Source organism: Chrysoperla carnea, chromosome 2 (assembly GCF_905475395.1).
Source record: "Chrysoperla carnea chromosome 2, inChrCarn1.1, whole genome shotgun sequence".
Lineage (NCBI taxonomy): Eukaryota > Metazoa > Arthropoda > Insecta > Neuroptera > Chrysopidae > Chrysoperla > Chrysoperla carnea.
Genome location: NC_058338.1, coordinates 91,104,611 through 91,170,262, shown reverse-complemented (window position 1 = coordinate 91,170,262; position 65,652 = coordinate 91,104,611). Strand labels below are relative to the sequence as shown.

At 29.7% G+C, this 65,652-nt stretch overlaps 6 protein-coding genes across 8 annotated transcripts; 1 reads left to right on the top strand and 5 right to left on the bottom strand.

The window, feature by feature from the left end:
• Positions 1 to 5,981: 5,981 nt before the first annotated feature.
• LOC123291885 (RNA polymerase-associated protein RTF1 homolog) lies at positions 5,982 to 16,858 on the bottom strand. Its single transcript, XM_044872328.1, has 9 exons — positions 16,633 to 16,858; positions 16,240 to 16,408; positions 12,880 to 13,078; positions 10,722 to 11,076; positions 10,394 to 10,651; positions 10,045 to 10,188; positions 8,967 to 9,329; positions 8,124 to 8,397; positions 5,982 to 6,896 (listed from the first exon to the last, which is right to left on the bottom strand). Exons 1-9 carry the CDS (start codon positions 16,699 to 16,701, stop codon positions 6,787 to 6,789), a joined length of 1,941 nt encoding a protein of 646 aa, XP_044728263.1. The 5' UTR covers positions 16,702 to 16,858; the 3' UTR covers positions 5,982 to 6,786.
• Positions 16,859 to 18,502: 1,644 nt separating this feature from the next.
• LOC123293043 (zinc finger protein 525-like) lies at positions 18,503 to 23,550 on the top strand. Its single transcript, XM_044873759.1, has 4 exons — positions 18,503 to 18,642; positions 19,024 to 19,369; positions 19,430 to 19,832; positions 23,477 to 23,550. Exons 1-4 carry the CDS (start codon positions 18,503 to 18,505, stop codon positions 23,548 to 23,550), a joined length of 963 nt encoding a protein of 320 aa, XP_044729694.1.
• On the bottom strand, positions 23,488 to 31,427 carry LOC123291906 (actin-related protein 2). Of its 3 annotated transcripts, XM_044872362.1 has the most exons (9): positions 31,256 to 31,427; positions 31,079 to 31,189; positions 29,052 to 29,066; positions 28,178 to 28,198; positions 26,273 to 26,488; positions 25,349 to 25,558; positions 24,399 to 24,548; positions 24,054 to 24,332; positions 23,488 to 23,804 (listed from the first exon to the last, which is right to left on the bottom strand). In XM_044872362.1, exons 1-9 carry the CDS (start codon positions 31,301 to 31,303, stop codon positions 23,634 to 23,636), a joined length of 1,221 nt encoding a protein of 406 aa, XP_044728297.1. In that variant the 5' UTR covers positions 31,304 to 31,427; the 3' UTR covers positions 23,488 to 23,633. The 3 variants fall into 3 exon arrangements, with proteins under 3 accessions (XP_044728297.1, XP_044728299.1, XP_044728300.1); XM_044872364.1 differs by lacking the exon at positions 28,178 to 28,198; XM_044872365.1 differs by lacking the exons at positions 28,178 to 28,198; positions 29,052 to 29,066 and having other exon boundaries at positions 23,491 to 23,804; positions 31,256 to 31,423.
• A 7,337-nt stretch (positions 31,428 to 38,764) lies between these two features.
• On the bottom strand, positions 38,765 to 48,253 carry LOC123293042 (esterase FE4-like). Its single transcript, XM_044873758.1, has 8 exons — positions 48,092 to 48,253; positions 44,640 to 44,777; positions 43,578 to 43,734; positions 42,274 to 42,498; positions 42,037 to 42,206; positions 41,316 to 41,657; positions 40,539 to 40,671; positions 38,765 to 39,087 (listed from the first exon to the last, which is right to left on the bottom strand). The coding sequence occupies exons 1-8, from the start codon at positions 48,236 to 48,238 to the stop codon at positions 38,765 to 38,767; spliced, it is 1,635 nt and encodes a 544-aa protein (XP_044729693.1). The 5' UTR covers positions 48,239 to 48,253.
• Positions 48,254 to 51,844: 3,591 nt separating this feature from the next.
• On the bottom strand, positions 51,845 to 60,477 carry LOC123293041 (esterase E4-like; the record flags this gene model as incomplete). The annotated part of the gene is made up of 6 exons (XM_044873757.1): positions 60,309 to 60,477; positions 57,934 to 58,074; positions 55,609 to 55,768; positions 54,241 to 54,629; positions 53,487 to 53,828; positions 51,845 to 52,021 (listed from the first exon to the last, which is right to left on the bottom strand). Coding segments are annotated over exons 1-6 (1,353 nt in total), but the record flags the coding sequence as incomplete, so codon positions are not given.
• A 742-nt stretch (positions 60,478 to 61,219) lies between these two features.
• LOC123291920 lies at positions 61,220 to 63,239 on the bottom strand. Its single transcript, XM_044872382.1, has 2 exons — positions 63,113 to 63,239; positions 61,220 to 61,739 (listed from the first exon to the last, which is right to left on the bottom strand). Exon 2 carries the CDS (start codon positions 61,713 to 61,715, stop codon positions 61,365 to 61,367), a length of 351 nt encoding a protein of 116 aa, XP_044728317.1. The 5' UTR covers positions 61,716 to 61,739; positions 63,113 to 63,239; the 3' UTR covers positions 61,220 to 61,364.
• Between the last annotated feature and the right edge of the window lie 2,413 nt (positions 63,240 to 65,652).

The window sequence follows — 65,652 nt, the reverse complement described above, 5'->3', positions numbered from 1 at the left end:
TGTGATTAAAATGATTCCTGTGAAGAATTTGAAAATTAAATATTTAATCTAGAGGATTATAAAATATATTTTCAGAAAAACTTGTCAGTGTACATATTTATCAAACAAATAAAACATATTTTAAAAAGAATTTTTTTTTTTTTTTTTTTTGTATATTTGAGGTCAAAAATGATAATTATAATATTTGAATTATCAATAAACTATAATATGATATTATCAATTAAATTTATGAGATGTTTATTTGAACATTTATAATTATTTTATGATAATAATAAGCACAAAAAACATAATAATAATAATAATATGCATATTGAATCGATTGAAGTTTATTAAATATTTTGAAAAGTTCAAAGGATTTATTATAAAAATTTTGTAATGTAAATAAAAAAAGTGATATAATATTTATTTTATTATTATAAAAATTTACGAATAGTTCATTCATGAACATATACAACTGGACTTCTCGTTGTGAACAGAATAAGTTCTATTTCTTTTCATTATATTTGTTTGATACATACAACGATTTCATCATTTATGTAATTATATTGCCTATATTTTTAAATAAAAATAATACTTACCTAAAACAAGTGAAAACATTGCATTTTCTTCAGTCAGTATGCTGAATTAATTTCACTGACACTCTGAATATGACTAACAGACTACAAGCCCATGTTAAAATTTTTCGGGTGAAATGACCCACCAGGAATCATATTGAAAAAGATACTCCTATATGTAAAAGTAAGTTTAATCACCATGACGTCAGTTTTGCGTGGAACAGGTGAGAATATGAATATCCCATCCTTTAGTGTCTCACCCCTGCACCAACAAATATGTACAGCGTTGCTGGATACTAACTCTGTATAAGTATTCGAAGCGAATAACATAAATGCCGTACAGAAATAAATTAAGTAGGGGGTTCGAAAATTGACGGGGGATCAAAATTTTTTTTAAACATTTATGTAATGCGTTTCGAATACTTAAGCAGAGTTAGTATCCAGCAACGCCGTACATATTCCTGATGCAGGGGTGTGACATTCATATTTTCACCTATACTCACCTGTACCGCGCAAAACTGACGCCACGGTGACTTTTACATATAAGATTCATCAGAAAAATTTTATCATGGGCTTTTAGTCTGTAATGTATCAAGTACCTGCACAATTTTTTTTTAAATTTCGTAGGGGCAGCAATTTAACTATGAAAATTGTTATGATAATGAACGATCCATTTATTATAGGTCCATGGATGTACTGATTGTTTTAAAATAAATGAACTATATTTTCATAACAATAAAATATTGTAATCGTAAGAGACATAGAGTATGGGCCAAAAACTGGCTTCGACAGACTCATTGTGCTTTTACTTCAAATTTGGTAGCATATGGAACAGTTTGTCCATATTTGTACATAGGTGCTTTCTCAGGCTTTAGACTATTTCTATACAAAATTTCATTTAATTCGGTTTATTAGTTTAGGCGTAATTGCGTAACACACAGACAGACAGACAGTTATTTTGCCATTTATATTAACGATGTTCCAGCATGGTATTTGCAGTTTCTATGTTAAAGCAATGGTACAATTTTTTTTTCGACAGAATTTAACGAAAAATTAAATTTAAGAATTTAATAATGCTTACTATTAATTCCCAAAGTTTCAGAAATTTTGACCGTTTAAAATGGGAAATAATTATGCCAACGTCCCAATTTCGATCAATTTACGTCAAAATTAATATCTCGAAAGTGAAAATTAATTTCTAAATTTTTTTTTTAGAATTGTATTGTATAAACATTTTTTTCTACTTTTTCTTCAATATATAATAATATCATAAAAAATAGTTGGAGAAACCGGACATTTTACATGCTTTAAATGGGACATGACCCTCAAAATCGTGAACTTTGTCTTTAAATATCTCGCGATCTAAACGGTCAAAAATTATGAAATTTTAGGAATTCATAAATAAAGCTATTATAAACCCGAGAAAAAAAATTCGGCCAAATCTGTCGAAAAGTGATTTCATGCTGGTACTACTTAAGTAAGGATTTTTTTATTACATAATATATTGCTTAATGTATATATTATTAACAGGTGTCCATAAATTGTATTTCCTTCACCCTGTTTTATGTAATTTCAAAATAATAAACATATTTTTTAAATTTTCTTTTTCACTCTTTAATCAAGGGCTAGCCATCTGCCCACTTCACTTTTCACTGTTTAGATGACGTAAATTATATTGGAAAAAGGGTGGACATATTACACATCACGAGCAGATTTTCACTTTCACCCTTGCATTTTCCACCCCCGCATCAGGGGTTTTGTCCGCCATTACCGAAAAAGGTTACCCCCTACACCCCATTTACATAATGACAAACACTTTCGAAGGACTACAGATCAAGAGCAAAACTCGGCTCTCACTCTTAGACCATTTATTATAAAGAGTTTACACAAAACCTATGCCATTAAAGATACCCTAAATAAAATAAATAATTTATAAAATCAAAAAGCCGACTGGGTTAAATAAAATCTGAAAAGAAAGAAACAAGTCCAATAGTTTACATTTGTGACGACTAATCGCGTTTTTTTTAAATAGTACAATAAAATTTTAAAGCTGAAATTAAGGAAAAATAACTATGGCCATTTTAAATAAAAACTTTTCGTTAACGGTTTGAAGTAATTTTTTTTATCGATTTACATCAAAGTTTTGAGTTTTTTTATATAATTAAAATACAATTTATTATCATAATCAAGAAATAATTCACTAAACATTGATTTTCCACCATTTTATGAGTTAAAAATGTTAAAAAACTAATTACAAATTTTGTCATATTCGTTAAAATAGTTATTAAGTGATAACTTCTATTTTCCGACGTTAATTGTACCCAAACACACATGCAAGAAGCCAGTGAAAGGATTTTTAGAGACCTAGAATAAATACTATTTTTTCAATTTTATTTTTTATAGAAGTTATAACTTTGACAATGTACCTAATCTTAATCGCTTTCAGTTTTTATTTTTTAATGAAATATTTCTTAAAACTATTAGCGCACCCAAATTTTCTTAAAAGATAATCCTTAAAAACTATGCATAAAATGAGTGAGAATGTATATTACAGTGAAACACGTTTGTACAATTTTACTGTAATTATTATAATTATACTTATTTTAAAATGAAGTGAAAATATAAAATATTTTCCCCAAATGATTAAAATATTCCATTGTGACATACGTTTTTTCAATAAATTTTTAACAGTACTGTAAATAGAGGTTATTTTGCCCCTAGGATGTCTTTTGTCTACTAAAATCTACTGATGGATCAAATAATTTTGCGGTCCGCTACCGGATCAGTTCGTCAATGTCGCAGAACCATTTAAATTCATTGTCGGTAATGTCGATTGAAAATGTGTTGAAAAAGCATAACTTTAAAAATTTTATGAATGATTTTGTTAAACCTCGACACAAAAAAGAGAGGTGTTTAACATCGTAGGTCCTAAACGGATGAAGCGATTTTGATTTAGCTCTGTTTCAAGAAAATCGGCTGAATTTGAAGAGAGCCACAAGGAAAAACCGCATTTGTCGTTTTTTTTTTTTTAAATTTTGTAAATTTCACTTGTATCTAAAAAGTTTAGAAAAGTTAACAATAATAAAATTTAAATTAAACATCCGCGTATCATTTTACTCCCATTCTTTCATTAACTTGGAAAGAGCTGATGATCTTGAATCGGCTGAAAGGGGGCTCCGAGAATAGGCATGTTTACTAAATTTTTTTATCACTTCATGTGAAGAAATTTCACTGCACGGGAAGAAAAGAGAAGTTGGTTTTTGAAAATCTTTAGAAATACGCAAAATATGAACGTATAAAATTTCTAATTAAACAAAGAGGAAGATATAGGTTAGTGATGTCACTGTCTGATATCACCATATATATACATAAAACTTTATTTTGTTAAATGGAGATGGAAAACAATCTTTGAATGCTTTTAACTTCTTCGTTTTTTAATCAATTTTAATTTCACTTTCAAAGTTTGTGATGGTATCAAATCTAGTTTTACATTTTTATGCGTAATATGGCCAATTCGACATCAGGTAACTACCTTATTGCATTGCCTGGGGGCCCCGGCATGGTTAATCTGGCTCTGAGCGTGGTGACTGCGTGTTGATGGGACAAAGTACCCTCATGGCGAAATAAACTCTCTTTATCCGGTACTTGATTAATGAATATATTTTTAATATATTTACAAAAGAAAAGTAAGAAATGTTGTAAGATTAATTACCAATCGGATATACGAACGGTTAATTCTTGCTATTAAGTTATAAAAATTATCCAGATTAGTATTGGGTAATATTTTTATTATCAATCTGATGTATCTCTTCTTTTTTTATCAAGTTTACCTGTTGTTTAAACAACAGCTAGGGCTACACAACTTAAGGTTAGCCCTAGACTAACCAATCTCTAAGCCAATAATTTATATTAGAATAATTGAAAGCAAATATACATCTGAACTTTTTACTAAAACGTTTGGAAAATTTTTTTTTAGCTACTTGACACCAATTATTTTAACGTTTTATTCAATTTTAATCATATCTTTGTTTTATTGCTACCTTTAATATTTAAAAAAAAATAACTACATAATTATTAATCAATGATTTACTTCAATACTCATATAAGTACAAATTTAGCTTACGAACAGTCGTGGTTAAAAATTACAGCGCTTATTTCACGCACTCTTTGTAAATTTATGAACATCCATAATAGTACAATAAAATTATTTAAAAATATAGGTTATAGTATAATCACGAAATGTCTTACACAGGGTGTTCCCGTGACTCGATGGACATAGTTTAAGAGCGTATTCTTTGGACAATTTTAAGGTTTCCTGACTGTTCTTAAATGTGCATTGACATTTGACTTTTTCCAATGGATATTTAATTTTATTGTACTATACATTGATAACCTACCTTTTTCTTACAGAATTATATAAAACAGGTGCTAAGTTTACAGAGAGAAAAGAGCGTATATTTAAAAAAGCGGCTAGTATTGGATAACCACGACCAAAAATTCAAAATACCTTAGTGTTTCCAACTTTGTATTTTAACTAAAGAAAGACCAAAATCGCGTTAGTTTATTAAATAAATAAAAAAATTATTTGAGTTTTATCACTTGCAAATTTTTAATTTAACAAGGATTCAGAAATTCCTGAAGGTTGCACTTTATTTTCTGTGTCGCATAATTTACCTCTTATTTTTCAAATTTCACGGATTGGTGCCTTCCTTAATTATTGTTTGTATAAGTATAGCACATCACATGCCCTTGTAATACGTCTTTAAAATCTTATTTCTCAATTGACTAAATTGTTTGTCGATCAAATCGCTGATAACGAGCTATGAGTAGTAACAAGCATCCCTCCAGACTCAGGTCAAGTGAGATGAAAACTAAGCCTAAGTACGAATAAAGAAATCAATCATATTTTTAGCCCTCAGTAATCAACTTTTGGAATTTCTGAGCGAATTTTTGTAATCTCAATTAACTTTCCGGTTTTTTTAAGACAATGTAAGAACAAATTAAATTCCATTTTTTTAAAAACTTTATAGGAATGTTTTAACTAGAAAATTTTCTAATGATTTAAGAAAATCACAATGATTTTCCTTTAAGAAAAATGTCCGAATTATTTTTTAACATCTTTAACTTGAGTTACGATAAATTGCGACATTTAAATACTGAAGTTATTATTCGATAAAAAAAAGTTCGATTATTATCAAAATAGCTGCATGTTGATAATATATAAGTAGTTTTTTTTTCAATTGAGGATCTTCTCAAACTATTTTTTATACTGAGAATTTTTTAATTACCTCTTAAAATTTAACAGTCTGATCTGAAATTATTGCGAATTATTTGATTTAGGAACTGTTCAGAAAATACGATAAATTAAAATCCCAAGTACTGATTTTATATAATATACCTCAGTATTACATATCACACAATTCTTGGTAACCCTTCAGGATGGTTGCGTAGAGATATGCTCTCATGCTTATTTTAAAACTTTTTTTTTTTCAAATGGAATGACCATTTGAAAATTTTGTTGTCTTCACAAAATTGCATACTTTACATGATAGTGAATAAAATTTGTTTTAAATAAAGTATAAAAAAATAATATATTAAACACCCAGGGAACAAAAGTAAAGAATATCTCAGATCTCATGTTCATTTGAAATCTGAGACATTCTTTGTTTGCTCTCGTGGTGTGTATACTATTTTTCGCCCCGACAGAGGGATAAAGCGGCAACTTAGTTTTGCACAGCGGGACGAAAGTTTACACTTTCTGCACGAAGGTGAAAACAAAATTCATTAACAGCTATGAGAGTATTTGAATAATTGTGATACGAAAGGCGACCAGTCTGAAGGGTTAAAATCGGCTCACCCAGATGTACGATCAGACGTAGTAATTGAAAATCGTTTCAGTTTCAAGTTGAGTTTTGAATATGGTGCTGAATGAATTCAATTGTAATTTCCAGGCCCCCTTGAAGGGTAATTTCTCGGTTTTGAAAATTATTGTAAATGAAATGTTATACAATTTCCTCTCAACCGTCATGAAATAACTCAAATACTACGCCTGTTCCTAGACCAAGCCTTACCAAGACTTACATTCATGATTTTAAACGTATATAATATTTATATATAAATTTAAATGAATCGAAGATACGTTTGTTTTAATATTATTGTTTTTTTTTTCTTGTTCTTTTAAATAATAATTTTATAAACTAATAAAAAAATAAACATTAAAACTAATCGAATACTAAATAAGTCCACGTTTTTTCTTATAATCTTGTAAGTTCAAACTTCGACGAGGCCCTGAATCACGATTTGCTGCTGTTTTTGCAGTTACTGTAACACTTACTGGTGCACCTAACAAATCAAAATTAACAAGGTTGAAAAAAAACAAACAAACATATACAGCATGCCAAAAATCAAAAAGGCATAGTCACATTGGAAGCATTCCAGGGCAATTCTGGAATGCTGCCAAGTTCTGGATTTACTTTTGCTGCCAAGTTCTGGATTTACTTTTGCTGCCAGTTCTGGATTTACTTTTCAAAGGACCATAGGCGGAGTTTTTGTGGAGGTCAACTCGAAACGAAAATTTTTGATAGAAACAGAAAAATTAATAGATTTTTAGTTGAAAAATTTGTTTATTTAAAGACCGATACTTCATTCAAGTTGAATAACAGTTTAGAAAATATTATTTTTAGATTAATTTCCCACTTAAAACTATCAATAATGCCATCAAAAAAATTTAAATCGATGTAAATAAATACCTTGGTGGAAAAAATATTTGAAGAAAGAATAAGTCTTAATAAGCCTAACAAACTCTTAGAAAATCTGAAAAAGTCTTAACTTATTCTTTCTTCAAATAGTAATAATTTTCAATCAGGGTATACAAGTTTTCAATGAAAAAATAAGGTCTGATTGTCACTATTTCATATTTTTCAAAATTTTCTATTAAAATTTTTCATTTTGTGGTGGCCCGCCTATATGATAAATCCGGCACTGTTTCCAGGAACGTAAAAAGCTACGAATGAGCTCTGGAAAAAGGAAACATCTGTGATCATCGGGTACCATCAATGCTGAGAAAATCCCCTTGAATGTCTTAAATTTTTTTAAAAATGTATGTCGAAATATTGTGTATACAATGACAGAATATTTTGCGATTTAGTCCGATAAAATAAATTCTGCGAGGTCGTACATGGAAATTATTGTAATTTGTGGTCTAAACTATGCGTTTGTTCAACTTTAAAAATGTTTAATAATCGTGTCCTTGTGTAATAAATCGGTAATTTTTAAAGATAATTTTGTAATTTATCAATTTCCATGTCGTGTGAAATAAGCTAGCCACACTACGAAGCCGTTCCTTTTAAAGAAATTAAAACTTTAATATCACGTAGTTGTAGAAATTAATCGCCGATAATAAAGCTGAAGTTGCACTTGTCTAAGATGACCTCAAATATAGCCCAAGCGGACAGTCGATTTTAGTGTCATATCTTTATTCCCTTCCGCCTTTGTGATTTTTGATACACCCGACATAATATACACTTTCCAAGACATGTCAAATAATTAAAAATAAAATCAAAAACTTACTTGGTAATGGAACTTCTAAATCAATTTTAATATCAAAATCATGTGCTGAGAATAAATCATCCGTAGATGCTTTTGCTTCCCCACCACTTGGTGCGACAGAATCCGATGTCGATACTTCTTTCGGTTTATCTGTTACATCAATCGTATTATCATCGACTTCTTGTGGAGGTTTTGCAGGTGGTACATCTTCAGGTGCTGCTTTGAAATTCATTCTTGGTTTTGTTGAACGTCGTGTAAATGGATCATCAATTTTTTTACCTTTATTCGCTCGTAACTGTAACAATTTTAGAAATCAAGAAATTTAGTAGTTGCAAGAAGATAGATCAAAGTGCTCCATTTTTTCGCTTGTAACTAGGAGGGGCCTGAAAAGTAAGCGGAAGCAAGCAGACAATTCTAACAGACAAATTTATTATCCTCTCATGAATATACAAAACTTCCTGTATTTAATACTTAAAATTATGAAGAAACCAGAGTTTCGTTGGGGTTTACGCGTAATTGAATCAATTTTAAAAAGAATTGGTAGTGAGGAAAACCTTAAATGCCTTTTAACGAATTTTCAAAATTGTCTGCTTTAGTTCCAACGAGTTCCGAAAAGCAGCTTTGCGCACCTGTAAAATCTTGATAAGCTCAGAAAACTTAATCAAATCAAATCAAAATCGTTAGGGAGGAAAATTATTAAGTTCGTTTTTACTTGGATTCTCTATAAAAGGAATTTTCACCACTTTCAGGCACTGAGAATTCTATGTACACTCAACACATATTTTTAACTTGTGGCAAAATAATTACGAAAAAAAATACGTTAATTGTGAAGAGATAAAAAAAACTTATGAAAAGATCACTAACCTCTTCTAAAATAGCTTTTTCAGCAGTTTCAACATTTTTCTTACGATTTCTATCATTTATATACGATATACTTGAAATTGTTGACGTTCGCATTTTATCTAATTCACTAGCTCGTTCCTCAAGTTGAGCAATTTTACGAGTTAAATCACGTGCGACTTCATCATCGCCACGCGCTAATGCTGAATCACGTTCTTTCATCAATTGCGTTTTCTTCATCGCATAATTATATGGATTCTGTTTAAAACGCCCTTTTTCTTGAATTATTTTCTCGATGTCTGCTTCGTTAAATTCATATGTTAACGCTTCTCGAATATCTTTTTGCTTAACAGTAATTCGATTTTTTTCTGGTAACTCAACGCCGGACTAAAACAAAATAAATTAGTTTAAATATTTTTTTTGGAAATCGATTGGGGGCTACATCTTTGCATGATCATTCAAATGGTTGAGATAACCAGAGAGTCCTTGGATAACATATGTCTCATTGCCAGTTATAACCAAAATGCCTAGCCTTCGGAACTTCCTTATTCCATTTTCTATGGTGGTGGGACTCTTGATCAAACACTGTCGACTACCATCTTTAAAACATGGAAATTCCTGCTAGTCAAACTTGTAGGACCTGTATGCCATAGAAACCGTGCATTTCTCCCGGATAAAATTAGCCTATATCATTTCCTAACCCCTAAACTAACACTACTTATGCAAAAACTCATGCCGATCCTTGAAAAATTAAAACAAATAGATCCCACGGGAACCATAAATTTTACCGGGATAAAAATTAGCCTATGTGCTATTCCAGACTATAATCCATATCTGTAACAAACATCCATCCCATCCAAACTTTCACGATTATAATATATATATCAGATTTTCTAACTCTTGGTCAACAATGGGATAAATGAAATTAAAAATGCCTGGAAAATTTCATCAAAAACGAACGGAGCTCTAAGGTTTGACATACAGGCGGATGGGTTCTTGCTATTTGGCTACAGAACCCTTAAAACATGGATTACATTCTGCACTAACGCAAATTCTATTTTTGTATTTAAAATTTTTTAATAAATTTTAAATCGAAACTTACCGCTGCGCATGCTTCAATCCACTTTTGAAACTCAGATTCAGAAAATTCTTGATTCGATACAAATTCTAATCGGAATACTTTCTCTTGCCCACCATGCTTTAATTTAAGACCTTTATTTGTTCGGGTAGATCCAAGTTGATATACCTAGAAAAAATTATAAAAAATAAATTTACGCACTAGAAAATAAGAGCTTTCGTTCATAAATGAAAATTTTGTTGACAATTCAACATTTTAGTGGAATAAAAAACTTGAAGAATTGCTAGTGAATTTCTTGGAAACCAAAACTTCCAATGAAAACTAGATAATAATTTTCAATTTTATTTGAATTCGAAATAATACAAAAATTTACCTTTGCAGTTTCGTAAACTCCTACAACTTCCGCAACTCGATAGACGGGTCGTCCATTTGAATTGTTGCCAATTCCAATTCGAACAAAACAGCCAGTAACGACGCGATCGAAAAATGGTAGATGTACGAATTTTTCCATTTTATGTCTTGAAAGTCGTATTGAATTTAATTCAATTCGAGTTTTTATTACTTCGGGTTCGTGAGGCGTTGAAGCAGGTGCATCTGAATCACTTGACGAGGAACTACTCCTAGATCTTATCTAAAAAAAAGAAACAAATAACATTCAAAACTTTCAAAATTTCCTGCTTGATTTTAATATGTGTACAAACCGATGGAGCTCTAGGTGGTGGAGATGGTTTGTTATCGTTATCATCATCCGAACTATCATCGTCGTCCGAATAAATATCTGAAGCTTTAAGTTTTGCCGTTTGTTTTGTCGGTGTTAATGCCGCTTGTTCGTCTCGCTTCCGTTGTTCTTCTCGACGTTGAACTTCTTGCTCTTCTTTACGTTCACGCCGAGCTTTTAGCTCGGCCATTGCATTTACACGTTTATCCACTTTGCCACGATTTTCTTCAACCGTTTTCTTTCGTTCTTTAGAGCGTTCTTTATGACTTTCACCTTTCCATTTTTCTTTTGCTCTTTCTGCTTTTTTTGCAAGTCGTAATTTTTTCTCAATTTCAAATCTTAAAGAAGAAAAAAAGGAAAATTTTATTTTATTGAATCGAAGGTGACTATTTTTTTTTTTTCGAATGCATGCCAAAAATTACTTGGATCAACAAATGAAATGAAAGTTTATTTATACGAAATTTTCGAGAATCTAGATATCCAAAATTATCAAAATTTATAGAAACTTTTGTACTTTTGATCGACATTAGATTTCCAAATGTGGGGCTTGTGGATTGAGATTGGATAACAATGGAAAAAATGGAAACAAGTTATCTCAAAATCGGTTTCCTGTCTAACGAAACAACACACTTTCAACAACTGAAAATAATAACTTAAAGAGTTTCTTTTTTTAATTGAAAGTAAGTTCGAGATTATTTCATTCTTTGTAAATTTGCAATTTGTTAATAAAAAATACCCTATTCAACATGGATACAGTCGTTGTCAAAAATATTTGAAGAAAGAATAAGTCTTAGAAAACTATGGAAAAGTCTTAGAAACTATGAAAGTCTTAAGAACTTTGAATAACTCTCAATTTCTCAACGTTTTTAAACTAGTCTGAATAACTCTGAATTAGACTAGTCCAAAAACCTAGATAAATTCAGAGTTATTCAGAGTTCCTAAGACTTTTTCAGAGTTTTCTAAGCTTATTAAAACTTATTCTTTCTTCAAATATTTTTTCCACTAGGGCATGTCCAAATATTACTTTAGTTACTCCAAAAACCTGTAGCCCCAAAATACGTAATAAATTTAATAGAAACTATTACTATTTTTGTTTTACTCTAACAAGATTTAGTGGAATTATCCTACAAAATTCATCAAACAACCTGTTAGGCTATTTAGGGGTAGGTTAGGTTAGGTTCAAGTGGCTGTCCTGGGATGAGACGCCCTTAAACCAAAGACCCACTACTACATGAACCATTTGGAGCAGTGTGAAAAACGCAAAAAAACTTTTTTGTTATAATAAAATTCTAAATATTTATAATTTTAAATATGCCAATTTTTTTAGTTATTAAATTCTATTAAATTTTATATAATTGAGCGATTAAAACCCAAAAAATGACCAAAAGCTCGTAATTTAAAAGTACATCTCCAATTTTTATGGAACCGGGTGCAAACTGTTCGTATGAGGGTGTAGAAACAAAGTCAGTTTGATCAGGAAGTTTGGTCTTTAAATTTACGCTACTATAGTTTAAAATATGAGACCCAATAGATTTTTCCCCTATTATTTTCACGATTTTTCATCACGGTTGGCTATTACGAACTAGGTTAACTTTTTTCTACACCCTGATATCAATAATTTGCGCCCGGTTCCATTAAAATCGGAATTGTACTTTTATTTCCTCAACTATTAGTCAAATTTTTTTACTATTGAAACGGGTTGTAACAGCTCTATTTTTACCCCATGATCTAGGTAGATCGTTGAACATGAAAATTCATGTTTCAAAATTAAATATTCATTTTCAATATCATCTTATTCGCAGCTGTTTCTTTTTAGAAATTGCATTTTTTGACAATAGGGTACGTTGTAAATGAAGTTGGTTTTTAAAATCTTACTAGTATGCAAGATATGAACGTTTAAAATTCCTAATTAAACAAGCAGGAAGATACCCACAAGTGATGTCATACGTAAGTATCGCTATATAGATTACATATAAAACTTGGCTAAAAGGAGATGGACAATCTTTGATTGCTTATAACTTCTTCGTTTTTTAATCAATTTTAATTTCACTTATCGTCTATTATAGAAATGTTAATTATTGCCTCTTTTACGTTAGTGATAACAATTAATTCAAAATTAATAACAATATAAATCTTTTTACCTTGTTTTCATTAACTCTCTTTGTTCGATACGTTTAAATATCTCTTGTTCTCTTTCTTTTTCTGTAAGACTCGCCAAATGTGCACGATCCTCTTCATCACCCATAAGTTGATCATCATACCCATCGTTGAATTCTTCATCACTATTACTGGAAGAACCACCAGAAGATACTTCGCCTTCTTCTGGTTCGGAAGACGCTCCTATTAATTATAAACATTTTGATTATCTTCAAGAATTAATTTATATAATAGAAAGAAAACTTTACTACTTTAAAATTCTGCCTCTTTACTTCTTCGATTTCAAAGAGTAGCAATTACATGCGTGCTAACCACGGCTTTAATGGACATTGTGCTTGCAAAATATTTAATGAAATTCCGGTGCTATGATCGCTTTCACTTTGTTTAGACCTAAGAAAAAATTTTACATCTGACTCGACACAGAATCTAATTTCTAACAGTTCACTCATTTTAGGTGTGATTTTTAGATGTCGTTTTTTAATTTTGAGGAAATTGTAATTTGTTATTATTCCGAACTAGAGCTGATACGAGAAACGATATACACGAATAATTCCAAGGTCATTATCCTTAATTTTTGTCTGAAGTTTTGACAAACCGTCATTTTAATAAACTTCTGGCACTTAATCCTCCTCTAGTATAGTTAATAAGACGAGATCCATTGGAAAACAGCAACGATTTTGTGCCATTTTGGCAAAGTACTTCACTTTATTGACACAAAAAAGGCAAACTAACTATTTATCATTCCAACTGTGCTCTAGAGGGTAATTTTGGTCGCTGATTACGAATATGATGTCAGATTACACAAATTTTGTCACGTCTTCCGAAAATTGCGCCATTTTTGCCAGTAACTAAAAAATAAATATTTTTTTATGAACTTATGTCTCTAGCGTCAATATTAAATATTTTTTTGTGACAAAAAAATATTGTGTTTCCTGTGCCATTTTTGGCCAAAAATGGCATGCTTTTTGGAATACGTGACAGAATTTGTGTAATCTGCCATCAAATTCATATTCAGCGACCAGTATTTTTGGTAGATGACAAATTTAAACTAAAATAAGGAATTCAAAAAAATTTTAAGCTGCATATTCCCCGGATGGGGTCCTATGCGCACCTACGACTAAGTTAAGTTAGCTGAATGTTCCTTGGGGTGATATAAACACGTTACAAAAAGTTTCTTTAAAATTGGTGCTGTTTCCCAACTTTTCCACTATCGACACTTTTCCCCGGCTTATTCACTGTATTACTAGGATTCCTCGCGGGTACAGATAAACTATTCAGAAATATATGACACAGAGATATATGTTCACATTTCATTTTCGCAACTATCCTGCGCTCTATTGTTGAGTTCGAAGGAAATACCATTAAATTACGTGCGCGGAAACTTTGGCGTAAAATAAATACCGATTCCTGAATTTCCTTATTTTTTTTTCCAAAGGAAGATCTGGTTTCTGAAGTTTTACGGGTAAATTTCTTGCGGACGCGAAAATCGTTGGTTGTGGTTTTGATCGAATATTATGACACGAATTCTATTTCCATGGTTACATTTTCCTAGACAATTACCAAAAACGAATATTTTAATTTATAAAAATATTTAATTATACCTCGTTTGCCCAGAATTAGTTTATGACTACACATTTAAGAAAAAATTTATTAAAAAGCTGCTAAATTAAAATAAATTTTCAAATTTTTATTTTTATCAACTGTCCTACGATTACTTTGATGTTTAAATTATAGTATAGTTAATAAGCCGGGATGCATAGAACAGTTGAGAAACAGCACCGATTTTATCGAAACTTTTGTAATGTGTTTATAGGACCAAAAGGAATATTCAGCCAACTGATTCCTAGTCGTAGGGAGGCATAGGACCCCAGCGGCGGGCATATATAGTATAAACATTTTTTCAGTGCTTATTTTGAAATGCTGAATACGAATCCGATATCAGATTACACGGATTCTGAAAATTGTTCTATTTTTGGTCAAGAATTTCACTTTTTTGTTACAAAACGGCAAATTAAGTATTTATCATCCAAACTGTGCTCCAGGGGGTAATTTTGGTTACGAAAGCCGTGCACATCTTTGCCAGAAACTAAAAATTAAACATTTTTTTCTGAACATGATCTCTAGAAACTACAAATACCTTGATATAATTGTATAAATGTAAAATTTAGCATTTCCACGCCAATATTTAATATTTTTTGTGAATTTCTTGGCCAAAATTGCACGATTTTCGGAATACGTGATATAATCGGTATAATCTGACATCGAATTCGTATTCAGCGAACAAAAATATCTACTAGATGACAATTTACAAGCCAAAATAACCATTTCACAAAAATTTTGGTCTAATTATGCCCCCAACTGGAAGCCCTATGTCCCCCTATGACTAGCTTAAGTTGGCTGAATATTCCTTGGGGTCCTATATACACGATACAGAAAATTTTCATTAAAATCGGTGCTGTTTCTCAATTTTTCCACTATCAACACTTTTTTCCGGCTTATTCACTTGTATTATTAAATAACTGAGAAATATTTTGGTTTTTTAACTTTTAAAAAAAACTTTACCTTTTCTTCTACCTGAAAATTTCCTAGAAGATTTTCGTACGAGGATGTTATATCCTTTAAAAAAACTCGCCATGGGAGAAGATCTAATTTAATAGAAGATAGCAAGAATTCAATTTATGAAATTACAGGGAATATTTTCTTATCGAAGAAAAACAATTGAATACCGTTCGCCTCCATGGTAACAAAAATTAGTTAAAATCTTGGTTAAAATATCTATCATTTTACTCTTTTAAAAGTGTTTCGTTACTACCCGAAAAAGTATTCGATTAAGAATAGATTGCAAATATTTATTTCTGTCGAATATATTTATAATTTGAGGATCACAGGCGAGAACACGTACAGAAGAAGTGGGGGAGAAAGTTGCTATATCGTGCTATTTGAACCTGTTGAACCGTAGATGATTCTATAAAAATAGAAAAGCTATCACAGCCGAATATCCAGGTAAGCAATGCAGTACTTATTTTAACACGTATTTTATGTCAAATTTCCCGAGTTCCTGTTAGCCGTTTTCTACTTCCAAAAAATATCTCAAATATTTAATTTCCAAGAATTTGTAAAGGATATTTTCCATAAATGGAAATTGTCACAAACATGTTTAGTTTTATAATAAAAGTAAAAATTTATTAGAAAATTCAATATTTTTTGTATTAAATCATGCCTAGTCTCAGCCAAATTTCTAACTTCTAGTCGAAAATAATTCGATCTCAAATAAATAATCACGTTTATATAATTAAGAAACTTAAAAAAAAATACTTTGTTTTAAATTATTGAATAATTAATACCTCCTTGATTCGATTTTGCAGGAGTAGCGGCAGGTTTTGGTGATTCGGATTTCGATTTCTCTGGAGCTTCATCTTCATCTGATGAACCATCACTACTAGAATCTGAAGATTTTGATTGTGGAGGAGTTTTCTTTCTCTTCTTCTTCTTTTTAGCCAACGTTAACAATTCCTAATCATATACACAGAAAAAAATACAACATTTGGAACACTTTCAAAAAAATAAAAATCAATAACAAAAGCGATAGTGCTATATAGTTATCAAATTTTCAATTTTAGATTGCGAAATTACGTTTGCTATAAATAGTTTCAAGATTTTCAAGTTTATGAACGGAATTATTTATGTAAAATTGCCCTTATGAAGGTTAGATATTAAAAAAAAACACATTTCCTTACCGAATCTAAATCACTTGATTCTGAATCCGAATCAGAATCGATGAGTGCTTGATTTTTACGTTTAACCATTTTATGTGTGGATTTTTATGAATATTTAATGAACTATCTAAAATAATACAATGACCCGCTCAAATTAATTTAATGTAACCATTTGTATATCAAAGCACTGATATTTTGTTGTACCCAAAAGAGACACAGCTACTGCTTGTCAAAGTATGCATTTGAAAATCATTGAATTCCCCTACATCACTCTGAAGACGACGCGGTCAATTTGAATTGCAATTTAAAAATATTTTTACAATACCAATATTGAAATTGAAATAACATAATATTTTTGTTAGATCAATAAAATTTATCATTGATAAGATAACTGACGTAGCAAATTGGCAAGATTAATTAATTAAAAATTGAATTACCATTGTTATCTTAATTAGTTTTCGAGATATTTGACTTAATATTTATGATATTTAGAAGTGTTTTTTTCCAAACAAAGTTTTCGTAATTCTTCTACGAAATACAAATATTTTCTGTTATTACATCTGCTAAAATATGTTCCTATAATTATTATGTTTAAGATATCCCCTGGTGGAAAAAATATTTGAAGAAAGAACAAGAAATTCTGAAAAACTCTTTTAGGAACTTTGAATTTCTCAACGTTTTCGGACTAGTCTAATTCAGAGTTATTCAGAGTTCTTAATACTTTTTTAAAGTTTCTAAGACTTTTTCAGAGTTTCCTAAGACTTATTAAGAATTATTCTTTTTTCAAATATTTTTTCCACCAGGGTCAGCTTCACGGATGTAATGAAGCTGATACCTCAAATCAATAACAAATTCAAGATCTAAACTTTTGACGGAGATCTAAATTTTAAATCTATACCTTTGGATATGTAGACTTTTGTTGAGGTCTAAATTTTAAATCTACCTTTGGATATGTAGGCTTCCGCTTCACAGTAGGGATGGACAAAAATATCGATAATATATTAAAACATTGTTATTTTTTTAGAAAATAATCGACAAATATTGTCGATATTTTTAGGTCCGATACTATCGATTATCGATATTTATTTTGGGTATCAAAATTCGATATTTTTTTAAGAGCTTTACTCGTTCCCCTCGAGAAAAATAATTTTCTTCCGGAAGCGACAATATTAGACTTACGGTTTAGACGTCTCATTTCACATCTCCGCCCGTTATCTCAAGTGCCATATCAAGGCTCAGAAAAGTCAGCAATGACATTCGCTTAGAGCATAGACGGAGAAGAATTCCGAGTCGAAATTCCAAGCTCTGGCAGTGTCTTCTATGAATTAAAACAGTATTTGGAGCAACCAATAGTCGAACGAAAATCAGACAAGATTGAATTTTGGGTGTATTGTTGCCATTTCGCACGCCAGTTTTGTCTGAAATTCCATTAAAATATTTGATCTGCCAGGCTTCATCTGTGCCGTCCGAAAGACTTGCTTCGGCTGTAAATTTGGCTGTGTCAGACAATAGGTGCAGACTAATGCAGAATATATTAAAGAGAGAGTGCTTCTGATGTCGGAATAAGTTCAAGTCACTGTCTTCTTTTCTATTCGCTCCATGAGTGAAAATCATAGGTTGTCTTATTGTCTAAGGCATGGGAGTATAGTTGGTGTTTAGGAAGTGGGGGCAAGTAATTTGAAGAAGAGCAATGGGTGGAGAGTTATGGAGAGGAGATAAGTGAGATATGGGTACCAGCTGGTCTATGTTTAATATAAGTCTATGTGATTGGGTTGCATGATTACATAGAGATATATTATCTATTATGACAATCATGGGCTTACAATCGATAATAAAAATAAACAAATTAATAGATTAATTTACAATTTTTGTATTAAATTACAAAATAAAAATGGTAAATCAATCAATGGATCAGTTAATTAGTGAAGAAAATATTAAAAGTGAAGTATTACATACAGAATTAGTAATTAAAGAGGAAATTTTAGAAGAAAATGATTCAATTGAATATCAACTACCTGTAAATCATGATTTGTTGATCAAAGATGAAAATATTAAAATTGAACAAGACTCACAAATAGAAGAATTAATAATTCAAAATGAAAAAACTGATAATATATTAAAAAAATGTTTTACATGTGATGTATGTGATAAAACATTTACTCAAAAAGGTAATTTAATTTCACATGTACGAACTCATACAGGTGAAAAACCATTTTCTTGTGTTATATGTGGTAAAAAATTTACTGTTAAACATGCATTAATTGCACATAAACAATTGCATAGTGGTGATAAACCTTTTTCGTGTAGTGTTTGTAATAAAAAATTTTCCTATAAATCGAGTGTAAGTCAGCATAAACGATTGCATAATAATCCGATTTCTTGTGATATTTGTAATAAAAAATGTTATAATAGCAGTTCTTTAAAAAAACATAGACGTATTCATACGGGAGAAAAACCATTTTCTTGTAAAGTTTGTGATAGAAAATTTACGAATAATAATGAATTAATAAAACATCATCGAATTCATACTGGTGAAAAACCATTTAGTTGTGAAATTTGTGGGAAAAAATTTCGTGCACGTAATACTTTAAGTGAACATAAACGAACGCATACGGGAGAAAAACCATTTTCATGTGATGTTTGTGAAAAACGTTATACATGTAGTAGTAATTTAGCGATACATAGAAGAATTCATACCGGTGAAAAGCCTTACGTTTGTGAAATTTGTGATAGAAGTTTTATGATTCGACATAGTTTAGTGCTACATAAATTAATTCATACTGGTGAAAAAAACCATTCATGTGATGTTTGTGACAAGAAATTTGGTCGAAGAAGTAATTTAAATAAACATAAATTAATTCATCGTGGAGAAAAACCATTTTCATGCGACATTTGTGATAAAAGATTTATCGGTACAAGTAGTTTAAAAACGCATAAACGTTCTCATACTGGTGAAAAACTGTTTTCATGTGATATATGTGACAAAAAATTTGTGTCGAAAAAAAATGTCTCTGTACATCATCGAACTCATACCGGGGAAAAACCATTTTCGTGTGACGTATGCGATAAAAAATGTACCACGAAAAGTGATTTAACCAGACATAAACGAATTCATAGCGGTGAAAAACCTTTTTCATGTAATATTTGTGAGAAAAAATATACGGATATAAGTAGTCTTTATAAACATATAAGAATTCATTCGAATGAGAAACCTTATTCGTGTGATTTTTGCGATAGAAAATTTACTACTTCAAATAGTTTAATTTTTCACAGTCGAACTCATACTGGTGAAAAACCTTTTTCGTGTGACGTTTGTGATAAAAAGTTTATTACTTCAAATTATTTATCGAAACATAAACGAACTCATTAAAATGTTTTGAAACAAGCCGAAATTTTCACGGGTTTTTCGATTTTTGACAAAGTTGCGTTTGACGCTCGAGGTCACAAACTTGGATTATTCATTAGGACAACATCTTAAACAAGTCTACTAAAAATCAGAACTACCGGATTTGACTTTATCTCTGATGCACATCAAGTTTTGTCGATAAATTTTGAAATGCTTTATCTCGGAAAGTATTGAGTCCATTTTCGTCTGATATCGTAGCAAATTTAGTCTACTTTAAAAACGTTCTGAAAATGATTTATCAAAAAACTAGTCCATTAGAGTTATAATCGCCAAAATCTGAAATTTTCACAGATTTTGAAAAAAATCTGAAATTTTCACGGATTTTTTCGATTTTTGACAAAGTTTCGTTCGGTGTTCTAGGTCACAAACCTGGATTATTCATTGGGCCAACATCATAAACAAGTCTGCGAAAAATCAGAACTACCGGGTCTGATGCAGACTGTAATGTATAAAGTTGCTGTAATATGATGGTACAGTAAATCTGGCATTTTGACTGGAAAAAATTACAATGGTACAATGGAGAATTTTTCGTTCCGCTGTTTTTAAGAAAATCCAAAAAATCGGAAAAAAGAAATTTGGAATGCGTTTTTCTCGGAATCTATTGATTTAAGGGAAAAGTTTTTCAAATAAAAAATGTAGAAGACACTGTCAGCTACATTGTCATTGGAGCAACGTCATACGAGTTAAATTACAAAAAGTAGGTGGCGTTAAAGTATCAAAAAAAGGGTTTTCCACGGTTTTCCTTAAGAAAAAATGATTTTTTTGTAAAAGTGTAAATGAAAAAGTTGTTTGACTCAAAATTAGCTTCAACTTTTATTTAAACAATTTTTTTGTAAAACTTACCGTTTTTGAAATACAGCTTGCTAAAAAATCTGAAAGTTAAGTTTTTTAAAATTTTGAAAAGGAGTACTTGATTTCCTTTTTATTTTCTTGGTTTATTTTAAACATACATTGTTTTACTTTAGCTCGGAAACGGTAAGTTTTTCATAAAAATTGTTTAAATAAAAGTTGAAGCTAATTTTGAGTCAAACAACTTTCTCATTTACACTTTTACAAAAACATCATTTTTTCTTAATGAAAATCGTGAAAAACCCTTTTTTTGATACTTTAACGCCACCTACTTTTTGTAATTTAGCTCGTATGACGTTGCTCCAATGGCATAAAATGTAGCTGACAATGTCTTCTACATTTTTTATTTGAAAAACTTTTCCCTTAAACCAATAGATTCCGAGAAAAACGCATTCCAAATTTTTTTTCCCCATTTTTTTGGATTTTCTCAAAAACAGCGGAACGAAAAATTCTCTTAATTTTTTTTAAAGTTATTTACATGCCCCCCTAACGATCTATAACCTCAGAGTCACCATTGTAATTTTTTCCAGGTCCGGCCTTTTTTTCGTCTATATTGACTGAATCATGAAGATAATTCAAAAATACGTATTTTGAGCCAAGTCTCGACCCTGTATCTTTATCCGTTCTCTACTTATAAGCAATTAAAGTTTTGTAATTGACAATTATTTTCTCGGAAACGACAGGGTAGGAAGGGGGTGTATAGTAATAGCAGCTTTTTATGTACTAAATTATTATATTGTTTTCAAATTTGTATTAATAATAGAAACCACCCTGATTGTTTTTAAAAATTGATGGACCACCGCTGGCAATTGAGGGGATTTAAGCGACCGAAATGAACCCCCCAGTTCGAAGTATGACTCATATCTACAAATTATAAAAAAATCAAATTTTTTTTTATTAACTAGCCTGGCAGTAAGTGCAGAATGAACATTTGGGACATTTTTCAGAAATTAATTAATACTACAGTTTTAGTTAATAATTTTTTTTTAAATTTAAATTTGATTTGTTGATATTTTTTGGTCCCTAACGGCTTCAATTGTTAGCAGCGGTCCATTAACTTTCAAAAATAAACAGATAGAGGCCTGTTTCTAATAATACAAATTCGAAAAAATATTATAAATAATACATAATAAACGGTCCGAAACATCGGACAAGACTTTATTATATTATAAAATTGATATATTATTATTGTAATATTTTTATTGAAAGCAGACAATTGTAAGAATTATTTACAAACAAAGAAAAGCTTCAGTTTCTTAACTTCACTAATTTGGCTTAATTAAGTTTTATTTATTTAGGAAGCGGTATATTTGGAATCATACGGTAATGAGGAACAGACTTAGGTATTTATTGGATTTAATACAATATTTAGAAGGATGTAGTTTGGTAAGGGTGAGGTTAAGCAAAGATTACCAAGTTACAAAAGTTACTTAAAAAGACATTTTAAATAATTGATCAATTTTGGGTAGGGTTGATTTGACCACTTTTGACGATTTCATCTCCTCTAGCTACACGGCTTCAGGGGGAGGGGTCCCTGAGGGAAGTTATATCAAACCTAGGACCTTGTTGATATAAACCCTGATACGAAGTTTCACTGTTGTCCCCTCAGCCTCTCCCTAGAATATCCCATTTTCCCGTATTTAGAAAGGTTTTCCCTGGGGGTGTGGGCCTTAAGATCTAGCCTTGTGCCAAGTTTAATCGAAATCGTTAGAGCCGTTTTTGAGAAAACCCTAAAATCCTGTTTTGGCCACCCTTGAAAAAAGGCCTAGGGAAAAAATGAAAAAATCGTCTAGAGTTATGACCAAACTGAACCTATGTACCGAGTTTGAGAAAAATCGGTTGAAAATTGAAGGCTCCAGCTTGGTAACAGCAAGACCAACATACCGACGCAACATTTTTTAAAAACCCTTTTTTTGGAATTAGGGACCCTCAAAACGTGTATTTCCATTGAAACCCTGATATCGATTTTTTTTCGATCGCAATACTTTATTATATTTTTAATATAATAAAGTAAAAAGTGCTACCTTTTCATACTATAGCTATCCCCCCCAAACCCGCCATTTTCGAAAAAAAACTATCAATTTCAAAACTTTAATTGCTTATAACTAGAGAAACGGATACAGGATCAAGTCTTGGCTCAAAATAAATATTTTTGAATTAAGTTCAACTTTCTCGTTTAATGTTATCAGCGAAAATCAATATTTCCCAAAAAAGGTCTTTTTTCAAAAAACCCTTAAAAAAAGATCATTCTGGAGCAAATTGTGCAACTTTTGAATTTTTGTTTCTGATAACATTAAGAACCTATTCCCATGGTCATAAAGTGTGTTTTTCCCAGTAATTCATCTCCAATATCAATCAGTTCATAAACTTATTATTTTGAGGGAAGTCTTGATCTCTCGTTTTGAATTTAATTAAAATAATTTATTTTAAAATTAATATTTGTTTTAATTCAAATTTCCACACCATTATCCCAACAAAATTTGAGGAAAATGAAAATAAAGAAACAAAATATAAATTAAAAAAATTTATTCGATAATAAAATAAATGCATTAAAATTAATTAATCAAAATGTTTTCACGTCATGATGTCTATTTTTTTATTTATTTATAGCAAACGACATTAATTTTCATGCGTCGAAATTTTTATATTTTGTAACAAAAGCACATGGAATGTGTGCTTTATAAAATTTGTTTTTTTGTTTTACAGTATTTTTTTTATTTAGTTTATTGTTAATAAATCATTCACAACAAAATATACTAAAGTGTCTTTAAGATGCTCGTGCACTTAATTTTCGAAGTACACCTAAACCTTGATCTTCATATTCTTGTTTACTTATCCAAAATTTATCTTTATCTTTCATTACTTCTGCTAATACAGCACCACCAATAAATACCATATCTTTACGTCGTGGTGGATCCTCAATACGTATTTTAAATTTCTAGAAATATTTTAATAAAAGTTTAATTAGTAATTAAATAAAGCTTCAACTGGAGGATTACAAATTTTGAGATTTGGCTTTGAGGATGTACGAGCACCAAAACAATTTTAAATAAAAAAATGATTTTTTTATATGAAGTTGAACTAAGTCTAAATCAATTCTGAAAATTTTAAGGGGGGGGGGGTTTGCCCGATTATTTAAATAAATGACACTTTCTGTACGGGGGTGAAATTGCAATAAAATACTCACAGCTAATTTGGCAGTATCATTTTTAAGAACACGTTCTAAATACAATTGTTTAATTTCACGTTCTAATCGTGACGGTAATCCTGGATACATCGTTGAACCACCACTCAAAACAATATGTTTATATAACTCAGGTCTCATGTCAATGTCAGCCGCTTGTATTGTGTTAAAAACAAGTTCAGCAATACCTTGCCCTTCTACACTGATTAAATGTGGTTGGAATAAAGCTTCAGGTGCTTCAAAACGCTCACCACCAACTTTTATAACTCGGCCATCAGGTAACTAAAAAATATGTTTTTTTATAAAATTGGAAAATTTTTTAATTAAATCAATTTTAAGTAATCTCACCGTGTATGGTTCTACTAATACTGTAGTTTCTAAAGCAAGTCTTTGTTCGGCCTCGACATTGTAGCCAATGTAACAAAGTTTTTCTTTCATCATTCGAACTGTTTCAAAATCAGCCGAATGATTAAAAGCGTATCCTCTTAATAATAAAAGCTGAAACAAAATTCGTAAATATCATAATTCAACCTGTAAAGATATTTAAGTTTGAAAAAACTGAATCAATAGGATAAACTGTCCAATAAACTTTGAGTAAAAATACCCATCTAGGCATTCATCATTTTATTGAAATTGTTTTCAATTCTACTATGTTTGAAAAAGTACTTCAAATTAGTAATTAATGCATATTATTTTTTCCTATTTGATGTCACATCATGGAGGCTCGTGATTTAGGTCACGTGATACACATTAAAAATATATTGATAAATGGTAAGTAACCTGGCAGCCTAACTTGGAACTACTGAAAATGAGTCAACTTCATGCTTAATAGTACAAATTTTTATCACCTGTTGGCGAGATTTACGTGATTAGAATTTGAATATTTTTATTGGCCTTAAAAAATGGTAAGTACAGGTATTGCAGTCTGGTAGCCGAAATTGTAACTAATGAATTCGGGCCTACTTCTGATTTTTATTAGTACGAATTATTATCGCTGGTTAGCGAGTTGCAACTCCTAGTTATCAATAATAAAACAGTAATGTGCTTCTATGACTCAAAATTAGAATATTTAAGTATATTTCTACATAAATTTTAATTCTTACCAAATTTCATAATTAATTTTTTAGTACCGAAAGTACTCTATTATCTCAAATAACATTGAGTTTTTATTTCTCAAACCAAGACTCACCAAGCCATACGTATGTGGAATGGACTTAATCGAGCTTTGGAACTCTTTCATTCTTATTTCAGGCTTTAATTTCTTTTAAATCGATAGGTAATGAATATTTTGAACTTACTTTAATTAAATAACGAGTGATATCTCGACCAGCGATATCTAATCTTCTAGTTAAATGTGGAAGAGCACATTCTTCATACACTGGACAAATGTGAGTAACACCATCTCCGGAATCAACAACTACACCACTAAGGAGCCCTTGAGCGTATAAAGTTAGTACCGCTTGTATTGCAATATAAGCACCAGCAAATCCATATTTTTCAAACATAACCTTAAAAAAAATGTAAGGGATCTCATTTTAATAGTCTCATATATCTCAGGTCATTACAGAGATCGTACTTTTGGGCAAAATTATTTTTTTCGCAGGATCGCCAGCGAAAGTAGGTATTAAGGCAACCATTTCATTGCAATTGGAAATATTATACAATGTGATTATTTCAACAGTATCCACCCTTAATAACTCTTGACCTGATGTGATTATTGTTTTGAGTGAAAACACGTCGATTAAGATATCGAGGGGAATTAAAAATGGTACTATATCAGCTTTGAAATTTCAAATGGCATCCTTTACCTTGTTATACATTATTTGAAAGGGCATAAAATTATCTTTTTAGCCATGATACAAAAAATGAAATCGATCGATTGGTTCTTAAAATAATCTACACATGGAGAGAAGATGGAGGGTAGGAATTTAATCTTCTGTGTAGTCAAGAACCAATCGATCGATTTAATTTTTTTATCATGGTTAAAGAGAGGATGTTCTTTCAAATGAGATATCACAAAGTAAGATGTGCCATTTGAAATTTTAAAGTTGAGGTAAGTGAAATGTGTTTTACCCAAAATAAAAATCACATCGGGTCAAGAGTTATTAAGGGTGGATACTTTTGAAATAATCACACTGTATAGGAAGGTCCAAATTTGGGAAAACTAACCAAATAATATTTCGTAACAAAAGCATCTTAAGTTAACTAAATGAAAATATTACCTCAATCATTTTCTCTCGATTTTTGGTAGGATTCATCGGAGGCTCAGTCAATAATACTTTAGCCTCTGTTGGATCAACATTCATTTTCTTTGGTCCAAATGTATAGTCCCAAACATGTTGCATATCTTCCCAATTTCGTACAACACCATTTTCCATTGGGTAACTAACTTCTAATAAAGACCTTAAAGCAGATGCTTCATCGCCTACCATTAGATCCTATATTAAGTGTTTAATTATTAAAAATATCAAAAACCGAAAAAGATAAAGAAGTAACTAAGATCAGTAAATTTGAATTATAAAAAAATAGCTTTTAGAATTAAAAGATATATTGCGAAATTTTTGTTTTAAAGTTGAATAAAAATTTTTTTTAATGAGATGCAAATTTTTAAGATAGGTAAGTTTTTAATAAGGATGTAAATCAGGTTAAAATAAACGTTATCCAAACAATAATAAGACATGCAAAAAAGGTAGTTTATTTAAACAATATGGAACATATTTACAAATACTAAGTAGTGGGGGAGGGAATGGATGATTATTGAAGATGTTGACTTCAAAAACTTCTGTGAGTCTAAAACATTTTTTTTTTTCATATGGAGATTTAAATTAACAAAATAATATTATAACAGCGCCCATATGTTTTGATGTCATCTAGGTTTTCAGTGGGAATCTATAGTAATGTCCTTTAGATTGACAAATGTCAAGTGTTTCTTAGAACCTTATTTATGTTAGATCGTTAGTCATTTTTGGGTTAATCTCAAATAAATTATTAATTTTAAAAACGTATCTTTAGTTAAAAATAATATTTGAGTGCATTTTGTCTATTTGACATTAGAACAAAGATGGCGAACGATCTTACTCATATAAATGAAATAAAGGCCTACTATTTCATCCTACTAACTGTCAAAAAATAGGACAAAAGTATGGATTGTTCAATTTGCTTTCATCTTACATATTTTGTGTGATACTTATAACTGGCTTGTCAAAGAAGTTTATACATTTATGTGGGTAGATCCAAGGAAAAGTGGAAAGTCGTGATTGATGAACGGGAAAGCTTGTCTCTCATCACCTTGATTTTAATTCCTTATACTAGTTGGTGGAGACAAATGGTCAGTCACATTGCTACGGTTATACTTATGATCCCATCTTCTAAAATCAAGTAATATCAGTCTATATAAAAGTTCCAATTCAGGGAATGAAATAAACTGTCTAGACTTAGTATAAGTCTATTAAAAATTTCTCATTTTTAATATGGGGGCTAGAGATAAGGAGCACAAACTGATATGGCTTTAGATTCAAAAAGTCTTCATTAAATAGTATTAAATAAAGGGTTTAGAATACTTAGACCATTAAGTTACATAGACTGAGTGTCAAACGATTTTAAGCGCGCCAAGGCTGTCTAATTTATTGAAACAATTGAATAAAAACAAAAGGTAGCTTGCTGCGCAGTACAAAGTACGCAACGACAGACTCGCCCTGATAGGCGCCTTTTTTCTTGCAACCCTCTCTACGCTAGTTTTACATCCTTAATATATATGTTCTTGACTGAACTGCATGTATATGTATGCATGGTTCTGGAACACCGACGCCATCTTAATCTAATTCAGCTTGAGGAATACTTTTCGAAACAAAGATCTTGTGCGCCTCCTCACCCTCCATATCTTTTAGATATAAACGCGCGAAAAACTTTACCTGAAAGTGAGGGGATAATAAAACATGCTTTAACTATCTTTTTTATTACTCATTTTAACTACCTATAACTATTAAAAATCTATTCACACATATTTGGAATAGACAAATAAACATGCGTAAAAACACTGCTAACAAACATTGGAATAATTAAAAAATAAATAAAAATAAATTATTATCGAACATTGTTTCGATACAATGAATAAATTAAATACTTACGGGTAAAGTATTGGTACATTCCTAGAAGCGTGCAATTTATAAACAGATGATTAATATAAAAAATATATTTAATCTGTTAATAGTCCAATCATATAAGGCTCAAATAAAAAACTAGAATAATTCAGATTCTTAATTTGGAGGCCAATTTAATTTGAAGAACACATTTCGTGAACACGGGGGATGGGCTCGTAATGTTATTAAAAACAAAAATTCAAAAAAGCTGCACAAAAATTTGCTCTGAAACTTTTTTTTTTGGCGGATTTTTTAGGAAAATTATCGATTTTCGATAATAAAATTAAATGAGAAAGTTGAAGATATTTTAAAAAAAAAAAAATTTTTGAGCCAAGACTTGACCCTGTATTTTTATTCGTTCTCTAGTTATAAGCAATTGATTTTTGAAATTGACAAATAATAATAGTTTTCGAATTTGTATTAATAATATAAACAGATCTATCTATATCTGTTTGTTTTTGAAAATTGATCGACCGCCGCTTACAAGTAAGGGGGTAAGCGAATCCAATGAGCCCCTTCAGGTCGACATATGACTAAATACCTACAAAAGTATGACTAAATTTTGGCTTTTTTTTAAAAATAATTTTAATATTTTTATTTTAAAAAATTTTTTAAAAATTAATTACTTACTAATACTAAAAAATTTGTCAACTTCAAAACTTAGAGCTATTAACTATGAAATGATTGGACTATTAAAACCATTTATAAAAACATATCATACAAAAAAAAATGTGGAAAAATAATAAATTAAAATCCCAACAACAATAAAACTCAAAATAATTATAAAAACACGCAACAAACGGAAACATAATATTTCAAAATGAAACAAATAAGCTTACAGTACTGAAGAAGTCTTACATACATCTACATGGAAGTCCTGGAATAGGAATATTTCAAATAATAATAAACAAACAAAAAAATTAACACAATCATGAAAAATACATTTATTCGGGATAACAAATTTTTGGTGGTATAATTTTTTCCTGATTTACATCCTTCCGAAATAATAAATTTTGGTTTCATGTTTTAAAATTTATGCGGTTTGAGGTTTAAAAAAAAAATTTTAACGGACTATATTTTCAAAATTCTAAAAACACAAAAATGATTTTTAATAGTGTTCATAAAATCACCTAATTATTCCATTTCCGGTTTTCTGCCTGTCTGTCTATCTGTCTGTGAACACGATAACTCAAAAACGAAAAAAGCGTAAAAAAGTGAGGTCGAATTCGTAAATGAGCAACATAGATCAATTGAGTCTTGGATCCGTAGATCCGTAGGACCCACCTTGTAAACCGTTAGAGATAGAACGAATAAAAACCACTTTGGTTTGAAACATTGTTTCGTAAACATCACTGTTTACTTGTAAGGACGCAAATTAGGTTAGAAACATTACGTAGTATGTATACAGGTATTGTGTATATTTTAAATTTATACGTTACATATATTTTGTATGTGTTTGTTTATTATAGCATATACTACATCCATTCAGGAAGTGAGTAGAAAAATACTCTTATTACTTTGTGTGTAAGAGTTGCTATCTTTTTTTTTTTACTTACATGACATAAAAAAACAAAAAATTGCGTAATCAATACTGCATATACATGGTATTTCAACAATTAACTAAGTCAATTATTTGTTTTAATTTTGTATTTTACTTTTCTTGTCTAATAAATTAATTTTTTCTTGCGTTACTTTCAATTTGTGCCAATTAAAACTCTTTAATAGTTGTTAAACAGGGTTTTTTTTTTTTTAAATAAATGGTCGTTATTAAAAGGGGTGGTGAGGTACACTGAACAAGAGTCTTGAACAGTACAGGAAACATGAGTACAAAAATGACTTACTTCGGAGCTACCAGCGACCAAATGACGATCACCTTTTTATGATTAGGCATAATTTTTAAAAATAAAAAATGTTAAATCATTTCTCATGAAAATTATTCAAGCCTCATGTAATTCGACATAATTCCGAAACGACGAGCGAAATTTTTGAATCCCGGTAGCTCCGAACGAGAACTTTTACCAAAATGTTTGTCCCAATTAAACTATAGTGTTTTAGCTCATTGAACTAGAATCACTTAATCAAAAGTGTGAGGCACTTTTCTATGTTTATCGTGAGTCTCACCTTAATATAATTTGAAGTAGGTGGTTGGTGTGAACATTATCTAAGATTTTTGAGCTTTTCGCAGAATTTTTGAGGATCAGGATAAAAAATCGCAGACTCGTGCTAACTTAACCCCATTAGAGGCATGGCCAACGCCTAAATCACTAAATGAGTGCAACCACAGGGAAAATTTATTTATTCACCAGCTCCGGCAACTGATTCGTAATTTAAAACGTAAAAATGTGATTTTTTACCTGATGTTCTAGGAGCTTTTTAAGAAAATTCGCTACAGAAAGCCTTAAAATTAGATAAACAGTGATATCCAAATATCTTTATTTTAATCAAAAACATCCGGTATAAGTACATAAAAAACTTTTTTATTAGCTCTGCCACTCCCAATTTTTTATTTTTTATTCTGATCATAAAATCTGAGCGCCCATAATGAAAATTAATGAAAACCAATTAAAAATTAGGATATTTTTAATTAAAAACGCATCTAACGCAATTCTATTAAAAAGTGATTATTTTATTTTAATATACCTGCGATTAATCAAAAATAAGGTTAGAAATTTTGATGTTAGTAAAAGTGTTATTTTCTTCAATTCTTCTATATTAATGCTAAATGATGAGAAATTATTTTAAATATTTCTGAAATGTTTTCGACTTCCTTTTTCATTAGAATATATGTGTATTAATTTTATACGAAAATATCTGTTAATGTGATATACTTTTAAATCGCTAACTAAAAGTTAAATTAACGTAAACTGTTTAATATATTGTAGATAGTACCTTTACTTCGATGTCTCCGATTTTATTTACAGCACGAATTATTGGTCTTCCAACCATTGATGGAAAAATGTGTGCAGGAAAATTGCTCCCAGCATAACCACATTTTACAAACTGTATTAGAAGATTTGTATTTTCTTAATTTATGAATATAATATTTTACTTTATAGAAAAACTTACGCCTGTTCCATTATCACAAACAATAACTTTTCTACCTTGACTATCCATGGTTAATTTTAATTTATTAAACACTATCGATAATGATTTAATTTTGACACCTCCCAGTGACAACCGGGATTATTTGTCATAGAAAACCAGTGTTTATCAAACTTTTATGATTATGATATTATTAGTCATCTCATTAGTATAGAAGAAACAAGAAATATGACTTAAAGACAAAAGTTAATTCATTTAAAAGAAAATCCTATTAGAAAATTAAAATATTGCTGAAATTGTAATATTTACTGACAAATTCTTAAAAATAAAAGTTTTTATATTAAAATCCACGGATAATAAAAATAAGCACTAGACTGTTCATAATTAATCAATGTTGGTAGCACTGTCGGAATGTAAGTTAGCAGAAAAATATGCAGGGTAGAGGGAAAGAGCACAATATTATATGGCTGTTTGAATCAAAATTGCCACAAAATAGAGTTCCGTATACTTAGCAGATAAAATTGTTATTTTTCACTCAAACTATTTCCATTCATTTGGGAATCGTTTGGGAGGTTTTGGGAATATAATTTTAGAATTTGGGAATTATTAGTTTTCCTGTAATTAATGATTCTTTTTTCCGCGTATAGTTAGCAGGTAGGAAATTAAATCCACTTAATTTTTATGTTATTTGAAAGGAAATCATTTGGGAATTACGATAAACACGGTTTCAGAGTTTGGGAATGTATAATTAATTAATAAGAGTAAGACCTATTTTTTAGTTTATTTATAGGTTATGTTAATTAACCGTAAACAAAATTATTCTAAATGAAGTAACATTTGAATATTGCCGCCATTCATATTACCATAAAAAATTTACTAAAAAATAAATGTAATTAATTAAATAATTATACTGTCCTAAATGATGAAACCGTGTTTAATGTAATTCCCAAATAAATTAGATTAGTTTCCATGTAAATTATTATCAAATAACTTAAAAATGGTGAAAGTTTAATTTTTGACCTGCTTAGTATACGCTTTGAAAAACTAATTAATTACATGAAAACTTATCAGTCCTAAATAATAAAATTATATTCCTTAATCTTCCCAATCGATTCCCAATTGAATAAGAATAGTTTTAATGAAAAATAAAACTTAACATTTACATAAATTAAAAAATAAATTATTCAGTAATATTTGAATATTGGCGCCATACTGACATATAACAATTAATGGTTCAGGCATGAAGGTTATAAAGAAGGAGAACGATCGCAATAGAAAATATTGTCCCCAATATTTTGAAAAAATAAGTGAGGCGCTGGGATCGCTAAGTTGTATCATTAAATGCGGGCTGTTGTGCGCTAATATACTACTTACCGACGACAGCGCGGCTGGTGGCTAAAAATGAACTATAAATTTTACAAATTTTCAGGGACAGGTGCGCTAATGCTTTAGTACATAGCGATCGTTCTCCTTCTTTATAACCTTCATGGGTTCAGGTGTACGGTTAATTAACATAACCTATAAATAAACTAAAAAACAGGTCTTACTCTTATTAATTAATTATACATTCCCAAACTCTGAAACCGCTTTTATCGTAATTCCAAAATGATTTCCTTTCAAATAACATAATATTAATTGGATTTAATTTCCTACCTGCTAACTGTACGCTGAAAAAATAATCATTAATTACAGGAAAACTAATAATTCCCCAATTCTAAAATTATATTCCCAAATCCTCCCAAATGATTCCCAAATGAATGAAAATAATTTGAGTGAAAAATAACAATTTTATCTGCTAAGTATACGGAACTTATTATATCAGTCAGTTACATCTAAGAATCTTCTAAAAATGGCGAGTAATACATTTCAAAACGTTAATATTGATTTATTTCTCAGTGAAGAACAAATAAATAGAAACAAATTAAACGAATTAAATACAGAACTGATTATTAAAAATGAAATATTTTATGTGAGTGAAAGTGATTCAATAGATTATAAAGAACCATTCAAAGGTGGACAAGAAGGAATTAAAGAAGAAGGAATACTTGATGAAACTGATATTAAAATGGAGAATGAACGAATTAAACTTGAACAACAATTAAATACTGAATTAATTATTAAAGATGAAATATTTAATGAAAATGATTTAGAATTTGATACGACTAAAAATGAAAAAATATCTTTAACATGTGAAGTGTGTGATAAAACTTTTAATAAAAAACACCATTTAAGTGAACATAAACGAATTCATACCAGGGAAAAACCTTATTCATGTGAAATGTGTGATAAAATATTTGGTCGAAAAAGTAGTTTAATAAAACATAAACGAACTCATACAGGTGAAAAATCTTATTCATGTGAAATGTGTGATAAATCATTTATTAATAAAATCGACTTAATTCGGCATGAACGAATTCATACTGGGGAAAAACCTTATTCATGTGAAATGTGTGATAAAACATTTACGGTGAACAGTAATTTAACTACCCATAAACGAATTCATACAGGTGAAAAACCTTTTTCATGTGAAATGTGTGATAAATCATTTATTAATAAAATCGACTTAATTCGGCATGAACGAATTCATACTGGTGAAAAACCTTTTTCATGTGAATTGTGTGATAAAACATTTACTCTAAAAAGTAATTTAATAAAACATAAACGAACTCATACAGGTGAAAAACCTTTTCCATGTGAAGTGTGTGATAAATCATTTATTAATAAAATCGATTTAATTGTACATGAACGAATTCATACTGGGGAAAAACCTTATTCATGTGAAATATGTAATAAAACATTTACGGTGAACGGTAATTTAACTAGACATAAACGAATTCATACAGGTGAAAAACCTTTTTCATGTGAAATGTGTGATAAATCATTTATTGATAAAATCGACTTAATTCGGCATGAACGAATTCATACTGGTGAAAAACCTTTTTCATGTGAATTGTGTGATAAATCATTTAATAGAAAACAAGATTTAATTCGGCATGAACGAATTCATACTGGGGAAAAACCTTTTGCATGTGAAATATGTGATAAAACATTTACGCGGAAAAGTAATTTAATTCAACATAAACGAACTCATAACGAAGATAAATCTAAATTGTAAAATAAAAATACCTATAAAATTTATTTAAAGGAGTAACGTGAGTAAGTATCCAATGATTCAAATGTATGGAGGTTTAAGAACAAAAATTCCATCGAATCAAATTTTAATAATAATTGTCATACAAGCATTTATTGTCATAAAAACCGTTGAATATTATGAAAAAGTGAATAAATATTGCGTGATAATAAAATTGATTTATATTTATTTGATTTTCTTGAAGTTCTTTTTATGATAAAAAATCTTGCACACACTGTAATATGAAATTAATACGAATGTCAAGTTGGTACTACTGATACTGTTTATATCATGGTACAATTATTTTGATCTGACATATGGGCGGGGCTAAAAAAACATGGCTGACATAAAGTGACAAATTTTAATAATAACGTAGCAATACATATTCTTTATGCAATTTTTCAAGAAGAGAATGATTAATATTAATGAAATTTGTTGTTGGGGGTTAACAAAACCGAGTAATCGTAATTTTACTGAATATGAAAGACTTTTGAAAGCAAGTCATGTGATTAAATGTCGAAAAATCAAATCGAAGGTGATGAGAATGTGCTCAGTTTAACGTCATACTGTTTACAAATAACAGTATTTAAATAAATTGAATTGATTTTTTCTGATTTTTAATTGTCTTTTACCTATCCTTCTCTTCTTTCCGTCTGTCCTACCCTTTTCTTTCTTATTCCTTTATCAAATTTCATGATTTTCCCTTTATTTTCAAGCTTATTTGGTTTAGGATTGGTGAAAATATACTCACAATCTTAAAATGTACTGCTTAGGAAAAAAACAGACAAATAATTTGAACGAAAAAATATCCATAAATTTAAATAATAAGTTTATTAGGCAAACATGTTAGTTGTTATAGATGCTCTCCTAATACGCCAGACATATAATTACTATTTTAAAATTTTAAATACATGTTCTCCTAATATTAATTTAAAAACTTTTAACTTTTTTCTCCACTTTTCTACCATATTTATTGTTTGTTATTTTTAACTACGGGAGCGGAATTCCTCTCGGATCGAGCTGCTATAAATTATTTATAAGTTGTACGAAAGAGGTAAGTATGGAAAATTATCGATTATTATCGCGATTTACCACTCATTTAATAGCACTCCGTGGTTTTTTTTCTTTAATAACCCATTGAACAATTCCTGCAATAAAAACATATGGTTCTACATTATAATTTCATCATCTATGTAATAATATTGCCTATATATTTCAATAAATAGGAATTATTTTATGAAAGTATGAAGTTGGTAAATTTGTTATCCAACAATTTGTCACGATATGTTAAAAATGGGAAATACATTAATTAAACTATGTTATTTTTCAGGTAGCTGGAACAATTATAACCTATGAATTGGTATTGATACAGTTTAATGCTCAAGATGGCGATGAAAATGTAATACCACCAGCATACAATATTTCTGATACTATAATTTTACCACCCTGTACAAAATATGTTGATAATTAAATAAAATTTTATAAATTTTATGGGATTTTTTATAATGATGGCTCATATTCTGAGAATCGTGTTATGTATACGATGTGGAATGAGTAAATATTTAAACGATTGGATTAAATATGGCACATTTATTTAAACCACTCTGTAAAATATCGTCTATGATTGTGTAAGTCGGTAACCAATAAATTTGATGTACTTAATTATTTTGACGGAAATAAAACTTCTTTTTTTAATCTTATTTATTATAACTCTAGCAAGTTTTTTTCTGTCCTATACTTATCTTTCTTATTCCTTTATCAAATTCCATGATTCACACCTCATTTTCAAGCTTATTATGTCTAGGGTTGACGAAAAATATATTCACAGTTTAAAAATGTACCGCTTAGAAAATTTAAATAATAAGTTTATCAGGCAAACATGTTAGCTTTTACAAATGATCTCCTAATAAAGATAACAGAGATAATTTAAAGTAAGTACAATGCATGAAGTAACATTTGAATATTGCCGCCATTCATATAACCATAAAAAACCAACTAAAAAATAAATGTAAATAATTAATTAATTATACTGTCTCAAATGATGAAACCATGCATAAATGTAATTCCCAAATAAATTAGATTAGTCTCCGGGTAAATTATTATCAAATAACTTAAAAATGGTGAAAATTTAATTTTTGGCGCTTTGAAAAACTATAATTAATTAAATGAAAACTTATCAGTCCTAAATAATAAAATTATATTCTTAAATCTTCCCAAACGATTCCCAATTGAATAAGAACAGTTTTTATGCAAAATAAAACTTAACATTTACATAAATTAAAAAATAAATTATTCAGTAGTATTTAAATATTGGCGCCATACTGCCACATAACAATTAATGGTTCAGGTGTACGGTTAAATAACATAACCTATAAATAAACTAAAAAATAGGTCTTACTCTTATTAATTAATTAATATCTGGATGACCGAGCTTTGCTCGGTTTTCTTAAAAAGACACAAATTTTATCACTAATAGAAGACCGTTTTAAATGTCTCCACACAAATACCAATTTGAATGTCCCGGTAATGTATTTTATTTCATTAACTACGATATACACCAATAGATGTCAGGAAGAGTTATAATTTGCATTGTATTTCATTAACTACGATATACACCAATAGATGTCAGGAAGAGTCATATTTTGCGATGTATGTTTCAGATTTTCATGAAAAAACGAATAAAACGACGTTTTTTTTAAATGAAACCTTGTTAGATCGACTTATCGCTCCAAAAAACCCCTACATACTCATTTTCATGAAAATCGTTGGAGCCATTTCCAAGATCGTTGATATATATATATATATATATATATACAAGAATTGCTCGTTTAAATATATAAGATACATTCCCAAACTCTGAAACCGCTTTTATCGTAATTCCCAAATGATTTCATTTCAAATTACATAATATTAATTGGATTTAATTTCCTACCTGCTAACTGTACGCTGAAAAAATAATCATTAATTACAGGAAAACTAATAATTCCCAAATTCTAAAATTATATTCCCAAATGATTCCCAAATGAATGAAAATAATTTGAGTGAAAAATAACAATTTTATCTGCTAAGTATACGGAACTACAAAATAGCATTAAATAAAGAGGCTATAATGGCGCTCGTGTAGTGGAGTGTAAATGTATGTGTATATGATGCATGTAAATGTATAAACTGTAATAGGTTGGCTGATAAGTCCCCGGTCTGACACATAAATGGCGTCGCTAGTATTAAATGCATATTATTTTTATATAGTACCAACCTTCAAATGATTCGTGTCAAAATTTGACGTCTGTAAGTCAATTAGTTTGTGAGATAGAGCGTCTTTTGTGAAGCAACTTTTGTTATTGTGAAAAAAATGGAAAAAAAGGAATTTCGTGTTTTGATAAAATACTGTTTTCTGAAGGGAAAAAATACAGTGGAAGCAAAAACTTGGCTTGATAATGAGTTTCCGGACTCTGTATTTTTTCCCTTCAGAAAACAGTATTTTATCAAAACACGAAATTCCATTTTTTCCATTTTTTTCACAATAACAAAAGTTGCTTCACAAAAGACGCTCTATCTCACAAACTAATTGACTTACAGACGTCAAATTTTGACACGAATCATTTGAAGGTTGGTACTATATAAAAATAATATGCATTTAATACTAGCGACGCCATCTATGTGTCAGACCGGGGACTTATCAGCCAACCTGTTATGTACTACAGTAGAACCTGGTTAAGTAAGACATCAAGGGACGTGCAAAGTTTCACGTAAGGTAACTACGTAAAATTTTTTTAGCCAAAATTTATCAAGGGTAATAGAGGACATTAGCCTGTGTTAATGACCAACAATCATCGATAAATTTTAAGCGTATTTTCTTTCGAAAGCTAACGTTTTTCGAAAAAAAAGTTTTGAACAAAAATTGTTAGTTTTTTATGAGGATCAACTTTCAAATTTAAAGTGTTATTGTATTTCTTACCGTTTAGAATCTAAATTGGGTATTAAAGCAATCCGAAGAACTAGGTCCAATCTCAAAACTCTATTAACTTTTCCCCCATCAAACTCTACAACTTTTGTTTAAGGTAATTTTTGATTGGTTAACTAAGAACGAGTTATTAGCCATTTTAGATTTAAATTGGTATTTTAAATTGATATGGAGAGATTCTCAATGGGGAGGAATTGTTTGACCCCCTCCCCCTTACCCTGTTTGATGAAATCCTGTTATTATAACTTTGACTACCCTGTCAGAGAATATATCGGTAAAAAACTATATATAATTTACTGATATAGTCTCTCACCTTGTGGACATGGAAATAGTTAAGAAAAATGATTACAATTTGTTTAATTAAATAAATAATTTATTAATGATAAAATTTTAATAAAGATAAACGAAATATGCTTTAATTTTTTTTAAATAATTGTTTCTAAAATTCATGGCCGTATTCTTTAAATAATTGATCCCAAAATTGCATAGTTTTATCATCAGGTTGTTCATTATAATGTCGAATTGTTTTCCCAATGTTTTGATGATTATATACATTTTCTTGTACTGGTTTCCATTCTGTTTTAAATAATGGATCTGGTTCAATAGGATTTGGATTACCATATTTAGCAAAATTTGTCCAATATGTAACAAGACGTAACATTGTATTTCTTTCATTTATTCCAAATCGTAATTTTTCGTGATATTTTGTACTAAATAAATAAGTTAGTTCGTCTCCATGACCTGCACCAGGTGAATTCACATCTAAAATTAAGCAAATATTGTTTTTAAGTGGGTAAATTTTCATTTTATAACTCCCCGGGTGGAAATATATTTGAAGAAAGAATAAGCCTTAAAACTCTGAAAAAGTCTTAGGAACTCTGAATAACTCTGAATATCGCAACTTTTATGGAGTACGTGTCTAATTCAGACTTAATAAGTCTAGATCTTGGATAACTTGGATTCAGAGTTGGATAACTCGAGTTATCCAACTCTGAATTAGACAGTTTCTCATTCTCAACAAAGTTATTCAGAATTCCTAAGACTTTTTCAGAGTTCATGAGGCTTTTTCAAAGTTTCTAAGACTTATTAAAATTTTTCTTTTCTTCAAATATTTTTTCCACCAGGGTCCTCGCATTTTTTTCTGCAGGATCCCGCTTTTATTTGCCGCCAGCTACCCTTCATAAAAAGGTTGTGAAGGACCAATTTCATGCGACTTTAAAACAAATCAACGTAATAAATACTAGGGTTGATTTCAGTATTTTGAAGGATATCTCTAGGAAAGAAACCGTTTTTTTTTTGACGTCTTTATGACATTGTGTGATTACATGTTTTTTCGTGGATATTAGGCCCTTGTACACTTCCATAGCCCCTTCAAATAGAGTTAGAGGGTTGAAAATTTGCAGGTTGAGCTAGGTCAAAGCTGTTCCTTTCGAGGATATCAACTGTCTATATAGCATCCTTCTTTTTTTTTACTGAAATGTCATGATTTTTTCGCGTTTTTAGGGCCTTTATCTCTTTCGAAATATTTCATGTTTTCAAAAACTTAAGGATATTCCTAATAATATTTTTAGAAGCAGCTAAATTTTTTAATTCTTTTTACGGTGTTAAATTTATAGATTAAAGCTGTTAAAGTTGGATATTTTAACATACAAATCTTATATTGGGGGGTTTTTAAAGAGATGTTTTATTATTTCAACAGGGTAATTTTCTTAGGATTAATTTCGAAAACTAATATTCATTAAAATTGTGCTAATATGTTATCAGCCCATGTATGTATGTGTGTCCCTTTTAAGCACAGTAGATGACCACAAGCGTGGAACGTTAATCGATTTATATTAATCTTGCGAGTGTCACTGAAGATATGGCAGTAATGAAAATTTAATAAGGGGACCACCAGACGCCATGTTGTGAAAAAGAAAATATTGAAATTCGACGAGCCATGTTAAGTGGAGAATCCTTGAATTAGCTATTAAATAAATAAAATCTTTTTGTCGTTTGACCTCTAGAGCGCTTTTCTTTGGTCACGAATTTGAACACCATGCTTTGGTCTCTAGCGACTTAACAGTCGCGGTCCATTAAACTGCTAGACATGTTTATTTCTTTTCAGTTTTTATTAAACGCAGTCGGGTATTTTTTACTATATAAGTTTTTATATAATTTGTTTAATAAGTATTATTCAAGCTCTATAATTATTCATAGTAATAGAAACTTACCAAAAATTTTTTTGTACAAATTGCAACGGGAATCGAAAGAAAATTTGTACAAATAAACAGGACCAGCTTTATGTTTTAAATGATATTTTACTGCTTTTTTCGTTTGATAATTAAAATTAATATCGGTATGGTACTAAAACATAAAATTAAATATTTGTTTTTAAACTGAAACATAAAACAATAATTAAAAAAAAACATTTATAATTGAAAGAAACATTTTTAACGATTTTTCCAATCTAACTTCATTCAAGACATAAAATAAATTTTTTATGCAATGTGCACATATCTATATGTTGTTACTGTTGCCTAGATAAAGAGTAAATTAAAATACTTTTGTGTCTCTAATATTGTGAGAGAATAATTAAGGTTGTCCAGCTGCTTAGTGTCAACTAGGCAATTTGTATGACGTAAATATAATAAGATGATCGTAAGGAATTTTCATCATGATGAAAACTTTTTTGAAGCTCATTCACCGATTAATTTTTGTACAATTAACATTTTTGTGAGTTCTTCCATTAGGTACTGTGTTAAAAACACAATTTTAAAATAAAATAATTAAAATTTAGCTCCGCAAGAGGCTTCAAAGCTGTGTTTATTGTGATCAAGGGACTTTGAACTATCATTTACCGCAAAAAAAAAGAACATTTCACCGTACTTGTTCCAACAGCCGGACTACTTTAATAATAATAACTTTGGCTTGGTAATTGAATTTTTTGAAGTTTCTCATACATTTTCTTGTAAATGAAGAGCGTAAAGTCGTTAAAAATAAAATTATACCTTATTATATTTTTCTACATTTCGCATTGATGGCGTTTCTAAACCATAATAAAATTTTAATATTCGATTACCCACTTTAATCGATTCATGCGTATCATGTTTCAATTCAAGAAATCTAGGTACAAGAGACTGTGAATCTAAAATATTCGGTGGAATGAGCCTATGTAAGTATAGTTTTGTAGTGTATAACATTCCATCGTGAGAATTTGTTCCAATTAATAGTGGAACTTTATTAAAATCGCCTCGTTTAAGTAAAATTTCAGGATCATCAGGTAAAACAGCGTCATGAAATTCATTTGACTTTTCAATCACTGGGCCAAATAGTCTTTCATATTTACCAATCTGAAATAAACAGAATAAATTTTATTAATCGCATTAATCGCCTGGTAGGCTAGGGTATATTTTTATAATTTTTGTAATTAATTAAAAAAAAAATGCCCCAAATGTTAATTTTGCAATAATTGCCAGGCAAGTTCATAAAAAAATTTGATTTTTTGATATTTTGTAGATATTTAGTCATACTTCGACCTAAGAGGGTTCGTTTTGATCGCTAACCCCCTCAATTGTCGAAGAAGCCCCTTTAAAATATTCAGAATTGATTTAGACTTTAAATTCATACAAAAAAAAAATCAAGCTTTTTATCCAAAATTGCCCTGGCGCTCGTACATTATTAACGTAGGCTTAGTCCATGTTTCCTAAATGCTTCTGGTTTAAAACTTACGCAATATTGACTTAAAACATTCCCAGTTTTAATTATTGTTTCTGCAGGTACACTTTTAATATATTCCACAGCTTCTTCTTCGTTATCAAATTTCTCACCCAATAATTCAGCAATGAACTGAGGCATATTTCTTATGTAAGCTCTTTCATCATAGCTTATTAAGGATGTACCTAAAAAAGGTTGTAATCAATGATTGTTGAAATTAAAATGTTCAAATCGGAAACTGCAATTATTTACCACTTTGGCAAATAGCTTTATGAAAAAGTCCTCGAGCCAATGGTGAGCAAATTAGGACATGAGCAGCCAGAGAACCATAACTTTCACCAAAAATTGTCACATTATTTGGATCACCATTGAATGCAGCAATATTCTTTTTCACCCATTTTAATGCCATTATCATATCTCTAATTCCTATATTTTGGCAAACTTTTGCTTTTTCTGGATCGTTGACTGTTAGAAATCCTAAAATAAACAGGCTTATCTTACAATTTGACTCCAAATTAATGCGTTTCAAAAAAAAAAAAGTTGTATTCAAATGGAATAAAATACTTTTATTTGACTGCGTTAAATAAAATCTGAATAGAAAGAAACAAGTTCAGTAGTTTACAAAGCGACTTTAACAGTCGGGGGCCATTTAAATTAAGATTGGCTCAAATCTTTCCAATAATGGGTCCCGATTGTTAAAGTCCCTTTGTAAACTACTGGACTTGTTTCTTTCTATTCAGATTTTATTTAACGCAGTCGGGTTTTTAATTTTTTAATTTATTTTATTTAGGGTATCTTTTATTGCAAAAAAGTTTTTTTGTAACCAAAAAAAATTCTATTTATCAAAAAATTATAGGCAATATATATTACATTAATGACATAGGTTTTGTGTAAACTCTTAATAATAAAGTTATCAACCAATGAAAAAAATTAATTAATAGTACAAGAGACGGTATAAGGTCGATCTTCACTCATTTGATAACCAGTTGAGACATATAACATGCCTATGCTAATATTAATTAATTTTTTCCATGAACGGTTATTTTCAGACAAGCCTATCCCGTTATTTTCGTTATAAAATTATCTTTCTTCTGATACCAATTTTGATTGGCTAACAGATCGGTGTAGTTTCTTATATTGACTTACCTGTTCATACTTGATAAGGTAACTTCACCAATCTGTTAGCTAATGGAAAAATTTAATTACGGAACTAATGGTATAGGTTTGCCTGAAAAAACCGTTCATGGAAAAAATTAATTAAATTAAAAATAGCCATGAACACTTTTCGATAGAAAAACTATGATAATCATGTTTAAAAATCAATAAAATTTCATAAAAAATATGTCTCATCAGGTTGTCAGATGGGTGACGATCGACCCTATGCCGTCTCTTAGACCATAAGATTTATACATAATTATTTATTTTATTATGGATTTTACTTTTTTTAACTTTTTTCTTTTTTAATTATTATACAAATCGCTAGAGTTATCAGAAAAGCCAAAACTGCTTTAAATATAAAAAATAGGAAATTTAATGTTACTTAAAAATATATTTACCCTCAAAAGCTAGGCGATAATTAATTGTGACTAATACAACATCTTCTGTTAATAAAAAATCTGGTGAATGGAAATCTGTGTCACCTGATCCACTCCAAAATCCTCCTCCATGAATCCAAAACATAACAGCTTTTAATTTAGTATCAGGATTTGGTAACTATTCAAATAGCATAGTTAAAATTAATACAGGCAAGATCTGCAGATAGATATATAGCGTGTCCCATTTTAACTCCCCCCGAGTAAAGATTTTTCTTCTTAAAAGCGTGACATCTTACGAATACCGTTTTTTTTTTTTTTAGGAAAACCATTTATTTAACATATATATAAATAATGTATTACATATAGGACATTTCTTTAATTTTAAATTCCTTTTGTCCGATTTCAAAAATTTGATATGTTACTGGTCTTCCAAAAAAAGGTGTCTGGCGGTGGGTACCATATCTCTGGTTTGGATTATACAAAATGAAAAAATCCAAAATAGTTCTTTAGTCGATAAATGAATACAGGTCTTAATCAAAGAAATAGTGAAAATTATGATTTTTAACAAAAGAGTAGCTTTCCAAAAAAAAAAAAAATTCAAAATTCTTCAAAAAATTTCCAACTTTAAAGTGGTCTCAAATATTGAAATAATTTTCAGAAATCTTATTCCGACTATTAATACTTGGGTAAAATATCTAAGAAGATTGTGTAAAAATTCAAAACCGATTGGTCAAGCCGTTTCGGAAAAATCTTGCTTAATGATTTTGAAAACGCTGATGCAAAAAATCGATTCATTGGCAATTCTAACTGGATATAACCTCTTAAAAAATAACAACTTCGGTTGAAAATATTATAATTTTTAAAATTTATACATTTTCCGCTATCTCTTATAGTTTACGAACATGAATTGAAAAATACTGAAATCTCAGGTCTAATTCGAGGCCTTTGTAAGATGTCCCCTCCAAGTAAGACAATTTTTGCCTGATACATTTTTCCCGAAAACGTTTTGTTGAAGTAAATTTTTGCAAGGGATATTAAAATTAAGTACCCTATACAAAGGACTAAAAGGACCACAATACATACCTCTCTAGTGTATACATTTAAATATAAACAATCTTCACTTCCTACTGTGTCATATGTTGCCAAAGATATGGACACACTTCTATTACCATGTTCAGTTGCGTTAAAAATACCAGTCCATGGTTCTGGCTCCACTGGTGCCTAAAAAATGTGTAAAAGTCCTCTAAGTAAGAATTTCTGAGACATAATATTTTAAGAACAGCTTGAATTTTCACACTCGTCATTTTTTATTTTCACATATCGTGTTCAAATTCGGATTCAGCGACGTTGAAAACTCCCAGGACAATATCATTTTCTTAATATATTTATTTTATTTGTATTTTATATAATCGGGGGTTGGGATAGGGATTTCGACAGAAAAATTTTTCGGCCCCAAAAACTCCAATGTTATTTTCATTCTCATTTATTTTTCAAAAAACGTTTCGGGTACGTTTCGGGCCATACAAGTCGAATTCCCGAAAAAGGGAGTAGGGGAGGATTACAAACTAATTTAAGGAGCTTTTTCTAAATGCAATTACGAACAAAATGAAGCATGTAAGATCAAAATGGGTTCATTATCAAAAAACTTAGTTAATCCTAATTTTGATCAGATGATGTTTATTTTCGAGACCAAAAAATTTTTAAAATATAAATCCAAATGATAGAGTGAAAAATAATGTGAAATCTCGCAAATTGAGATAAAAAATCAAAGGTAAAATAATGAGACTTCTACACAGGACGCTGGAGCATCGGATAGAAATTAGAGGACATAGGGAAAACATTTTCTGCCTACTTTTTTGTCATTTGCGTACGATTAAGTTGCGGACTTCGACTATGGATAAATTGATAAAATCTACTTAAATTAAAACTGTTTGATTAAATCAAATAATAACGAATAAATTATCATTAAATCAGATTTGATTTATTTTTGTAAACTAAAGTTTACTTAAGGTTAAGGATGTACGAGCACCAAGGCAATTTCAAATAAAAAGCTTGATTTTTTTTAAAATGAAGTTGGACTAAATCTAAGTAAATTCTATAAATTTTAGGAAGGGAGGGGGGGGGGGTATGCCTGATTATTTAAATAAATAAAGGACTTCAAAAGTAGGCATATTTAACATTGGTAAAGCGGTTATCATAAATTTCTCTTAGAAAATTAGACGGCTGAAATTAAAAAAAAAATTTAATATATTTAATTTAATATATTTAAATTAAAGTTAAAACCTTAATAAATTATTGAAAAAAAAAAACCCGTTGTGCTTGACTAATTAAGGATGTATGAATACGGTAGTGAGGACACAAATTTAAAAAAGTAAATATTTTCAATTTTGATGGTGAATTATGTTATAACTTGACAATTTAAGACGAAAAGTAAGAATAAATTTTTTCGATATCTGGAGTAATTTTCAAAATATTGAAAATTAAAAATTTTGTTTAATTGTTTAGCTTTCGTTATTTCGAAAATCAAGGCAGATATCGAAAAATTTTATTCATATTTTTCGTCTACATTCATAAAATTATAAGCAAATTCATCATCAAAGTTGAAAATAAGGTACAAATAATTTCAACCCTAAATATAAAATTGCCTTAGCGCTCGTACTACCTTAAAAAATTAATTCAATTGTATTTATTTTGGTGCTGTATTAGGTGCAGTACTGCCTAATCCGGTGTGTTTATGAGTTATGACGTCAATTGTTGATCCTAATCTACGTAAGAAATTATAAATTAATTGAATATAATATTTGTGACATTCAAATAATAAATAATAAATATTTGTGACATTCAAATATCACACGCGTTAGAATAATAATTTTAAAATATTATTTAATATAGATCAATTTGTTTATATTTTGCGTAATCAATTTTTAATAAAAGAAAAATTAGCATACAATATAATTAAATTAAACAATAAAAATCGAGTCAAGGATTTGAAGTCAAGGTTAATCTTATAGCCAGACTTTTTGTAACCTGCAGTTCTACACAAATTTGTGCAATTCTACTTCCGATTTTAACAGTTCTAAATTATTTTCTGTGCAATTCTGTAAATCGATTGGATAAAAGTTTCTAATGATTAATCATAATATGTAGATAACAAAACACAAAATTAATTTTTATAAAATATAATGATTATTAATATTTTTAAAATTATACATTCAGCCCCCTGACAGCAAATGTAGTAAATCAGAGGTATTTTGCAGGTATTACCTCACGCCGGCGCGCCAAATGAAAGGCTATATAAACTTACAAATAAAAAAACATGTAAACTTGCAAATAATTGTACACTTGCATATACATAAATGATTGTATGTCACGGTTTGATGTCATTTTAAGACGCCATGAAACTCTACACTGTTTTAGAACTTGTATGCATTAATTTTCAGCTATAAAAATATTCTGGAGTTTTTCCAAACATTAAACTGTTAATAATTTAAAAATGGTGAACTTTACAAAAAATCACAAGGAGCCTTTTTGACGTAAATTATCCAAAAAAACCTCGACTAGCCTTATTTGGTTGAAAAAATTGACATTTAACTGTTTCTGGGCAGGAGGGGGGTTATACTAAAATTGGACCAATAGAGTTTCTGGCAACATCCGGAATATTAATCTATAAGCTTTTCTGAACAAGAATCAACTGACAAAATGCGGTCATCGAATTTTGCACACTCAACTATATCTAGCGCCTGCTCTACAAAGGGCAAAGCGTATATTATTATTTATGAACTTAAAATTCCCAGCGCTTTAATCTTCCGACTTAATGCCTTTCATCCAGCTATCTTATAAGAATGTATACATTCGTATACGAGGGCCATTTTGGAGAAAAGACTTTATTTTTTGTATATGAAGTTGAACTAAGTCTAAATCAATTCTGAAAAATTTAGGGGAGGGGGGGGGAGCTGTTGCCCGGTTATTTAAATAAAAAAATGACTTCAAAAGTAGTCACATTTAACATTGGTCTTATGAGAAAACTGTAGATGGATGATATGTTTTCATAGATTTCTCCAAAACTAGTCGGTGGAAATTAAAAAAAACTATTAAATTAAAGTTAAAATCTTAATAAATTATTAAAAACGGCTATTAGCCTGGCTAATTAAGGGTGTATAAGCTCGGTAGAGGGGACACAAATTTAAAAAATATATATTTTTAAATATAACTTGACAATATAAGACGGAAAGTAAGAAGACAATTTTTGGATACCTGGAGTAATTTTCAAAATACCGAAAAGTGAAAATTTTGTTTAATTATTTAGCTTTCAATATTTAGAAAACCAAGGCAAATATCAAAAAATTTTATATTTATTTTTCATCTACATTCATGAAGTTATAACAAAATTCATCATCAAAATTGAAAATAATGTACAAATAATTTCAACCACAAGTCTAAACTTCCCTTGGCGCTCGTACTACCTTAAGTGATTATCAATTTAGGTATTTATAAAAACTGTATCTTTTTTAAAATAATAAAAATTTTGCACTTACTTGAAATCGTAAATCTAATACAGGTGGTTTTGCGTATGGAATCCCTTTATAACTATAATAATCGAATCCTTCACTACTTGAAAGAATTTCCCCACATAAATCACCCTGTTCGATATGTATTTTTGTTTTCCAATTTATTTCTTTCATGATGAAAAATTAATTTAAAACTATTCTTGATTTGATTTGGACAACTGAAATTTTTAATTAATGAAATTTCGTTTATATACCCACACACAAAATTATTTTTAATTACAAGAGGTGTAATTAGTATTTATTATCATTTGCGACAGAGGTTCATATTAGTACTAAAAAATTGTTAGTGCTAAAAGTTAGTCGTAAAAAACCAACGATGATAATTTATTAATTTTTAAAAAGGGCTCCCCTCTCTTTTTTGTATTGGCACGTGTGGATGATGTAAGAGTTACCCAACATCGTAAACGCTGATTTTAAAGGAAGAAAATCTTTTTTATCGTAAACACAGTACCGTAATAAGACCGTAGTACATTAAAAGAAAATTAATTCATACTTTTAAGATATAAAAGAATATCTTAAAAGTATGAATACAGCTGAATAACTCGTCAGAATTTTTAGAAGTCGGAAAATGTTACGTATAAAGCTTGTGACGAACTTTTTCCACGAAGGCCAATTTCAGTTTTTTACCTGAGTGCGCGACGCAAAGAAGTGGTAGGTAATGTGTTTATCAGGCTATATATTTTGTATGTATGTTTGTTCCTTTGTGGCACACTAGAGATCAAACACATGGACCGATTTTGATGATTGTTACGTAAATCCAGTTGCCTTAATCTTGAGAGGGTTACTAAAGACATGGCAGTAATGAAAAGTCGATATGGCGACAACCAGGCTCCATACTGTGAAAAACAAGATAATGAAAATCGACGAAGTATGTTAAGTAGGGTATCATTGAATTTAAACTGAAAAGAAAAAAACAAGTCCAGTAGTTTACATGGAGACTTTAACAGTCGGGACCTATTAAAATCTAGACCGGCTCAAATCTTTCCAATAATGTGTCCCGAATGTGTCCCGAAGTCACTATGTAAACTACTGAATTTGTTTTTTTCTTTTCAAATTAAATTTAACGCAGTCGGGTTTTTTATTTTTTTTTTAAATTTGAAACTAAGGTATATATTTTTTATAACAAATTCGTTTTCTTAGGCAAAAAAGTAACTTTTGTTTAAAACATTTTTTTCATACAATATCAGAAAAATGGTGAAAAATTACTTAATTGTAGATATAAATTTTTTGAGCTATGAAAAAACTAGCAAAATTTAGAAATTTTAAAAATTTCAAACTTTAGAACAAATTTTAACAAAAAAAAAGAACAAAAAATATTTACAAGTTTTTTACAAAACCTCTCAAAATTTTGAGTCTGGAAAGGACAGGAAAAATGATGAAAAAATACAAACAAAAGTTTCTCAAATTCTAATCCTCCAAGTTATGAAATAGAGAATGATTTTTTGTTTTGTTCGTTTTAGATCAAAGAGACTTAAAGAATTATTAGGTAAACGGATCTTAAAAGAGGAGGGCAAAATGTTTAAAAGGCTTAAAGGAGGGGGACAAGCCTAATATTTTCTGATGGCATTCGTTTATAAAGTTGGAACAGTTCAATACAAATAAATAACATAATTTTAACGTCAAAAAGTTTTATTTTTAAAACTAATACACATATAACGCACGGATACATCATTAGTCGATTAATTAATCCCTTCGTGGTTCGATTCATCCAATTTCGGCGGGTAAAAAATATCTCAATACATATTTGTTATAATCTTATTTGTGCCAAAATCTAAAACAATGAAAATTTATTATAAACAATTGTTTTTAACTTATTCAAAAATCACTAACGTTTCATTGAATTAAATTATAATTTTCTCAGCCTTTGTTTGGTAGCAAGTTTTATTTTTTAAATTAATTCAATTTTGATTAATTCAAATATTAAAGTGGTTCGGCTGTTTGAGGAAGTTCGGTGAATGTTCATTTTTTTTTGCGGTAAATGATACTTCAAAGTCCCTTGATCGCAATAACCACAATTTTGGGGCCTCTTGCGGGGTAACATAGGGAATATTCATGAAATTTAATGACTGGACATTTCAACTAAACCATTATTTTAATAATTAATATCTTTTTAATTACTTAAAACTAATTATTAAAAGTACAAATTCAGTGAAGGGCATTTAAAAATTTCTAAAACGGAAATTCAAATTTGTATACGGACGTGACATCATAGAACGGGCTTGTCAAATTTGTTTACATACTGTATGATATTAATTATTTACATTTTATATGGTATTTCATTAAATTATATTATTCTACGGCTTTTTATTAAAAAACGTAATAATAACGAGTGTAAATTCTGTGTTGTAAATTCCTTTTTTCAAGTGTAAATTATACATTGAACTGTCACTAATTGACAGATTACGTACTTATACGTCATCAACAGAGAGCGCCAAAAAACTGCGTTTAAATATCTCAAAATTATAATGTATTTTAAATATTTTTTTACACTTAAATGCAGCATTTTTAATCAGTATTTATATTTTTTACTTTGTTATAACGGTGTAAACAATGAATTAAAAATATTTAAAAAAATACATGACTATTCCCAATTTTGAATTATTTCATTTTAAAATTGTAATTTTTAACATAGTACCTTAATCGGTGATTGAGCTTCAAAAAAGTTTTCATCATGCAGAAAATTTATCACAGATTTTATTCATTTAACTTTACCTTTACCCGAAAAGAAAACATTAAAAAACTTTGGTTTTTGACACTTTTACGATATTTGTAGAGCATTTGATTACATATACGTCATACAAATTGCCTAGTTTACGATATTTTTAGAACATTTTATTATATTTACGCTATAAAAATTGCCTGGTTAACTAGTTGAATAGTCACGCGACGGTCGGACCACTTTAACGAAAAACAACTAGTCAACTAGGCAATTTGTATGGCGTAAATGTAAGAAAATGCTCTAAAAATATCGTAAATAGGCAATTTGTATGACGTAAATGTAAAAAAATTCTTTAAAAATATCGATAAAAAGTCATAAGCTAAAGTTTTTTATGTTTTCTTTTTGGAAAGCACCGTAATAATAATGTTTTTTTGCATAAACAGAATTTGTGATAAATTTTCTTCATTTTTTTTGAAGCTCATTCACTAATTAATTAATTTTTGTACAATTAACATTAATGTGAGTTCTTCCATAAAGTATTGTGTTAAAAATCATAATTTTAGAATGAAATAATTTTGCCCCGCAAGAGGCTTCAAAGCTGTGTTTATTGTGATCAAAGAACTTTGAGCTATCATTTACCGCGAAAAAATGAACATTCACCGTACTTGCTCAAACAGTCGAACTACTTTAAAATGAAAAAAAAAGATATGCATGTTGATGTCACAGAATGACAAAGTGGCAAAAATTTAAATCATTACCCTAGAAAACTTATGCAAGGTACCACTTTTTCCTTTTCCACCTAATAAATAAACTTTATCCCATAAATTAAAAATATCTTTTAATTGTTTAACTGGTACATGTTGTAACGATAAATCAATTTTTAAACAATTCATTTCATTAACACAAAATGATTTCCAATCGATATTAAATTTTCGTATTGATTCTTTTGTATTTGGATTACCAGAATATGCAAAATTTGTCCAAAATGTTGTTACCATTTCCATACTATATCGTTCAATTGTAAAATTTTTCATAATATTTGGTGAATTATGATTTTTAAATAAATATCCTAATTCATCACCATGATGTACACCCTTATATTTATATCGAATATTATCACGAATTGCATTTAAAATTGTATCCAATGACCAAATATACGTATATACTTGGTTTTTCGATTGAGCATGGGCACGTGCTGTTGATAGTATTTTGTAGCCAAACATTTCGTCAGTATAAAACTAAAATTCAATTTAAAAATATTATAAATCACTACATAGAATAAAACAAAGTCGCTTTCTCTGTCCCTATGTCTCTATGCCCCTTTGTATGCTTAAATCTTTGAAACTACGTAACGGATTTTGATGCGGTTTTTTTTAATAGATAGAGTGATTCAAGAGGAAGGTTTATATGTATAATCCATTAAATAGTGGAGAAGTACTGCTATTTTTGAGGTTAATAGTTAAAAATGTAAAAAGTAAATAAGTAAAAATGTAGTGTATGAATTTAGATATTCCAAAGATAGCAGGAAATCTTCATGGTAAAGGGAAAGGGGGATTGTTTTACTCCAAATTTAACGCGTGCGGGCCACGGGCAGTAATGAATAAATCAAAACTACTGGATCGATTTTAATCACATAGGCTATATATTTTATACCCGTGCGAAGCCAGAGCGGGCCGCTATGTTTTTATATACAACGTTCACAGTTTTTCTGTAGTGTATTTAGTATCAGCATTGCACCCGTGCGAAGCGGGGGCGGGTCGCTAGTAAGTAATAAACAAGTTAATAGTATCTAAGAACACTTTCCATTAATACTTTTTTCCTTAGAGCCTTCTCCAAACTGAAACGATTTTTGAAACCATCGCTTTTTTTCAGTTTTTTCGATTACGGAAACCCTAAACTCGCAATTGAAACATAGCTAAGAACATTCTCTATTAAATTCTAAATCGGTACATTCGTTTAGGCGCTACGATACCACAGGCAGACAGATACACACACATAGCGGTCAAACTTATAACATTTTTTTGGTTCGGGGATTAAAAACAATGAAAGGAGAGTAGAAGTACTTTCATGCCCTCTTTATGAGAGCATCTGGAGGCATAGATGTTTCTCGATGAGCGGAGCTACCCTGGTGGAAAACATATTTGAAGAAAGAATAAGTCTTCATAATTAAGTCTAAGAAACTCTGAAAAAGTCTTAGGAACTCTGAATAACTCTTAATTTCTCAACGCTTTTGGGCTATCTAATTCAGAGTTCCTAAGACTTGTTCAGAGTTTCTAAGACATATTCAGAATTATTTTTTCTTCAAATATTTTTTTCACCAACCCTGGTGAAAAAAATATTTGAAGAAAGAATAAGAAATTGTGAAAAAGTCTTAGGAACTTTGAATTTCTCAACGTTTTCGGACTAGTCTAATTCAGAGTTCTTAATACTTTATTAAGGTTGCTAAGACTTTTTCAGAGTTTCCTAAGACTTATTAAGACTTATTCTTTTTTCAAATATATTTTCCACCAGGGAAGGTACAAGGGCCCATTGAGGCTATAGGCAAGTCAGAAAGTTCACAGATTTCTGAATTTTTTATAAAGAATAAATGTTTTTCGTAAACCTTATAATAAAAAAGTTTTTCATATGTAGCCAACTTAGCTAGATACCCTGTATATATATATACAATAATTGCTCGTTTAAATATATAAAATTAACAAATACCTGAATAAATCGATCTAAATTATCAAATGATGGTGTTTCCTTGTCATAATAAAACTCTTTAATCTTATTTCCAACTTCAAAACTAAGTTCATCAGTTTCTAATGTATCTTGTAAATCTCGTGGTATTAATTGTCTGTTGTCATTGAAATCCGGTGTTAAACGAGTTTTTGCAGAAAATGTAAACGGTAAAAGTCCTTCATGTGAATTGTATCCGATTAAAATGGGTATTCGAGCTGCTTTATTTGTAGCAATTAATTCTTCTGGCTGTTCCGATATGAATGCATTGTCATTTGGTACTTCGACAACTGGTGTAATAGCATTTAATTCGCCAGCCATAAGTTCCTAAACAAAAGGTAAACAATTCTTGGTGACATTTTCATATTTTGGTTAGTCATGAAGATGCCTCCTCTCATTATTCCACACTAGTTATAAAACTATAATTTTATAACTAGTGTGCTACGGAATGTAAAAACTGGACAAATTGATAATTTAAAAGCAAATGCTAATTTTGTCATTAAAATCGGTATATGGGTATAAAAAAATATTCTAAGTAAGTTTTTCTAATAGTTTTCTTCTATATGTCTAACCATCTCTGATGCTAGGCAAAATATTAAGAATTGGCCCTATTTGCCAGTTTGTAGTAGGTTAAAAAATCTGACCCATCACCCTGTATGACTGAGCAAAATTTCAAATCGATATTCCTATAACCAAAATATGAAGGTGTCTTCATCTTAAATGCGGCACACTGTTTTACCTCTTGACAATTTATTAATCTAGATTGATTCGTTAAAATACTATCCACCGATTGATCTTGCAAAAAATCCAATACACCTTCATCGTTATCCGCTTCACATGCCAATGCTTTTACCAAATCATAGTCAAGACGTAAACCACCAAAACACCATGGGCATAACGCGGAACCACTTTGCATTATCGCTCTGTGAAAAAGTTTACGAGACATTGACGATAACATATGTAAATGTACATAAGCTGCCCCGAATCCTTGACCAAATATTGTTATTTTATTTGAATCACCACCGAACGCTTCAATATTCTTTTTTACCCAACGTAAAGCTTCTACTTGATCCTTTAAACCTGCATTGCCAGTAACGTTCAATAAAGGATCATTCAATTTTAAAAATCCTAAAAAAAATTATTTTAATCGTTAAATACCCTGGTGGAAATATTTTCTGACTATAGTCTATAATTCAGATTTATAGTGTTCTGAAAAACAATTCTAGAAAAATAAGTAAGTCTAAAAAAGTATAAAATGACCTAGGTAAAACTTACTAAGCATTTTGAAGACTGAATTTTTAACAGGTTTTTAGACTCTTCTAGAAGACTTTTTTAGAATTAATCAGAGATTTCATGAAAATTAAGGAAAAGTTAGAGTTAGACTTTTTCTGAATTAATCAGTAAAATTTAAATCATTTTACCCTGGTGGAAAAAATATTTGGAAAAAGAATAAGTCTTAATAAGTCTTAGGAAACTCTGAAAAAGTCTTAGAAACTTTAAAAAAGTATTAAGAACTCTGAATAACTCTGAATTAGACTATTCCGAAAACGTTGAGAAATTCAAAGCTCCTAAGACTTTTTCAGAATTTCTTATTCTTTCTTCAAATATTTTTTCCACCAGGGTAGATTTTCGAAAAATTAATTACTGTAATTTTTACAGAAATCTGTAATTTATATAAATTTTGTACAGAAATCTGGTATGGTAATGTCAAATTTAATGTAATTTTTCAATCTTTATAAATTATAGCTCATGTGTTATTCTGATAAATCAGCTATATTGCTGTACAGTTTCATTAAAAACCATTCGCTAGTTTTTGCGTGAAAGCGTAACAAACAAACAAACAAACAAACATGCTTACTTTCGCATTTATAATATATATAGAGATAGAGATATTGTTATTCTTGCACATGAGGTATGTCGAAAATCTGAAGTAGAAGTGTTTATTAAATGAGATACATTTCCATTAACGTATTCAGACTCTGTTAAATGCTTCCATGCTCACGAGTATTCGCAAACGCTCGGCGTTGCTTCAGATAGCCATTTAATAAAAGCCAAAAACACTATATGAAAATCTGTTAGACAAACATTTTAGTTTAAGATTACAAACCTAAAAAACCATGTCTATAATTAATCGTAATTAAAACAACTTTTTTTGCAACTAAAAATTCTGGTCCATAAAATTCCAAACTGCCCATTTCGTATATAAACGGATAACCAGGTATCCAGAACATAACAGGATATTTTTCATTGGTAGGATCAGAAGAGATCTAGATTTTAAAAAATTATACTATTGAATTACTTAATTTATTAAGGTATAGTACAGTTAAAGATGTTACAAATAAAGAAAATTGAAAAAAATCGCTTTCATTTTGCTAAAATCTCATGGAATGTGTTCCTTAGGTGTCAAATATCATTAGTAACGCATGAGTTAGTCCTGTAAATGTTTCTATTTAATAATAAATAATAAATTGTTAATTCAATGGAATGGTTAATGTTAAAATTGACTTACAAAATTAATAAATAGACAACTTGAATTACGTATACGTTATACATGTATAATAGTTTTCGATTATTTGACACTTAACGTTTGCGTCATACAAGTTGCCTATTTACTAATTTTTTAAATCAAAAACATTGATCGTTTCCTTGATATGAATTAACAATTTATTGAAGAAGAGTGAATGTATGATCATATTTGAGACTTTTGTTTCGAATTTAATATAAAGTATGTTAGAACTTGGGAAAATTAGACGTAAAGAGTAAAATTTTTCGATATTTACCATGTTTTTTGATGTATTGATATGCCAAAAGATTTAAAGAAAATCACTTATTGAAGAAATAACACACAAATACATGCAATTTCATCACTTTAAATGTGATAAAATGAAGGGATTAAAATTTAAAGCGGTCGAATTTCGAGGGAAAAATCTTTCTGGTTAAAAATTGTTCATGTTGATTGTAAAATACCTATACCCAAAAGTCCATTTTTTCTCTGAAAAATTTTATGAAATAAAAAAAGAGCGATTGGAGATTAGTTCTCCAAACACCAGCTCATAATAACCATATGCGAAGTATATAATTAAGTTTTTATGTGGCATCGATTGCTATTTTTTGGTCTTCTGACCAAAGTATGGCCGTATAGCTAAAGCAGGCACAAAAATTTTACATATGTATAATTGTGCGGCGTTTGGAGTAGATGCTATAAAGAGACTAAAAAATCGTTATTTTGTGGGTGTAATTTTGGAAAAAATTTTTTTAGATAAAACTTCGATCGAAAGTCTATCATTTCGGCTGCCGAATCATTGTAGTGTGTATCCAGCGGAAGTGATGGCTATTCATGAGGTATGTGAATGTATAAGACTGAACACCGTTAGGTGCAGGGTGTTACATTACAATCTTCACCGACAGCCAAGCAGCTCTTAAATCCTTCAGCTCAGTCTATCTAACGTCAAAGGTAGCATAGGACTGCCGTACGTCCTTAAATGAGCTGGCGAAACAAATGAATGTAAACCTGGTATGGATACCGAGACACAGGGACATTCCAGGAAATTGCGAAGCCGACGAGCTTGCCAGAAATGGCACAATGCTGCCGGGCATAACCATCAATAAATATTCGAGAGTTCCATTTTCGAACTGCAAGTTACTCCTTAAAGAGGATATCTTAAAAAGGGTCAATCTTAGATGGAGGGAGGAACGTACTTGTGGTACTTACAAGATAGATATGGTCTGAGTACAATTGCAGGCGTTCCGAAGATCTTATATCACTTCCAAGGGCCTCTGTTCGCAAAGTTGTTGCGGCTATTACAGGACACTGGTTGGGCGGGCAGGCATGCTGAACGCCTGGCAGTGTATCACGACTACTGCAGGAGCTGTCACAGTGGTGAGGAGGAGGAGACAATGTCTCATATTCTCTGTCACTGCCCAGCTCTTGTCATGAGGAGATGGACTTACTTGAGCCAGCCTCTCTTTGACGACCTCTCCGACCTAAAGTCTGTCGACGTCAGAGTTCTTCTTAAACAGCTCCAAATGGTTCATGGAGTAGTGGCCGGGGATGGGCCAACCCTTTTTCGGTATCACAACGGACCCTATGGTCTAAGTGTGTCCCACCCCATGACAGCCACTCTAACCTAACCTCGATCGAAAGTCAAAATTTGAGTTCAGAGGAGAGAAAATAAGTCAAAATGAGAATGAAACCAATCTTGGACTGAAGAAACTTTGTTGAATATTTTACAATAAATTAAAATTCAATACACAAACTAAATTATTGCAAGTATGATGTAAAAATATAACAAACAGTTACAAGTAAACTTTTACTGAAATATTTAAAAGTTTTATAATAATAATATGTCTGACGTGCAAACAATTTTAAGATTCCGCATTAAGTTTTTTAGGCCAAGGTTTTATAATTGATTTTATTTCCGTAATAACTAACCTGTGGTGTATAAATATTCAAATATAAACAATCATCTTCACTACCATAAAAATTCCCTGGATAAAAACGTCGTTTCGAAAATGATTTTACTTTTGTACAATCTAAAATATCATCATTCCATGGTAAAGCCGGCTCTGGTGACTATAATTAATATTATTTATAGAACAATAAATATATAAATTAATATAAAAATATTAAATAACTAATAATAATTTTAAATTTACAATAAAAATATATAAATTAATTAAAAACTGTGATTATGCGAAAAATTAGTTATGTACTAAAAAAATTCAATTAATAATGGTCCAGGAGATGTACGGGAAAAAACCATGCGAGATACTTGTGTCGAGATTTTATCAACCAGTCAAAGATATCGTCCAGTCTGCCTTTTTTTTACCGAGATTCAATTTTTTAATCCCAATCAGAGAGGAAATATAAGTCCGCAAATTTTAAATGGGTGACTTTCTGCATTGCTGATTCGCGAGTCGAAACCTAATAGAGCTAGGTTAATTTTGACCAAAAATTTGAAAAGTATGGCCCAAATTTAGTAGAATTACACACTTAGTTTATCAAAATTGGATAAAATTTGGATGTGATAGAGCAAAATTAAATTTTTTAGATTCTGATGACGTCATAAAGTTCAAAAATTCGATTTTTTTGATAACACAGGCAAATGTTATCCGATCTTCTTGGAATTTTTTTTGAAACCCACTAATTTTGGGTCATTCTTTTCAGCTGTGATGTCAGTTTTTCGCTAGCTATCACATATGTGCTTAATTCCAGGACCAGACCTCCACAATCTTGAAATCTTATAGCGCTAGGGTAATTTTGATCATAAATTTGAAAAGTATGGCCCAAATTTAGTAGGATTACATACTTGGTTTATCAAAATTGGATAAAATTTGGATGTGATAGAGCAAAATTAAATTTTTTAGATTCTGATGACGTCATAAAGTTCAAAAATTCGATTTTTTTGATAACACAGGCAAATGTTATTCGATCTTCTTGGAATTTTTTTTGAAACCCACTAATTTTTGGTCATTCTTTTCAGCTGTGATGTCAGTTTTTCGCTAGCTATCACATATGTGCCTAATTCCAGGACCAGACCTCCACAATCTTGAAACCTAATAGAGCTAGGTTAATTTTGATGACAAATTTGAAAAGTATGGCCCAAATTTAGTAGGATTACATACTTGGTTTATCAAAATTGGATAAAATTTGGATGTGATAGAGCAAAATTAAATTTTTTGGATTCTGATGACGTCATACGGTTCAAAAATTCGATTTTTTTGATAACACAGGCAAATGTTATCTGATCTTCATGGAATTTTTTTTGAAACCCACTAATTTTGGGTCATTCTTTTCAGCTGTGATGTCAGTTTTTCGCTAGCTATCACATATGTGCTTAATTCCAGGACCAGACCTCCACAATCTTGAAACCTAATAGAGCTAGGTTAATTTTGATGACAAATTTGAAAAGTATGGCACAAATTTAGTAGGATTACACACTTGGTTTATCAAAATTGGATAAAATTTGGATGTGATAGAGCAAAATTAAATTTTTTGTTTTAAACCCAACCCAACCCAACAGTTAAAAAATATATAACTTCGGTATATAAATTCGATTTTTTTGATAACACAGGCAATTGTTATCCGATCTTCTTGGAATTTTTTTTGAAACATAGAGTATAATCAGTCTTTTAATTATCAAATCAGTCATCAGTCATTCGTAATAAACTGTTAATTATCAAAAAAAAAAAATGTCGTTTCATAATTGTGCTTGGTTTGACTGCAAGGAAGATAAAGCTAGATCATCTTCCGATTCTGAATCTTACTTAAACTTACTCTTTAGTAACGAACTTTCAATGGTTTTCCAAGTATTTTGGGTTGCTTAATCCGAAAATCAAGTTTTTTCGAAATATGGTCGAGTAATTTGTTATAAACAATTGAATTTAACGCTACCAATCATGTTAGGCAATGTTTTTTGCAGTTTTATGTGAAAACGGATAAAGGTAAAAAGTAACCCACGAAATAATTTCTCGAAAATATTTATTAGAATAAAAGTTATTGTAAAATTTCGTACGAAAACCGGAAAAAAAAATGTTTGTCTTTATATATTTAGCCCATTTTCGCATATATCTCGATTTCTAATGAAAATAGGAAACTCTACAACGTCTTCTTTTTAAAGGACAGGTCTAAACAGTTAATTTAAGAGTCATGCAATACCCAAATATTGTTTAAAAAGAAGTTACACGGGTTGAAAATCATGAAATTTTACGAAAAAATTACATGTAATTCCCGAAAAAATTACCCTGTATACCCGATATTAGTTTTTTTTCTAATTTGATGATATAATTTGAATTATGTATAGAAACCTTAAATCTTAATTCCCCAATTGGTGGCTCTGCATACGGTATTCCATAAAAACATTGGAATGGTCTACCATTTATATCCTGTTTAGTGCATCCCGAAAGTTTTCCTTGTTCAATGGACACAATTGTATTTTCTACTTGTCTCATTTTGATAATTATTAATCGAACATGCTTGTTTTTTTGCAGATTATTTTTTATGTATTTCAAAATACTTCATAAAAATTTTGAGTGAAAAAAAAATTGAAAGATCTTTTTTTGCCCATGGGTTGCTATTTATTTGAGTTATATTTATTCAATTACGAATTTTAATAATTATTATGTGGAAAAAAATATTTATTTCGGACCCGCTATTAGTTTTGTAAGTCGAAAACGAGCCCTTAGCGAAAGAAAACGCCAAATAATTATATATGAGAAAATTTCAAATTTGTTCTAGTTTAAGGTAGTACTATCGGTAATAGACTTTGCATTCTGAATTTAATGAAACTTGGCATAGTTGCGTCCACTATTATATCATAATTAACCAGTTAAATTTTTATGGGAAATAACAGATTTCATTTTATTTCACAAAACTGGACGTTCAGATTTTCAGTTCTCATGAAGACCCCTAAAAATTTAACTGGTTAATTATGATATAATAATGGACAATTATGCCAAGTTTCATTAAATTCTGAATGCATAGTCTATTACCGATAGTACTACCTTAAGAACCTTTTTTATTTTTTCTTATTTATATCTTTATTAAAACTTGAGTTATTGTAACCGAACGCGAAAAATTTGGACCAAGATCAAGACTGCATGACCGAGACTCAATTTGCTCATCACTAAAAAAGAACTCCTCTTTACAAGCTTTTATTTCTGGCTTTTAAAATGCGGTTATTATGGTTCACCCTCATTCAAGGTAAAATAAAGTACAATTTAATTTTGAAATAATTTATTTAATTAATGGCGATTTTTTTTGCTAACAATACGGGTTTTTCACACATAACAAAACATATAAATAACATTAACCTAAGACTAAAATAATTTAAATATATCTAATAAATTAATATTCTATATAATTTATCGACGATTAATAAAACCAGCACTCTTAACAATTTTATAAATTTGTGATCGATCAATATGATCAGCAGCTCGATCAAATACTGGCATTTCTTTATTCGTTAACCATGATTCTTTTGCTAATTCTTGTGCAATAGCTGGATTACTATAATATTTTGTACTACGATGTTGTTCTGGTGTTAACTGTTCTTCCATTTGTGCATTTAATAAAACATCACGATGTGCCAATGATTGTTGTTGTGTTGGTATACCAAATGCTACGGGAGCACCAGGTTGTTGAATTATTAACTGACCATTTGATGCTACAGTACCAATAATGATTGCAACAATTATTGTTGTTTTGATTGACATTTTTGTGTAGTATAAATTGATTATCTAAAACAAATGGATACAATATTAGTATGATAAAATTAAATAGAATATCATGGTATAAAGAAAAAATTAATGCATCTTTGAAATTTTTCACAGTTGTTTATTAGGTTGTAAACACTTTGTAAAGAAAAGTCGACATCACAGAGTATCGTATCTAATCCTTTTTTTTTTTTTTGGAGGGTAGTTGGGAGTTTTAATCAGTTTTTTACAAATTACAAAAAAAATTATGTATCAAATAAAAAAAAAGTTAAATTAAAAGTTTTAGCTGATGTATTTGTGCACATTTTCGTTTATTTTTCGACTTTCTAGCTTCAAAATTAACCGAGATATGCCAATTTTAAAAATGGAATTCAATCAAATGAAAATGTATCCATCTTTTAAACCGTTAGAGAAGTTTAAATATAAAATTTATTCCTTATAAAAAAATGGACAACTTTTATTTGAAACATTATTTCGTAAATATCACTGTTTACCCGCGAGAGCGCAACTTAGGAAAAAAATTTGTTGTCCATTTTCTCCATAACGATAAAAAAAAAGTATGTTGATTTTTTACAGGTGAATTTCAACTAGTAGTTGTGTGAAACATTCTAGAAAATCAAACAAAAATTCCAGAAAATACTTGTGCAAATTTCCAAAACTTTTGAACATTGAGCAACTTTTTCTAATAATTTTTTTTCCAGGGGAGGGAAAGGATCTGAAAATCAATTTTTATATTTTCTGATACTGCAACTTATAAGAAATATTATAAAATTTGAAGTCATTATAGTCTCTATTTTATTAATGTATCAAACTTTAACCGTGCTCTTCACAAAACTGATCAAAATTTCACTAAAACCTTCGGACCGATTTCGCCTAAACTTTGCACAGATCGTTTGCATACAAAATACTAATTTCTGAACGAAGAATTTTTTAATTAAACAAAAAGAGCGATTTTGGGAAAAAATCAAAGTTTAAATCAGAGTTTTTTGATTGCACCTCCACCAAAATTTCAAAAATGAATATTTCGTTAATTCTTTCGTTCAAATTCAAGATAAACTTAAGTACTTTAGAAATCCTTTTGTTTCTTTAATTTCAGATGAAGCAATCGCATGGAGCAACAGATAAAGCACCTTATCCTGACTACCGCAGGAAAATTTTTTTTTTTTAAGTGACTCCGTTCTCATTACAACCGCTGTGAGAATTTTAATAATAATAATGCTTTATAATAATAAGTATAAAAATATTAATAAATAAGGTACACTGTAAAAAAAATCACAAAAATAGGTTTTTTTGGTATCTCAGGCCCTTGTCCCTTCTTATTTTATCACTCGATTGTTGCACCACTAAACTCAGATAATTTCTTTAAATAAAAATCAAAATACTTTTTTATTAATTACCTTTATAAATAAATACAGTCACACTGTTTTTTTTCCTAATTAACGGTTAAACCGCTCACAATTCACGACTAATTGTTAACAACAATGAAACTATGCTTCGATGAACAAACAAAACTTATATATGAAGTTATGATAAGGCAGCATTCAGGATATATAAACTTACATAATGTTACATTAATTAAAGTAAAGACAAGGCCGTACCTAAGACGTCTTAATGGAATGGGTTAAGAATTATAGTAAAAATATTTCTGTATACCTTTCCTTTTTCTGTTCTTCAAGTCATGTGCAAGGCCCTTTACCAAGTAAGGTCACATATATTGAGATAGTTTAGAGTTAAATTTAGTGGGTGTAGGTTTTTTGATCGCAAGGATAATAATCTTATTTATTTTTACTCTAGCAAGTTTTTTTTTGATCTTCCTTATTCCTTTATCAAATGCCATGATTCACGCCTCATTTTCAAGCTTATTATGTCAATGAGTGACGAAAAATATACTCACGGTCTAAAAATGTGCCGCTTAGGAAAAAACACGCTAAACAAATAAATTGAACGAAAAAATATCATAAATTTAAATAATACTAGAGTGATACCCACCCGCTTCGCTGGGTTTAAAAGTAAAGATTGATAAAGATTGCTCTCGCTTATCTCCTTTCTATAACACTCGAAATAATGGCAAGGATTGTTTTACACAGGTAAAATATATATATATGGTTTTTTATTTTTTTAAATGTATAATAGTCGTAATTATTCATTGAGTATATCAGAAAAGATGGCCGTAAAATATTTTATATTGATTATTTTTACAGAAATCTGTAATTTATGGTAATGTCAAATTAATTTAATTTTTATGTATTTTTTTATTTTTTATTAATATATCTTTATAAATTATATCTCATGTGTTATTCTGAAGTATAAGCTACATTGCTGTACAGTTTCATTAAAAGCCATTCGCTAGTTTTAGTGTGAAAGCGTAACAAACAAACAAACATGCTTACTTTCGCATTTATAATATATAGAGATAGAGATGTTTATAAGGCAAGGATGTTAGTTTTTTCTCTCCTAATACTCTAGAAGTCTAGACATATAACACTCAAACCATTATCAGGCAACTATGTTAGTTTTAACAGATGCTCTCCTAATACTAATTAATGCATACTACTATTAATTTAAGAACTTTTGATTTTTTTCACCACTTTTCTACGAAATTTGACTACGGGAGCCGAATTCCCCACGAGTCGAGCTAGTTATAAATATTGTTTTGAATCATTCTTTTTTAATCGATTCCAAAATTCAAGATCGATTGAGTATTTTACCCTCTTGAAAGATATTTTTTCTTTTTTTGCTGAAGGTAAACTTGTGGAATATTTTTTTTATTCTTTAAGGCATAAAGTTCTTAAGAAAACAATATTGTTGACCTAATAATTCACTGTTTTCACTTGAAACCAATTAAAATTAAAAAATATGTCTTTGATTTTAATATAAATACTAATTACCTATACAAGCAAACTACAACTTACAATTAGTATAAAAAAACAAGTGACCCAACAACCAATTGACTGAGATAATTGTTAAAAAATCCTGTATAGACAGTATAGAAAGTGTTGAATGTCAGCCGCCCTTTGTTTTGGTTTTTAGAAATCTCGAAAATTTTCGAAATTATTTTCTAGAAAGTAGTTTTGTTTTTCAAGAATTCTTCACAAGGCCACTGGTTGAAGCTACCTGTGAATTTTCAACTCCCTATCTTTTTAACTTTTGGAGAAAATAGACACCAAAGTTTTGTCCTAATTTGCGCCTTTATGGGTAAACAATTATGTTTACGAAAAAATGTTTCAAACAAAAGTTATTTATTTTTTTATAAGGAACATTTAATTTTTTGTTCTATCTCTAATGTGTGTAAAAGATGGGTCTTACGGACCCAAGATCCAGTTTACCTATGTTGATGATTTTCGAACTCAAACTCACTTTTTACGCCTGAGCACACTATAAAATTTCAGTTTGATATCTCTTTTCGTTTTTGAGAAATTATGCAGAGAATTATAATTTTATTCATCTTGTATGCGTGTGAATGCGGTAGGGCGTTGTAAAGATATTTCGTGGACACCGTGTATATTATGTAACTGTGCGTAACATGAGCAAGGTAACTGTGGCGAAAACTTGCGAGGACCGGCTTTGTTGATGAAAAATATAATAGTTTAAAAAAAATACATGCAAACACAAAATATCATGAAAACAAAATAACACCAATTTTCATTAAAATTTCTTATGGTTTAAAAAAAAAAAATATATATATATATATATATATATATATATATATCAAACAAGGCCAAGTCGTTGACTCGATATTTTGTTATTAGCTCATCGTTAATTCGTTAATTTGTATGCAAATAACGATGCTTTTCTGTGGCAATTGTATGTTTCAACATTTCGCCAGCATACTGAATTACTTTACGAGAAAGTTACTGAATATTGAATAACTATTATCTCATACAGGACAATATCAAATGGATGAATTGGCAAAATAGAACATAAAATAAACCAAACT

Excerpts from the sequence above, each read along its gene's own strand:
- LOC123291885 (XM_044872328.1), bottom strand. The coding sequence starts at position 16,701 with ATGGTTAAACGTAAAAATCAAGCACTCATCGATTCTGATTCGGATTCA. Across the intron at positions 16,409-16,632 it reads AATCAAGTGATTTAGATTCG|GAATTGTTAACGTTGGCTAA; the intron begins GTAAGGAAATGT and ends GTATATGATTAG. Across the intron at positions 6,897-8,123 it reads TTTAGAAGTTCCATTACCAA|GTGCACCAGTAAGTGTTACA; the intron begins GTAAGTTTTTGA and ends TTGATTTGTTAG.
- LOC123293043 (XM_044873759.1), top strand. The coding sequence starts at position 18,503 with ATGGTAAATCAATCAATGGATCAGTTAATTAGTGAAGAAAATATTAAA. Across the intron at positions 19,370-19,429 it reads TTATGATTCGACATAGTTTA|AAATTTGGTCGAAGAAGTAA; the intron begins GTGCTACATAAA and ends GTTTGTGACAAG. Across the intron at positions 19,833-23,476 it reads GAATGAGAAACCTTATTCGT|CAAACGACATTAATTTTCAT; the intron begins GTGATTTTTGCG and ends ATTTATTTATAG.
- LOC123291906 (XM_044872362.1), bottom strand. The coding sequence starts at position 31,303 with ATGGATAGTCAAGGTAGAAAAGTTATTGTTTGTGATAATGGAACAGGC. Across the intron at positions 26,489-28,177 it reads AATGTACCAATACTTTACCC|GATCTAATGGTAGGCGATGA; the intron begins GTAAGTATTTAA and ends CACTTAATATAG. Across the intron at positions 25,559-26,272 it reads ATCGAGAGAAAATGATTGAG|GTTATGTTTGAAAAATATGG; the intron begins GTAATATTTTCA and ends ATTTTTTTTAAG.
- LOC123293042 (XM_044873758.1), bottom strand. The coding sequence starts at position 48,238 with ATGAAAGAAATAAATTGGAAAACAAAAATACATATCGAACAGGGTGAT. Across the intron at positions 42,499-43,577 it reads TTATCGCCTAGCTTTTGAGG|GATTTCTAACAGTCAACGAT; the intron begins GTAAATATATTT and ends TGTTTATTTTAG. Across the intron at positions 42,207-42,273 it reads TAAAGCTATTTGCCAAAGTG|GTACATCCTTAATAAGCTAT; the intron begins GTAAATAATTGC and ends AACCTTTTTTAG.
- LOC123291920 (XM_044872382.1), bottom strand. The coding sequence starts at position 61,715 with ATGTCAATCAAAACAACAATAATTGTTGCAATCATTATTGGTACTGTA.